The following is a 72,089-nucleotide window of genomic DNA, read 5'->3' as shown; positions in this document are numbered from 1 at the left end:
TGCAAGTCATAAGATAAGCAAAATGCGTCTCAAGAGTACAAAAAGTACTCCTTACTCAGCCATCTTATCAAAGACTTTGCTAACAACATTCCACAGTTTTGTTTTGTTTTGTTTTTTTTTTTTTTTAAAAAACACAATCAATAAAAATTCTGCGAGTTGTACAATAACTAGATGCGTCTCAAGAGTACAAAAAGTACTCCTTACTCAGCCATCTTAATAAAGAGCATTTCTCACAGTGATAAATCTAAATTAATCGGACCCCTTTGGCGCTTGTTACTAATTGCCTTAGACCAGTCTATCCGAGGCTCATGAGGATCGTACTGTGGAACATAAGCATGTAATTTCTCTAGCAGCTTATCAATGGTGGATGCAGAAATGAGAATCTTTCTTGCTGAACGAGAAATGAACTGTTGGTCCACAGCCTGATCAAGAAAGGAGAGTAACCCATCGAAAAAATGGTTAACATTTAAAAGTCCAATGGGTTTGGTATGGAGATTACTCTTGGCCCAGGAGATTATACAAAATATTTCTTCAAGTGTTCCAAAACCTCCTGGTAAAGCAATGAAGGCATCTGACTGATAAATCTTACAAGCCATGCGCTCAGACATAGAAGTCGTTTCTATAAGTTGACCGCGTGTAATCCCGGAAATATGTGGTTCAGCTAAAGGGATTGGCATTATACCTACCACAGATGAATTTCCAAGATGTACAGCTTGTGAAACATAACCATTCAATCCACGACTTCCCCCTCCATATACCAAATTAATTTTTTTCTCTCCTAATTTTTTACCAAGTTCGTTCGCTGCAAGTGCGTAACAAATATCGCTCCCAAGTTGAGAGCCACAAAGTACGCATATGGTATTGATTCGACGAACTAACTGGCCTTCCATGTTTGTTCCTTTTGTATGTCCTGAAAAGAAGTTTGGCGATCAAAAGTAGCTATACAACAATTCAACAACAAAAATCATGCGTATGTATAAGTAGTTGTGATTGTGGCTCACATCTTCCTCTGGTTTTACGTCCAGAAACGGCTTAAACACTTTCTATAAAGCGGGGATAAACTTCCCATCCAATTTTCTTATAGATTGGCAAACAGGGTCTTTTTTAGTCAGATTCCCAAGACTATAGCGTTGGTGGTCACTTCTGAACTGGGTCCATAAAGCAAGAAGTTCTCTTTGCACTATTCCACATGGATGCGTCTCAAGAGTCAATCGGATATCATCCAGAGACTCCTTACTCAGTCCATCCTTTATGAAACTAATTTTATCTTCTCGATTTATGGACGTAAACCCCACAGATTTGCATCGTGTGTTACAGGTCCATCGAGCACATTTGTAACAACCATTCACTCTTTTCGCTCTTCTTTTCTTCGCAAAACTACTCTTCCCTAAGCCTGGAAAATGCTTAAAACTAGGTGAAGTTTCACCAGCTAATCGAACTTTTGCTTCGATCAGCCAACGAATATCTTCAGGGATGTTATTAAGCATCAACATCCTAAGTCTTTCACACCTAGCAACATAAATTTTTTTCAAATCATTCTGCGGGAGAGATGGATAGTACTTGTGAATTTTTGAGAGATAAAGATCCATTTTTTTTTTTTTTTAAAAAAAAAAAATTATACTAAGAAGAAAGTAAAGAACTATAAACTTTACAAAAGGGATGAGAGTACCTGATCGGAGAATAACACAAAGGAGAGAAGATTGAGCTCAAGAGGGGTGACTTGCCTCATACAGATATGGAGTCTCTTATAGAGCAATGGGCATCATTATTCTACACTCGACTCGAGGCATGCCATAATTGCACCGTCAGACTTGACGTCGTTTAGCGTCTCATTTTTCAACATTTGGCAGTGTGCCTTTTTTTTTTTTTTCAACGCTCGGCGCCTCTGTTTTCAACATTTGGCAGTGTGCCTTCTTTCTTTATAGGGCAGTGTGATTGCACTGCCCAAGAAAAGATGGCTACCACCAGCGTCAATTCTGTCTCTCTCAATTCAATTTTTTTTTTAATTAATTTTGTTTTAATTTTTTTTTTTTTTTTAGGTAAAATTTTGTAGACACCTTACCCCCAACTTAAATTGCGTATTGTCCTCAATTGGCAATAAAAGGATAGAAGATAGGCATACCTGGCGGTCTTCAATACATAAACTCGTATGGAGAAATTTTATTTAGACTGCACATAGAGAAACACTAGTTAAGTAATGAAGAAAATGAACAACTTATATGTATATATATATAAAATTATTTTATTATATTTTTATTTATTTATTTTTTTAGAATTTTTTTTTTCTTTTCTTCCAATTAAGGATCAAATGAGTGGTTGCCCACCTAATCGTATAATATCTCCCATTCACTACACCACTTTTAAAGTTATTTTCAAAATTATATAAATTGATTTTTCTCATGAATGCACATATATATTTTGAAAATATATCGTCCGGAGGTGTTCGTTTTATTATATCCGCGTATGGCACATTAATTTGCACAAACATCTCACACGTGTTTGGTTTAATTTGATCCTCAATAATATCGACTAACCTAAAAGATAGAAATTGAGGGGTAAATGTGGATAAACTTATGATTTTTTCACATTTTGGCTCTCGAATTTTATCCTCTTCTTCCTCCCAGGTTTCTTCTTTTCTTACATCATTTTGGTCTTTTTCTTCCTCCAAGGCTTCATTGACATCTACCTCACTGTGATCAACCACTCTCTCTTCTTGCACCAAAGGGTGTACTGTCCTAGGGGCATCAAGTTTCTCAATTATTTCTCCATTCCTTAAGACAGTCACTCCTATGTCCTGCTCCTGACTTTCACTTTTGATGATGGGTTTTATTAATGGGATTTGGAGTGAGTTGGGATGGACAGGCTCTGACATGCTCAAAGTCTGTGTTAGCTGTGTCAATTGGTTCCTAATGTCCTCTGTAACTCTAATGGTATGTTCTTGACATTTGGACATTTGTGTAAAAATTTCCATTTGGCCTTGCATAAATAGATTGAAGGTATCTTCTAATGAACTCCCATGAGGGGGTTGATATGCATCGAATGTAGACCCTTCATTAGTTTGAAATGATTTAGGCTGGGAAAGGAAGTGCTCATGTGGTTGGGCTACAAAATCATTTTCCCATGAGAAATTTGGATGAAAGTGTGAATTAAGGTGATATGCATCAAAGTCCGAATGGTAGTTTTCCTCATGGTTCTGGTAATACATTCTCTCATAGTTGTGTGTGTGTGTGTAACTGGATTGACCATACAATACCTCCTTAAAAGCAGGTATTATAGGGCAGTCATCCGTTAAATGAGCTGAAGTCTCACACACAGCACACCAAACCTCAATTTCATGGTAAGTGGGTAACAAATGGGTAGTGTCTGATTGCAAATCAAAAGTGGTTTTCCTAAGAGGGTATAGATAATCCTTAAGAGGTCTAGACAAATCAGATTCAAAATGATAATTTTCATCATGATAAGTATCTTATGCAGACAGATTGTAGTAATTTTGAGACATGAGTGTAAAGTTGACAATCCAATTGCAGGTAAAGACTCAGAATGATATGAAAATACTGTTTCAAAATTCTACCTGATCTCAGTCTCATATACAATGCACAAACAAAAATAAAGTAAAAGAGAAATAGAGTTACCGATTTTATCAAGAGATGCTTATTCTTTTTTCTTTTTTTTATTTTTTTCTTTTTATTTTTGCCTTAATCTCCCAGGCAACGGCGCCAAAATTTGGCTGCACTCTCACCCTGCAATTAAAACACAATAAAAACAAATCATAATAAAACTTTTATATATTTTTTATTTTAGTGAGAGGTTTATACTCGCCAGTGTACGAGTGCAGTTGTAGTCCAAATTTATATTTATATTTTCTGGATGAATCCAGGTCGTCCACTGAGAGATTTATTTATGGCAAAAGAAAAAGAATGTCACACACACGCACACGCATTTGGACAAATTGACAACAAGATTTTTTATGGTTTTGTTTTTAGACAACAGATACTAGAAAATAAAGTAAGGCAAAAATTGAAATAAACATTAAACGTAAAAATATGAATTTGGATAGTGCTTGAGTTAAGACAATTTCAGTACCAACCCGTTGATTCCCAAATTTTAGCATAAAAAATTAGCAACATTAATTTAATTTCAGATATGAGGGTTTGTTATTAAATGCAATTAGAGATGATGATAGTTCTAGATTAAACAATCCCCATACATGATATGCGAGATTCTAATTTAAGCAACCACCATAAATCCAATTACAATTAATACACAAAACAACTAAATTAATCATCTAGGTTTAGGTATGATAGCGTTTCCAGTTCTAGTAACTCTCATACATGGCATGAAAGCTCTAAGTTAGGCTTACGCTCCAATCCAAACCTAGTGATTTTTTAATAATTAATACACACTCATACTGAAATTTAAATTAATGTTACTTATTTAAAGCGCAGCTTTCTTTGGGAATCATTGGCGTTGGACACTGTCCTTGCCTTAACCCAAGATTAGATTTAACTACTCATTTTTATTTGAAAGTTAATTGACAGAAATTTAAATGACATAATTTAAATAACAGAATTTAAATGACAAGAAATTTAAAAGTATAAACTAACCGGCCATTTAGGCGGTGGATAATTAAATGACAAGAATTAAAATTGCAGAAATTTAAAGGCATAAACTAACTGGCCATTTAGGCGGTGAATAATTAAATAACAAGAATTAAAATTACAGAAATTTAAAGGCACAAATTAACCGGCCATTTAGGCGGTGAATAATAAAGTAATAATAAATGACATAAGAATTTAAAAGAAGAAAGAAAAAAAAAGTAAGATTATAAGAGAAAGTACTAAAGAAAATGAGAAAGAACAAGAACAATTCTCAAAGAGAGAATTATAAGGAAACAACTAAACTTTTATTTAAGAATAATAATCACACTTACAAATGCAATCAAGTGAGCTATTTATAGGCCACAAGATGCAATACAAACCACACAATTTCAATTATTCAATTAGACATAATTATATCTAATGGGCACTCACACACTTAAAGTTAAATGGATTTTAGCTATAATACACACCTAATATTAAATGGATTTTAGCTAAAATACATACCTAATAAAGCACTCATAAAGTTAGATGGATTTTAGCTATAATATCCACCTAATAGTTAAATGGATTTTAGCTAAAAAACACACCTAATAAAGCTCTCACATAAAAAATAAAAATAGATTTCTATAAATTGGTTTTTAATCTTCATTAGGATTAAAAATAATCCTTGGGCCTTCTCCAAATAATATTGTAACGCCCCGTAAATGTCAATTTAATTTAATTTTGGGGTAATTTAAATTAAAAGAAATATTAAAATAATTTGTTGTGATTTAATAAAATTTACTTATGTGATTTTAAGGAAATAAGAAATTAAAATAATTAATTAATTTGTTTTAGGAATTTCTGGAATTATAGGAAAATTAAAAGAAATTCAATAATGGGATTTTCAGAAATTTCGGGAGTTAATGTAATTAATTAAGTGGGCGTTAGTGCAATTAACGGAAAGTTTCGGGTGTTGGCGTGTGTTGCAGAAAAGGGCTCAAAATCACCTTAAATATATCATAATGCATATATAGGTTGAAGATGCATGCGAGCGCGAGCGGTCGCGCGCGAGGCGGCCAGGCGGTGGACGCGGCTTCGAATCCGCGGGCAGGCGTGCGAGGGGGGGGATTTTTGGCTGATTTAATTCAGCCTCTAGACGTCGAAACGACGTCGTTTCGGTGAGGCGGTGGCCTCCCAGTGGCTGGCCCGCGCGCTGCCACGTGGCCGCGTCTCCTCCGCTTATTTTTGGCCGCATTTAAGCCCGATTTCGGGCGTGATTTTGAGCATAGAAACAGTAGCAATTTCAGAGAAAAACCAGCGCGCGCACGGGAGAAATTGTGAGATTTTGGGGCTGAAAAATTCAGATTAAATTGCGTTTAATTCCAGATTTAATTATCCAGGTATGTAGAGCAGCTAGTAATTAATATTCTGTACGGTCAGAATTTCGTTTTGCGTCCAATTTTATTAATTTTGGCAAATAATTGGGATATTGCAGTTTGTATAATTTTTACTGCTTTTGGACCCAACGAGCCTAAGGATATCTCTGATAAGGCAAGTTCTTCTTACCTATCTCGTCGTTTCTGTCGTTGGCGATTTATTGGGCCTCCCTTCGTTTGTTTCGGCCATTAATTAATTATGAAGTTTTTAAACGGTTAGTTTAAGATTTAATTTATTAAATGGATCTCGTGGGTTTTATTCGTTGGTTGCCTACGGGGGTTTGTGCCACCCCCCTGCCTGTTGGGAATGATGCCGTACTCACCCGGGACTAGGTTCTTAGCGGTTCGGGTATTAATTGGATTTTTTGGTTATTTTCTGGCTGGAGCGGTTGTGCAGTGGGGGCTAGGATCGATGGTTCGGTGACGGAGTGACTGTCGTACGGCCTACCTTAGGCCACCGGCGAGTCTCTCCTACCCACTGACCGTTGACCGGTGCCAGGCACTGCTAACTTGCTTAGCCGTTATGTGATTATAGCATGCCTGCTTATATTTTATTCTCGTTGCATGGCTTGATGTGCACATGGGTACGGGCTGCATGTTGGGATTAACATGATTTGGTTATGCTTGGTCACGGGCATTTTAGCTTGATTATAATGCATCCAGCACGGGCATATGCATCGTGTGTGGCTTACTATATGGGCGGAGCATGGCCTGATGCTTGGATGTATGGGCGCCTGGTATCACGTTGATGCTCACTACGCCATTGCATTTTATGTGCATTGCATGGCTACTGATAGTATTTAGTTCTCGGACGGGAGTACCGTTCCGAGGGAGCCTATGGCTCGGTTGTCGGGAGTACCGACGTGGATACGGGTGACGGGAGTACCGCCCCGGGACAGTGCGCACAGGTTTGTTGAGGATATTGTTGCCTTCCAGGGCAGCGGCAGGTTGGTATGGGACTTGGGTGCCAGGTGTCTTGTGTGGGCCCCAAGGACCGGTATGTGCTTTCACTATACTGCATCGTTGTGTTGTAGCGTCTCATAACTTGTGTGTACTTGTGGGGCTGTGTTTGGGATGGTCTCTTCTTTTATTTATAGCCTTTCATTTCTTATAAACTTGCTGAGTCTTGCGACTCACCTTGCTTTCCATCATTCCAGGTAAGGGTAAAGCAAAGGCCGAGGGCGAGGATCGTTCCATTTAGCAGCCGGCCGTGTTGGTAAGGTGTATAGTTAGCTGCCCCCGTCATCTCTGATGTTTTGCTAGAGTCGCTGTCTTTTATTTTTGACTGTGCCAGGTTGTCATTTGTACCTCCTATTGTTGGCACAGGGTCTGTATGTATTTTTATATACTTCATGACCGCTGTATCAGCGGGGTGCTTGTGGGCATGCATGTTTACCGTTTTGCTTCCGCTGTTAAATTTCTTATTTATGCATGCCAGGGCATTTCTGTCTTTTGTCTATTCCTCTTCCCTTCTGTGAGCGCACTCGTTCGGATAGACCGGGTGGTTAGGATATCCGGGCGGGGGTGCTTACAATGTTGGTATCAGAGCGTCATTAAGTCAATTTGGGGGACAAGTAACTGTACACCAAGGCTGTTAGGTAGAGTTAGAGTGTTAGGACGTGTCTGTTATTTCGAAATGCTCCTGAGTTAGTGACCCATGAGTCGCGTCGAGTTAGCGAGTTTCAGAGGGGGCTACGACCAGAGATTCGTCACGCCATGGCTGGTATCGAGGCACCCGACTTTCCTACGGCTGTACAGCGGGCCCACGCAGTGGAGCGGGACCGATTGGAGGCACGATCAGATCAGTCAGTCATGAAAGGCGCTGGGAGTAGCAGTAAGAAAAGGAAGTGGGATGCGAGCAGTAAGAGTTTTGGGCTTCCACAGTGCCGACAGTGCGGACAGAGACACCAGGGTCAGTGCCGGGATGTTCGTCGGGACGTGTGTTATCGCTGTGGTCAGCCGGGACATTTAAAGAGAGACTGTCCACAGGCGCCTAGACCGACTACACCAGCCCCACCAGCCCCACCAGCTACACCGGCCACAGGGCAGGAGATTATTTGTTTTCGCTGTGGACAGAGGGGCCATCGTTCGAACGTGTGCACCCAGCCACCACAGATTGGAGGGCCACAGACGGGAGGTGTGGGACCCAGACCAGCTCAGAGACAGTTTACACCTAGGGCACCGGGTCCAGGAGCACCACTACCCCTTCCAGCAGCACAGCGCCCAGGGCCTACAGAGAGAGTACAGATGCAAGGGAAGGCGTATGCGGTGACAGCCGCCGAGGCAGCTGAGGGCAGTGATACGGTACAAGGTATACTTTCTCTTCATGGCCACGATGTACGTGCTTTATTTGATACAGGTTCTACTCACTCTTTTATAGCACCCCATTTGTTGCATAAGATTCCAATCCCGTGTGACCCCTTACCATATGATTTATCTGTTTCGACACCGGGAGGGATGGTATTGTTGGGGAGTGAGATGGTCAGGGATTGCGAGATAGGGATTTACGACCAGGTATTTGTGGGGGATCTTGTTGTTTTGGCGATCCAGGATTTTGACTTACTGTTGGGTATGGATTGGCTCTCTCGGCACTATGCTCGGGTTGATTGTCGTCGGAAGGTAATATCATTTGAGCATCCGGGGAGACCAGTTGTTACATACCGGGGTGTGAAGCCAGTGGTGACTACACCGATGATATCGGTTATGCACGCCGAGAGACTTATTCGACGTGGGTGTGAAGCCTACTTTGCGTTCGTGACCGTGATAGCGGGGGAGAAGAAGGAGTTGGCTGCCTATCCTGTGGTGCGAGACTTTCCAGATGTGTTCCCAGATGAGTTGCCGGGACTACCACCGCACCGAGAGATTGATTTTGCGGTCGATCTGATGCCAGGTACGCAGCCTATTTCCAAGACTCCTTACCGTATGGCTGCCAATGAACTGAAAGAACTCAAGGTGCAATTGCAAGATCTTTTGGAGAAAGGTTTTATTCGGCCGAGCACATCGCCATGGGGGGCTCCAGTATTATTTGTGCGTAAGAAAGACGGGTCTATGCGACTGTGTATAGACTACCGGCAGCTTAATCAGGTAACAATTAAGAATAAGTACCCCTTACCCCGTGTGGATGATTTACTAGATCAGTTGCGTGGTGCATCAGTGTTTTCCAAGATAGATTTGCGGTCAGGTTATCATCAGGTGCGAGTCAGAGATGAGGATATTGCAAAGACCGCATTTCGCACGCGTTACGGCCATTATGAATTTGTGGTCATGCCGTTTGGGCTGACCAATGCACCTGCAGTATTTATGGATCTGATGAATAGGGTATTCAAGGAATATTTGGATTCTTTTGTCATAGTTTTCATTGACGACATCCTAATTTACTCACCGAGCCCTGAGACACACGAGGCGCATCTGAGCGTGGTTCTGCAGAAGCTCAGAGAGGAGCAGTTATATGCCAAGTTTTCGAAATGTGAGTTTTGGCAGACCCGAGTGGTATTCTTGGGACACGTGGTCTCAGGAGAGGGTATCTCAGTAGACCCAGAGAAGACTAGAGCCGTGATGGATTGGCCGAGACCGATGACAGTGACAGAGATTCGGAGTTTTCTTGGCCTTGCCGGATATTATCGACGATTCATAGAGGGTTTTGCACGGCTTGCATCTCCCCTGACGAAGCTGACAAGGAAGGGCACCAGATTTATTTGGGATGAGTCTTGCGAGAGATCATTCCAGGAGTTGAAGCGGCGTTTGACTTCGGCGCCAGTACTGACGATACCCAGGTGTGGTGAGTTATTTACTGTATATAGTGATGCCTCGTATGCAGGGTTGGGATGTGTTTTGATGCAGGACGGCCGAGTGAATGCTTATGCATCCAGACAGTTGAAGAGGCACGAAGAGAATTATCCCACACATGATCTGGAGTTGGCGGCTGTCGTGTTTGCCTTGAAGATTTGGAGGCATTATCTTTATGGTGAGAGAGTCCAGATATATACAGATCACAAGAGTCTCAAGTATTTATTTTCGCAAAAGGAACTCAATATGAGACAACGCCGTTGGTTAGAGCTGCTTAAAGATTATGATTGCGAGATCCTCTATCATCCAGGTAAAGCCAATGTAGTTGCAGATGCGTTGAGTCGTCGTGGAGCATCAGCTGCAGCTATGATGGTGCAGGAGTGGTTCTTATTGAAGCAGATGAGTGATCTTACTATCTCAGTGGCATCTGATAATCTTACACTCTATTGTGCTGCCATGAGTATCCATTCGGATCTTGAGGGTCAGATTCGCGATCGACAGCGACAGGATGTGGAGCTTGTCGCGATTATGGCTGATATGGAGAGATTTGGTCCATTGGGGTACAGCCAGAGGGACGATGGCTTGCTATTGTTCCGTGGGCGGATTTGTGTGCCGAGGGACAGTGATATCAGGCAGAGGATCCTAGAGGAAGCTCATCGTTCTCCCTATACTATCCATCCTGGAGCGACGAAGATGTACCAGGGCTTACGGCGTCAGTATTGGTGGAGCGGCATGAAGAGGAGCGTAGCAGAATTTGTATCGCGATGTTTAGTGTGCCAGCAGGTTAAGGCTGAGCACCAGAGGCCTGCAGGATTGTTACGACCTTTATCTGTGCCGGAGTGGAAGTGGGAACGCATAGCTATGGATTTTGTCTCAGGATTGCCACGATCCAGCCGGGGGTATGATTCGATATGGGTGATTATCGATCGGTTGACTAAATCAGCGCACTTCTTACCTGTCAAGAAGACCTATCCTATTCATCGACTGGCCAAGCTATACATTGATGAGGTGGTGAGACTGCATGGAGTCCCAGCTAGTATTGTGTCAGACAGGGATCCTCGGTTTACCTCACGATTTTGGGAGGCGTTGCAGAGTGCTATGGGGACCCAGCTGACTTTCAGTACAGCTTTCCATCCTCAGACTGACGGGCAGTCGGAGCGGACCATACGGACTTTGGAAGATATGCTCCGCGCCTGTGTATTGGATTTCTATGGAAGCTGGGATGATCATTTGTCGTTAGTGGAGTTTGCCTACAATAATAGCTTCCAGGCCAGTATTGGGGTGGCACCATTTGAGGCGTTGTACGGGCGACCATGTAGATCACCGCTTTGCTGGACCGAGATTGGGGAGCGAGCATTGCTTGGACCGGAGTTGGTAGAGCAGACATCAGAGAAGATCCAGTTGATTCGAGCTAGGATGAAGGCAGCTCAGGACCGTCAGAAGAGTTATGCTGATAGACGACCCCGGGATTTGGAGTTTGATGTGGGTGACCATGTTTTTCTTCGGGTTATGCCGATGAGGGGTGTTCGACGCTTTGGAGTATCTGGCAAGTTGAGTCCTCGCTATGTGGGACCGTTCGAGATATTGGAGCGAGTCGGATCGTTGGCATACCGGTTAGCTTTACCCCCTCAGTTAGCCCATGTACATGATGTCTTTCATGTTTCTATGCTTCGCAAGTACGTGGCAGATCCCGGGCATGTCATTGATTATCATCCGCTCGTGGTGCAAGAGGACGCGTCGTACATCGAGTTGCCTACCAGTATCGTGGATCGGAAAGAAAAAGTACTTCGTAGCCGCACGATTCCCTATGTGAAGGTCCAGTGGCAGCGGCATACCCCTGAGGAGGCTACTTGGGAGCTAGAGGAGGACATGAGGCGACTTCATCCTCAGTTGTTTGCCTAGCCAGGTACGAATTTCGGGGACGAAATTCTTTTAAGGGGGGGAGGATTTGTAACGCCCCGTAAATGTCAATTTAATTTAATTTTGGGGTAATTTAAATTAAAAGAAATATTAAAATAATTTGTTGTGATTTAATAAAATTTACTTATGTGATTTTAAGGAAATAAGAAATTAAAATAATTAATTAATTTGTTTTAGGAATTTCTGGAATTATAGGAAAATTAAAAGAAATTCAATAATGGGATTTTCAGAAATTTCGGGAGTTAATGTAATTAATTAAGTGGGCGTTAGTGCAATTAACGGAAAGTTTCGGGTGTTGGCGTGTGTTGCAGAAAAGGGCTCAAAATCACCTTAAATATATCATAATGCATATATAGGTTGAAGATGCATGCGAGCGCGAGCGGTCGCGCGCGAGGCGGCCAGGCGGTGGACGCGGCTTCGAATCCGCGGGCAGGCGTGCGAGGGGGGGGATTTTTGGCTGATTTAATTCAGCCTCTAGACGTCGAAACGACGTCGTTTCGGTGAGGCGGTGGCCTCCCAGTGGCTGGCCCGCGCGCTGCCACGTGGCCGCGTCTCCTCCGCTTATTTTTGGCCGCATTTAAGCCCGATTTCGGGCGTGATTTTGAGCATAGAAACAGTAGCAATTTCAGAGAAAAACCAGCGCGCGCACGGGAGAAATTGTGAGATTTTGGGGCTGAAAAATTCAGATTAAATTGCGTTTAATTCCAGATTTAATTATCCAGGTATGTAGAGCAGCTAGTAATTAATATTCTGTACGGTCAGAATTTTGTTTTGCGTCCAATTTTATTAATTTTGGCAAATAATTGGGATATTGCAGTTTGTATAATTTTTACTGCTTTTGGACCCAACGAGCCTAAGGATATCTCTGATAAGGCAAGTTCTTCTTACCTATCTCGTCGTTTCTGTCGTTGGCGATTTATTGGGCCTCCCTTCGTTTGTTTCGGCCATTAATTAATTATGAAGTTTTTAAACGGTTAGTTTAAGATTTAATTTATTAAATGGATCTCGTGGGTTTTATTCGTTGGTTGCCTACGGGGGTTTGTGCCACCCCCTGCCTGTTGGGAATGATGCCGTACTCACCCGGGACTAGGTTCTTAGCGGTTCGGGTATTAATTGGATTTTTTGGTTATTTTCTGGCTGGAGCGGTTGTGCAGTGGGGGCTAGGATCGATGGTTCGGTGACGGAGTGACTGTCGTACGGCCTACCTTAGGCCACCGGCGAGTCTCTCCTACCCACTGACCGTTGACCGGTGCCAGGCACTGCTAACTTGCTTAGCCGTTATGTGATTATAGCATGCCTGCTTATATTTTATTCTCGTTGCATGGCTTGATGTGCACATGGGTACGGGCTGCATGTTGGGATTAACATGATTTGGTTATGCTTGGTCACGGGCATTTTAGCTTGATTATAATGCATCCAGCACGGGCATATGCATCGTGTGTGGCTTACTATATGGGCGGAGCATGGCCTGATGCTTGGATGTATGGGCGCCTGGTATCACGTTGATGCTCACTACGCCATTGCATTTTATGTGCATTGCATGGCTACTGATAGTATTTAGTTCTCGGACGGGAGTACCGTTCCGAGGGAGCCTATGGCTCGGTTGTCGGGAGTACCGACGTGGATACGGGTGACGGGAGTACCGCCCCGGGACAGTGCGCACAGGTTTGTTGAGGATATTGTTGCCTTCCAGGGCAGCGGCAGGTTGGTATGGGACTTGGGTGCCAGGTGTCTTGTGTGGGCCCCAAGGACCGGTATGTGCTTTCACTATACTGCATCGTTGTGTTGTAGCGTCTCATAACTTGTGTGTACTTGTGGGGCTGTGTTTGGGATGGTCTCTTCTTTTATTTATAGCCTTTCATTTCTTATAAACTTGCTGAGTCTTGCGACTCACCTTGCTTTCCATCATTCCAGGTAAGGGTAAAGCAAAGGCCGAGGGCGAGGATCGTTCCATTTAGCAGCCGGCCGTGTTGGTAAGGTGTATAGTTAGCTGCCCCCGTCATCTCTGATGTTTTGCTAGAGTCGCTGTCTTTTATTTTTGACTGTGCCAGGTTGTCATTTGTACCTCCTATTGTTGGCACAGGGTCTGTATGTATTTTTATATACTTCATGACCGCTGTATCAGCGGGGTGCTTGTGGGCATGCATGTTTACCGTTTTGCTTCCGCTGTTAAATTTCTTATTTATGCATGCCAGGGCATTTCTGTCTTTTGTCTATTCCTCTTCCCTTCTGTGAGCGCACTCGTTCGGATAGACCGGGTGGTTAGGATATCCGGGCGGGGGTGCTTACAAATATTTTCCATGGGTTGCTCAAATTGGGCCTTAATTCTTCATGGGCTTGAATTCTTCATGGACTTTAATTTTTCATAGGTTTGATTTCTTCATGGACTTGATTTCTCCATGGGTTTGATTTCTTCATGGACTTGAATTCTTCATGGACTTTAAGTCTTCATGGGCTTGAATTCTTCATGCCTAAAAAAAATAAAAATAATTTAATGTTATTAATAAATTATATATTATATATATGTATTACACATGGCACATATATATATTACATGCATGCATATAATGATATATATGTATTATATATAATTTTATATATTATTATTATTTACTTTAGAACTTCATTTCATTCATCTTTCAATTTAAATTTACATATAACCATAAAATATATATTGATATCTATTTTAAACCATATTTAAGATCGGAAGAAGGGTATAATTATAACAAAATTTTTACAAAATTAACCACTAATCAATAAACAGAATGAAAACAGAAACGAAAAGCGAAAGCAGACAAAAGTTTTTACCGTGGTTCACCCAAAATAGGGTTACGTCCACGTTGAGCTCCGATATGGAGAGCTCACTGCATTAATGATCGAATCAAAGAATACACCCTCAGAAATCCTCTCAATCTCTCTGTACATACAGTGGTTCAAGAATCAAAACTTGCCCAATAATAACTTAATACAGATTAAAAGGCAAAAACCTATCGAACCATATAACTTAACAAGCTATACAATCATTTACAGAGAATGAAGGGAAAAACAAGAAGCAAACCAGAAACCCTAGGTCGGAGACGAAGGCTCTCCCTCTTCTCAAACCATATTTTCTCTTTCTTTGATAATTTTGTGTCTTTTGTCTTAAACGTCTGAACGGTCCATATCCCGATGGGGAGATAAATAGCGACGATGAAGGGCTGGGATCAAGCCTCATAAAGTGCATATGAAAGGCTGGGATCAGATCGTGCAAGCACGATAAATATTCCAACAGAAAGAGCAGACGGACAAGAGAGATTGAGCGGGCAAGATAAAAGGCAACCGGGCGCCATCAGAGTGCAACTGATGGTTGCCACGTGCTGCCATCCAACAGCTGCCAGATGGCAGGCTGAGGTTGCTGCACGTGGCCCTCCAACAGCTTACTCCTAATTACATTGTTTGGAGCTTCACAGCCAACAATCTCCACCTTGAAACCCAAACAGAAGGTGATTCTAAAATTCTCACAAAGTGCAGCATGCTTCAATCCTTACCTTCATCGCTCTAGTTGATTAGATCAACCAATTCCCACGTGCAGCAAGTTCAAGCAATGCTTGAACTTGGTTGCAGTTAGAACTTTTGTTCCCATGTCAGCTGGGTTATCTTCTGTAGGCACCTTCAAAATACTCATAGTGCCATTAGCTATTAAGTCTCTAACATAGTGATACTTTACCTCCACATGCTTGGTCCGTTCACGGTATACCAGATTCTTGGATAGGTGAATGGCATTTTGACTGTCTGAGAGAACTACCACTTTGCTTTGGAGCAAATGGATCTCCTTATTAATCCTTGAAGCCATACAGCTTCCTTGAAGGCGTTAGTCACAGCAACATATTCAGCCTCGGTGGTGGACAAAGCCACCAGAGGCTGAAGTTAGGATTTCCAACTGATATAATTTCCACCCAAGGTGAAAAAGTATGCAGTTGTTGACTTTCTTGAATTCCTATCACCTGCAAAGTCAGAATCTACAAATCCCACGAGATCAAGAGTATCAAATCTCCTTTTATAGCACAGGCCAATGTCTATAGATCCATTAATATACCTTAACATATATTTCAGTGCATCCCAATAAGGTTTCCCCAGATTTGACATATATCTACTAAGCAAAGATATTGAATATGCAAGGTCTGGCCTAGTACTAATCATTGAATACATAACAGTTCCAATAGCATTAGCATATGGGATATTTTCCATTTTAATTAATTCTGAACTAGATGTGGGACATTGAGATTTAGATAAAGTGAAGTGACCAGCTAAGGAAACTCCTACAGTTTTACAATTTTGCATACCAAATCTTTGAACAGCCTTAATAAGATAGTCATATTGATGAATTTTCAAGGTTGATTTACTTCTTTCTCTCTCTATTGTCTTCCTAGCAGGTCCTAGGTCCTTCATATCAAAATTAGTGTTTAACATTGACTTTAATTCACTAATTTTTTCTTTGAACTTACTGATTATCAGGATATCATCTACATACAGCAGTAGATAAACATGAATACCAGAGATAATGAAGTAAAAACAGTTATCGTATTGACTTCTTTCAAAACCAATCCCAAGGATAAAGCTATCAAACTTTTTATACCATTGTCTTGGGGATTGTTTTAATCCATACAAAGATTTTTTCAGTAAGCATACATGTTCAGGATGTGTTTTATCAATATAACCAATTGGCTGAACCATATAGATACATTCATCAAGATCACCATGCAGGAAAGTTGTTTTTACATCTAATTGTTCTAATTCTAAATCAAATTGAACAATAACAGCAAGCATAATGCGAATGGTCTTAAATTTTACTACTGGTGAGAAAATTTCATTGTAGTCTATCTTCCTTTAAATGATAAGGTTCAGTGAACTTCTCGCGACGTCCTCGACAGCGAACCGCCCATATTGCCGCGATCCGAACACTTCACCGGACCATTCAATTAGTAGGAGCGACAGGCGGTGTGTACAAGGGGCAGGAACGTAGTCACCACGAGCTGATGACTCGCGCTTAGTAGGAATTCTTTGTTGAAGACCAACAATTGCAATGATCTATCCCCATCATGATGAAATTTCAAAGATTATCCAGGCCTGTCAGCCAAGGCTATAGACTCGTTGAATACATCAGTGTAGCGTGCATGCGACCCAGAACATCTAAAGGCATCATAGACCTGTTATTGTCTCAAACTTCCGTGGCTTGAAAGGCCATAGTCCCTCTAAAAAGCTAGCTGTGGAGGGTCACCTCCACATAGCTAGTTAGCAGGCTGAGGTCTCATTCGTTAATGGAATTAACCAGACAAATCGCTCCACCAACTAATAACGGCCATGCACCACCACCCATAGAATCAAGAAAGAGCTCTCAGTAAAGAAAGAGCTCTCAGTCAAGCAAGAGAGAGAAACTCTCTGTGGGAATGGGTTTTCGCTCGTTGTTGCTTCCTTGGATTTTGGCGCTACAGATTTCTTCTCTTGGAGTTTGATTCTGTTAACCTCACTTTGAATTTCTTGGGTGCATGGGATCAGATCGGGGGTCTCAGATTGTTTTGCTTGAGCTGCTATTTTGCTGAGTACAGCGATTCTGAAAAATCAGATTTTGAAAATTCAAAATTTGACTTTCCCTCTGCTGAAGTTCAAATGTGTCTGAAAGCTTGGTGTTTTACGCTAAGCTGTGCAGATCAGTCCGTGTATTCACGGCCCCATGGCCAGGAAAAAGATCAAAGCTTCGATCAAAGATGATACGCCATCAGTGGAGGAGGTATTCAAAACTGTTGGGGTCCCAGTGGATCCCATTAAAGACAAGTTTGCGATGGTGGGTAAAGCTTCTGAGAGTGGAGTTATCAAAGCTCCGTTGTTAAAGTCAAAGGCTGCAGCCATTGTTATAGGTGAAGTAGATGAATCTCAGCTAGAAAAGGGTCCCGATGGCCAGAGTGATGCGTCTAGTTCTAGAAAATCAAAGGAAGTTCAGTTGGGCATTCTTAGTTGCAGTAAGGATATTCTTGGAAAAGCTCAGAGTCCATTAAAGGCCGTGGGTTAGTCGCTAGAGTGAGAGGCGGCCGAGGGCAACATCATCGCTTCTCCGAGTGTTTCTAGAACCTTAGGGGAAAACGATACTGCTTCGGAAAGTTCTCCAACATAGGAGGTCGGATCTGTTACGGCCCGCAAAGAAGAAAGTGTTGTTAAAGCACCATGGGTTAATCTGTTTAAGGAAAACAAAAACCCATCCAAGGGAATTTCGCTACAGTTCATGGATGATTTGCCAGAGGTTCCTGAGCTTAAGTAGGAGCATGTCCTGGATATTTATTCAATGTGGGGTTACAGCCCAGTCGGATATTTTGCGGGTCGTTTTCTGGGTAAGTTAGCTCTTCTAAAGCTTTGTGATTCTTGGAATGTGAAGTATAGGTATTGCATCCACTCATATGGCTGGTTAATATTTAATTTCGAAGATGAATCTGCAAGGAACAGTGTTATTTCGGGAGGTCCATATACAGTTTTTGGGAAGCCACTAATGTTGAAGGCTATGCTCCCATTTTTTGAGTTTGATGATGAGAATGTTAGTTTCATGCCCGTTTGGGTAAATCTTCCCAATTTACCTCTTAAATGTTGGACCCAAGCAGCTTTGAATATCATTTGTTCAAAAGTCGGGAAGCCAATCTCTACTGACAGTGTTATTGCCATGAGGGGGCAATTTTTGCGAAACCCAAAGCTAGCCAAGTAGTACCACATTTTCGCCCTTACTCGCACCAGAACCTGGAACACCTGGCACTTCTATTAAATCTGGGACGTTGAATGTCCCAGGGATATAAAACACTCGAGTTAGATAATAACATCTAAGTGAGTGACTCAAAAAAGGAAAGTACATGCGTGCAAATGCAATATTGCCATTATGAAATCCACCCATGTGGTAGCAATGCCAGGGTGTTGCAATCACCCTCGCGGTCATCATAGTCACCCCTTGGCTTACCGCAAGAGCACGAGTTCTTTCATGATGTCCCAACAACTACCCACAGTCACCAACATGAACATGATATATGACAAAACAAAAGGAATATGCATAACCAAGGAAAAATATGACATGTAAGCCACAAAGGCATAATATGCAAGCAACATCCACACATAAGTGAAGCAACAAATGCTCAAAGTGTCACAAACATGTAATAATCACTCACCTTGATTGCTTTCCCTTTGATAGCATTGTTTATAGCATGATTTCGAGTACTAGGGGCTGTTTCTGTAGAAATTACGCGTTTCAGTGAACTAAACCTTAAATATTTTTACATGGGGTTGTAGATAATTAAACTAGGAGAATTATGGTAAAAATTTCAGGTCAAACGGAGGCCGGAACGCACCCCCGGAAGGGTGGCCACGCGCTGCCTCCTTCTTTGTTACGGATTTTGTAATCTAAAATTAAAAATGCTATAACTTACTCATTTTTTCTTCGATTCGCTCTCCGTTTGAACCTACGAACTCCTCTTTTCGTGCTCTACGACCCTATGGAAAGAGAATCAACTTACCTCTTCAATTTTCTTACTATTTTGGCTGATTTCCGATGCAACTAATCTAGCTTTATATCTAAGGGGGTCATTGGGATACATACCTTCCTTTAATTTGAATAGCCATTTACACTGGATCAATTTCTGTTTTTGTGATTTCTGGACCAATTTCTAGGTACCATTTACTTTGAGGGAGTTCATTTCCTCATCCATGGCTTGACGCCATTTAACACAGTCTTTGGAGCTGATAGCTTCCTCATATGAGGTTGGCTCACTGCTCCTCAATTCCTTTCCAGCAATTAAAGCACAGTACACTAGGTCAAAGTAAGCATACCTTGCAGGGGGTCTAGAAACCTCCTGCTCCTATCGCGGGCTAATTGATAGCCACTGAGATCTTGGGGTGAGCTATGATACTCCACCTCAATCTCAGGTTCATTATCTTGTTCCTCTTTATCATCATCATGATTAGAGGTATTTTCATCATGGGATATATGCAAGGTATCAATCGACTGATTTTGCTCAGGTGAGGCTGGAGCAACTGGCAGGTCATTACTTCCTGCTGGTTGCTCCACCTCAATCTGAGACCCCCCTAACACAACAAAATCATCTAGGTTTTGCTGAGAGTTTTATTCTTTTAGGTTGTTAGTCTTACAAGGGAAAACATTTTCATTAAAGATAACATCTCTACTGATTATGATTTTGACTCCAGCAGATTCCCTATCCCATAACCTATATCTTTTTGTATCTTCTTGGTACCCAACAAGCACGCATTTGATGGACCTAGGTTCAAGTTTACCTTCTGACTTATGAGCATAGGCTTCACAGCCAAATACTCTTAAGTAATTCAAATTTAGCTTCCTACAAGTTCAATTTTCCTCAGGGTATTTAAAATTTAAAGCAGTAGGACTTCTATTTACTAAATGAGCTGCAGTAAATAGAGCCTCACCCCAAAATGACTTAAGACATGTTAGATGTGAAAAGCTACCTAACCTTTTCAAGTAAGGTTCTGTTCATTCGTTCAGCTATCCCATTTTGTTGGGGAGTGTTCCTAACTGTCCTATGTCTAAGTATACCATGATTATTATAGAAAGTATCAAAGGCTTTACTGCAAAACTCAAGGCCATTGTCAGTCCTAAGGGTTTTTGATTTTCCTATCTATTTGGTTTTCTACCATTGTTTTCCAGGTTTTAAACTTCTCTAGGGTCTGATCTTTTGATTTTAATAGAAACACCCATACCTTTCGAGTAAAATCATCCACAATAGATAGAAAATACCTATTACCACCAAAGGTGGGGACTTGAGAAGGCCCCCATAGATCAGCATGAAGATATTCCAGGCATGCCTTCGCCAGGTGAGTTCCCTTATGGAAACTCAACCTGTGTTACTTGCCCAGAACACATGGTTCACAAAAGTCAAGGGACCCAAGAGGCACTGTTCTAAGGTAACCTTGGTTTGATAGTGCCTGAAGACCTTTCAGGCTCATATGGCCAAGCCTCAGGTGCTATAGATCTATCTTATCAGTATTAGCTATGCAGGTAGAATGCATGTTAACAGAGGAAGAGTAATTACCATTCAAAATGTACAAGCTATTTTTCTTAGTACCAGACAAGATAAGATTATCATTTTTAAAAACATGCAGGAAACCGTTTTCTGCTCTATATGAATAACCTAACTCATCAAGTGTGCCAAGGGATATTAGGTTTCTTTTTAGGCCTGGTACATACCTTACATTAGTTAAAATTCTAATTTTATTGTCATGCAATTTTAAAGATATACTACTGATTAGTGGTTAATTTTATAAAAAATTTGTTATAATTATACCCTTCTTTTGATCTTAAAAATGGTTTAAATTAGATATTAATATATATTTTATGGTTATATGCAAGTTTAAATTGAAAGATGAATGAAATGAAGTTCTAAAGTAAATAATAATAATATATAAAATTATATATAATACATATACATCATTATATGCATGCATGTAATATATATATATAATATAATCTAATATATATATGTGTCATGTGTAATACATATATATAATATATAATTTATTAATAACATTAAATTATTTTTATATTTTTTTAGGCATGAAGAATTCAAGCCCATGAAGACTTAAAGTCCATGAAGAATTCAAATCCATGAAGAAATCAAGTCCATGAAGAATTCAAATCCATGAAGAAATCAAACCTATGAAGAAATCAAACCCATGAAAAATTAAAGTCCATGAAGAATTCAAGCCCATGAAGAATTAAGGCCCAATTTGAGCAACCCATGGAAGATATTATTTGGAGAAGGCCCAAGGATTATTTTTAATCCTAATAAAGATTAAAAACCAATTTATAGAAATCTATTTTTATTTTTTATGTGAGAGCTTTATTAGGTGTGTTTTTTAGCTAAAATCCATTTAACTATTAGGTGGATATTATAGCTAAAATCCATTTAACTTTATGAGTGCTTTATTAGGTATGTATTTTAGCTAAAATCCATTTAATATTATGTGTGTATTATAGCTAAAATCCATTTAACTTTAAGTGTGTGAGTGCCCATTAGATATAATTATGTCTAGTTGAATAATTGAAATTGTGTGGTTTGTATTGCATCTTGTGGCCTATAAATAGATCACTTGATTGCATTTGTAAGTGTGATTATTATTCTTAAATAAAAGTTTAGTTGTTTCCTTATAATTCTCTCTTTGAGAATTGTTCTTGTTCTTTCTCATTTTCTTTAGTACTTTCTCTTATAATCTTACTTTTTTTCTTTGTTCTTTTAAATTCTTATGTCATTTATTATTACTTTATTATTCACCGCCTAAATGGCCGGTTAATTTGTGCCTTTAAATTTCTGCAATTTTAATTGTTGTCATTTAATTATTCACCGCCTAAATGGCCGGTTAGTTTATGCCTTTAAATTTCTGCAATTTTAATTCTTGTCATTTAATTATCCACCGCCTAAATGGCCGGTTAGTTTATGCCTTTAAATTTCTTGTCATTTAAATTCTGTTATTTAAATTACGTCATTTAAATTTCTGTCAATTAACTTTCAAATAAAAATGAGTAGTTAAATCTAATCTTGGGTTAAGGCAAGGACAGTGTCCAACGCCAATGATTCCCAAAGAAAGCTGCGCTTTAAATAAGTAACATTAATTTAAATTTCAGTATGAGTGTGTATTAATTATTAAAAAATCACTAGGTTTGGATTGGAGCGTAAGCCTAACTTAGAGCTTTCATGCCATGTATGAGAGTTACTAGAACTGGAAACGCTATCATACCTAAACCCAGATGATTAATTTAGTTGTTTTGTGTATTAATTGCAATTGGATTTATGGTGGTTGCTTAAATTAGAATCTCGCATATCATGTATGGGGATTGCTTAACCTAGAACTATCATCATTTCTAATTACATTTAATAACAAACCCTCATATCTGAAATTAAATTAATGTTGCTAATTTTTTATGCTAAAATTTGGGAATCAACGGGTTGGTACTGAAATTGTCTTAACTCAAGCACTATCCAAATTCATATTTTTACGTTTAATGTTTATTTCAATTTCTGCCTTACTTTATTTTCTAGTATCTGTTGTCTAAAAAAAAACTCATAAAAAAACCTTGTTGCCAATTTGTCCAAATGCGTGTGCGTGTGTGTGACATTCTTTTTCTTTTGCCATAAATAAATCTCTCAGTGGACGACCTGGATTCATCCAGAAAATATAAATTTAAATTTGGACTACAACTGCACTCGTACACTGGCGAGTATAAACCTCTCACTAAAATAAAAAAAATATAAAAGTTTTATTATGATTTGTTCTTATTATGTTTTAATTGCAAGGTGAGAGTGCAGTCAACTACCTATTCCTTGGACACTACATGACTGATTATTACCCATGTATATAGTGCCAGTTTCCATCTGATTAAAATTTTGAAACCATTCTCTATTTGGGCACATATGAAAAGAGCAACCAGAATCCATTACCCATTCATGTTCAGCAGATAAACAAGATACATTAAGTACTTCAGCTGAATAATTAGAGGTTCTTGCATTTACATTTGTATTCCCCCCCCCTATTTTTGTTTCTTAATGAAATCATAGCAATACTTCTTAATGTGGCCCTCCTTTCCGCAGTGATAACACTTCTATTTTTGTTTACCCTTCTTATCTTTCTTCTTACCCTTTTGCCCTGACCCGTTAGTGTGATCATTGTTACTGATGATAGATTTTTTCTCATTCTTACCTTTTACAAATAAATTATTTCCAGACCTTTTAGATGTTCCTAGTTCCAGTTCCCTAGCTTTAATACCCAAGATAACAAGGTCCAGACTAGGAACAATACCAGTATACCTTAATACATGCTTTACTACATCATAGTCATCAGGTAAAGAATTTAATAGAATCATAGCTTCACTTGTGTCACCTAATGCTTGATCAATACCTCTAAGTAATAATGCAAGTCTAGTGAATTCGTTTATGTTTTCATCCATTGACTTAGATGTATTCATTTTGAAATTAAACAGCATGCCTTTCGAGTATACTAAATTAGGTGCAGACATTACAGAGTATAATGAATCTAATTTATTCCATAAATCAATAAGATTAACCATACCATCTACCTTGCATATGACAGTGTCATCAAGGTGAAGGAAAATGAGGTTAAATGCCTCTTCTCTTACCTCCTAGGTCTTTGCAAGCTGATCAGGTGACCATTTTTGATCATCAGCTTCTAGTGCTATCAGCACTTTATGATGAGATAGCAGAACTCTCATTTTCTTTTTCCAGCTTCCAAAGTCTCATTTGCCATCAAATATTCCGATTTCAAATCGGGTAGACATCATCTTCGCCTTGCACGAAGTTAACCTAGGTGGCTCTAGACACTGATGAGAAATAACACAACAAACTCCTGCTAACAAAGGCTCTCAGAGAAACCCTAGACCACCCACAAATAGATGACAACCCCAGAGATGAAATAGACCAACCGATTGACCTTACAAACCCTAAGCGCCGATCTAAAACACGGCTCTGATACCATTGTTGTGAATCGATACACAAACCTTAGGGTATTTCCAAATATGTTTCAATCACAGATTCACGATGAGCAGAAGACAAGAAGCCTAACAATCATTCATGCATAAACAGAATGAAAATAGAAACGAAAAGCGAAAGCAAACAAAAGTTTTTACCATGGTTCACCCAAAATAGGGTTACGTCCACGTTGAGCTCCGATATGGAGAGCTCACTGCACTAATGATCGAATCAAAGAATACACCCTCAGAAATCCTCTCAATCTCTTTGTACATACAGTGGTTCAAGAATCAAAACTTGCCTAATAATAACTTAATACAGATTAAGAGGAAAAAACCTATCGAACCATATAACTTAACAAGCTATACAATCATTTACAGATAATGAAAGGAAAAACAAGAAGCAAACCAGAAACCCTAGGTCGGAGACGAAGGCTCTCCCTCTTCTCAAACCCCCTTTTCTCTTTCTTTGATAATTTTGTCTCTTTCATCTTAAACGTCTGAATGGTCCATATCCCGAGAGGGAGATAAATAGCGACGATAGAGGGCTGGGACCAAGCCTTATAAAGTGCAGATGAAGGGCTGGGATCAGATCGTGCAAGTACGATAAATATTCCAACAGAAAGAGTAAACGGACAAGAGAGATTGAGCGAGCAAGATAAAAGGCAACTGGGCACCATCAGAGTGCAGCTGATGGTTGCCACGTGCTGCCATCCAACAGCTGCCAGATGGCAAGCTGAGGTTGCTGGACGTGGCCCTCCAATAGCTTACTTCTAACGACATCGTTTGGAGCTTCACGGCCAACAGCTAGTGTATAGGGGAGATCATACTTCATTTTTTTTATAACAACCGAATTTACACAGCCAGTATTTATTCCAAAAAAAAAAATCGCAGTTTCTTGGATGCCCGCCCCAATCACATTTGAGACAAATTTAGTGCCTTAATTTTTTTTTTTTCTTTTAGCATGACTAGTTAATTTAATTTGTATTTAGTTGTGTTTCTTAATATTCCATTATCAGAATTCTCTAATTTTAATCCTTTCTAATTGCGAGTATGCTTCATCCTTAGCTGGATTTTGTAAGCTTAAAGTCATGGTTCGAGTGATCTAAGTTGTTTTGTAGGCTTTTGTACTTTTTTAATAAATTAAAAGTCCATTTCAATCAATCCAAAACTCATTATAACACTTTGGTTGACCAAAGTCTACCAGTGTATTTTGCTTCTTCTCTACCATACTTAATTAACTAAACTCACTAGTTTGGTAGATGGATGTGCTCGTACGTACCATGTTAAATTTTCGCAAAACTTTGACATATCATATCCTTTTCTATGAGTTTTTCCCCCAACACATTCTCAAAATAAAACAAATAACATTTAACCTATTCTCTTTTTTTTTTGAAAGATATCTCAATTTCTATCAAAAATTCAACTCATTCGTAAATCTCTCAATTTAAAAAAAAAATAAACAAATTCATACTTATAAATAATAATAAATAAGATTTTATAAGAATATTATTTTTATATATATAATATATCAAATGATTTCATGCAATGTTTTAAAAACCGGACCGGAGAGCGAACCGGCCTATTAATTGGGTCACGGGTCAGTTGGTCCGACCGGTTAAACCGGAGTGGTCCGACCGGATGATGTCATATATATATTTTATAATTAAATAATATATATGTTTGAAATACTAATATTCTATATATTATTATGAGAAATGCTATTATTAACTAATATACAATTAATATTTTATATATAATTGTTATATATGTTGTTAAAAAATTAATTAAGAATTAAAAATTTAAAAATAAGTGTGAGGGTGAAAAAAATCGAGGTCAATCCGGTTCCTGGTTCACCGGTTAGATCGAATTTTGACCGATTTTGACCGAGTTGATGAAGATTTGATTTTTTATGTCAAAGCGGACCGAATAGGCCACCGGTTCCCGATTTTTCCGGTCTGACCGGTCAGTCCAGTCCGATTTTTAAAACAATGGTTTCATGTTATGTACTTTATTCTTCTTATCAAAATGTTAGATAATTTTTACGGTGTGATAGTATTTGAAGATTGGTTGTTGTTGTTCCCTGATTTACATGTTTTACTGGAATCGTGAGATCGAGCAATGGGGGTGTCTATGATGGAACTGTCATCCAAAAAAAAAAATATTAGGTAATTACATATGATGTCATGTTAGATTAAAAAGAATTAATAAATAATTATATACTCATACAGAATTGTTATGTCGTCAGTTTGAGCAACATAATAATTATTTGACGCCAACAATTTTAAAGATAGAATGTGAGTCTCATGAGAGTGATGAGAGTGATGGGATTCACACACTATCTTTTTACTAGATTGTATCACATAACATAACGCGAATAATAGATCAACTCTTTATATTTATAAATATAAGATTAAACTAAATATATATTATATATTATATAATCATTATATAAAATAAAAAAATTAAAACCGAGTAGTCACGGTAGAGATGCCGCCGGCGATATAACTTCGCGGGAGTGATTTTTCCGGCAAAATCGATTTCTTTACTATATTCCCCCCTCCCCCCCCCCCCCCCGGGCGGTCAATTTTGTGCTCCAAGGGGGATCCCCCATTGCCTCCCAAACTCACCCCCCCCCCCCCCGGGCGGTCAATTTTGTGCTCCAAGGGGGATCCCCCATTGCCTCCCAAACTCACCCCCCCCCCCGGGCGGTCAATTTTGTGCTCCAAGGGGGATCCCCCATTGCCTCCCAAACTCACCCATCACAATCTCCGACTGACTTCAAGCCATCACAGGCCTAACTACAAACCTCTCCCTGTACCTCGTTTTCAACGTCGGATTTTCAGTCATGTGCTAGACTCCTGAAAATTACACCTAGGCCCCATAAGGTTTTGTTTCCGCTTTTTCCACCATTTCCTCTAACCCTCAATGTTAAAAGAAATTCCATTTATTCACGCTAAAATGTTTTTACGAGGGAATGATTTCTCTGAAAAATAATTTCTTAAAATGTGTTTTCTATTGTTTATGTGTAATTAACCATTTCTAGTGTTTGTCTAGCACTTAGAAAATTACAATATTTTTTCAATGTCTTCTTTTGCTTTATTATGTGGACAACAAAGAGAGAAAAAATCAAAGTTGCCAAACAGAGAGTCAGAAGACAGACGATGAACAATGAGAAGCAAAGCGAGACGATGACGACAAAGCAAACAGATATTAAGAGAGGCAAAACACGATAATGATAGAGAAATATACGATGACATAGGCTAAGATTGAGATTGGTGGGTGGCGATAGAGATAAATAGAGGTAAAGCCTGATGAAGACAACAATGAATATAGCGATGTAGGTAAAAATTGACAGAGCAAGACAAAATGAGAAAAAAGTAAATCGATGCAAGTGGATAAAGAAATAGTATGATAGGAGAATGTGTTGCTATTTTTGATAAATGATTTTCTTTTTTTCAAGATAAGAAGTCATTTTCTTAGACAATGCATCATTTTAACGTTTATTTTTCGTTAATCGAAATGACTTTTCTTTAACTTTCTTGTTTTTTTGATACCAAATAGAGGGAAACAAGAAAAGTGTTCATTAAAAAAGAGAAAGTATTTTCTCCTAAACAGTCAGAACTAGGGATAGGCAAAAAAATCGATAAATCGCATAAATTGTCCATACCGCACCGCATCGCACGATTTTTTAGAGAGAGCGGTTCAATCTGATTTGAGAAATCCCCAAATTATGCAATTTGCGATTTGCGGATTTCTTAACGGAACCAGTCAAATAATGTGTTAATAAAAATATATAAAACCTAAAAGGGTGGAACACTAATCCTAATCTTAATTATTTTTTCCTTCTACTCTTCCCAACCCCGCCGCAGCAACTCATTTGCAAGACTGGAACTTCTCCAGTTCTCTGTTCTCCAATTGTGATCAGAAGAGTCCGCCGCCGCCTGAAGCTTGCAACTTCTGCGAGACTGAAGTATTTTTAATGTTTGCAACTCCTTTACGTTTTTAAATTCTGTTTCTTTATTCCTTTGTCTTTTTTGTATTCACATCTTATTTACTGTTAGAAAACCAAACCTGAGCATTATTGTTTTCAAAACAAGTGCATTCAATTTTCTTTTTTTTTTATTTTCATTTTTGTTTTCACTTTCCCAGAAAAGAAGAAAAATCTTCAAACAATACTTTTCTGGTTTTATTTTATAAAAATGAAAACAACAGGAAACTATAAACAAAAAGCATTATTAAACATTCCCATAGTTTATCAATCAAGGTTCTGGTTCAATGATGCAGCTTGTGATGGGGGAATAAATTGCAATCTTCCCAGATAGGTACTAGATGAAAAAACAGTGAAAGCACCAAATTACATAAACCGCATCAGTCCGTATCACATTTTGCAATATGGTCTAATGCGATTTTTGTGCACCAAATTAGATCGTGCGGTCTGTTTTAATGCCAAAATGTATGTGCGATTTGGTGAATTACATATCTCTTAAATCGTTCAAATCGCACCATGCCCACCCCTAATTAGAGTTGTGTGAAGACGAAATCTCAAAAACTTTTGAAAAATTGCACTTCTTTCCTAGATTTTATAAAATCCTTCACTAATGGCCTTTCCAATTTTACCATAATGCCCCTAATGCCTTATAATAAAAATGGTTTTGGCCCCATTTAGAAATTTTCCCTTTCAGGAAATTATTAATACTATTTCCCCAAATTTTGCAAAAATCCCCAGTATTACAAGGGTTATGTGTTAGATTTTATTTTTTTAACTTCTATATCATAGTTTTAATTAATATATATATATATATATATATTTATTTCATAAAAACCATCCCAATTTGACCATGGTCCAATTACTAACTAACATGTGAATCTCTCTTCTTTTTTATTCAATACCAAACGTTCCAACCCTTCAAACATGGGAAATATTAATGAATAACATGATATAGGATAAAGACAAATTAATTATTGATAAAGAATATATTTATTCTTCGTAAATTACTAGTTCGGCTATATGACGGACCCGTGGCTGCAACTGCTTGATGCCACGGCCAGGGGATGCAATACGTATCAAAGAGCGCAATGGTTAATTTAGTTACTGCATTGAGTGAATATCAACGAATAATTATTAAATATTTAAAAAGGTAATACGTATAGTATATAATTAGATTCATAAAAATTTGAAGTTTTTAATTTAGCCATTTAAAACCTTAATTATTTCATCAAAATTCTCTGCATGCCCAAAATATTTTGTAAAGCCTACATCTAAGATATGAACTTGAAATCCCAATCCAATCAAGATTTTGTAAATGAATCTAATAATCTCAAGAATCTAATTAATATGTAGCCTTTATTAGTTAACTTAGATAAACTTTTTAATGGCCGTGAGGTTGAATTCCAAGAAGAATATTTAATTTTAAAGCACTCGCTAACGATTATCTATTTACGTATAATTAAATAATATTTTTATACGTACAGATCCTTCTTGATGTGTTTATGAAGTTGAATCCATAGAACATTTAATTTTAAATCACTCAAATACAATTATTTATGTACAGATATTAACATATATATGTATGATATTGACAATGAAAGAATAGAATAGAAATCATCTAAAACCCTCTTAACTAGCATCCCCGTCAATTATCATCACTAAGTTGGGGAATATCATCAAAAAAAATTGCTAAATCCTTGTTGGACATTGTCATGGCAAAGACATCATGAGGAATAGGCCCCGGAATCACAATATCGCACATCCATGGCCTTGCAAGAGTATAATCTTCAGGAGGGTGGTGGTTTGGCGACAACGATATTGTCCTGTTGCCTTTTCTCTGACTTCTTTTCTTTTTAATACTCGAAGGAGGAGATATTAATGCTTTAGGAGCAAGATTGTTGCCTTGAGGAATTTCTTGAACCGGATGATGATGATGGTTGGGCCTTCTCTTTGGTGGTCTTGGTGGACGATGGCTAAGTGCCTTGGGGGTTGTCATGCCTGCTGTGCTGAGAATAGTTGAGCTTCAAGCGGGATAGAGAGAAGAGAATGGCTTCGGGCTGGTGGAGACTTCATGAGAGCACATCCGCTTGCGGATCCTTATTATAATAATCTTGTAGCAAATCAAAATCCAACAAGATTTAGATTTGTCACAACTTAAATTGAGTCAATTCATAATTGATGTTGGAATTGGAATAGAAAACGAAGTCAAACCAGGATTTGGAAGACAATAATTAATGGTTAAAAAGTATATCCCATTTGAATTCTTTATGATTTTTAGTTATTTGTATGAAAATCTCTTGTGGTCTAGAAATAATGTTAAAAAGTCTTTGTAATTTGTATTTTCTTTCAAACACTCATTTTGTTATTACCAATGTTAATTAAATTAAATTTAACTAATAATCAAAAATTAAAAAAAAAAAATAAGACTCATCGATAATCAATAATTTCTTATAACGAGACCAAGAGAGAGAGAAAGATAACATTTAAAACAAACTTAATAAGCATCGATCCCTGGCAAAGTCAGCGGAGGATTTAAAACTTACTTAATTATAAATCTCCAACATCCCTTTTACTTAAGTGTAGTTTAACTTACTTTATAACAATACTTTATTAAATATTATTATATTTGAAAAACTCAACAATATCAAATACTCCCTAAGTCTAACATTTTATGCAATAATAAAATTTGTTGCGTCTAGATATGGTTAGTTCACCTTATCATTTGTTGGTTGGAATTTTAAATTTTAAAATTCAAATCTATTATTTAAAAATCAGCAAAAACTTAATTTTTAAAATTTAACAATACATTCATATCAAAGTGAAGCAAAATAATTAAGGCTGATTTTCATAATGCATTAAGAGAGGTATATATATATATATATATATATATTATAATAAGGGATGATGGTTTTTGAAATCTATATAGACAAATGTGAGGGAGATATTTTTTTGATGGTTGAGATTAGTTTACAAGAAGTTCCAATGGCTGAGATCAATACATTTTCCCCCCAAAACCATCTTATCCTCCACACTCACACACTCTTCCCTCTCTGGCCAACGCACACTCACACAACCAACTCTTCTACAGTGGCTTTCAAAATTTAAAAATCTTTCGGCATTGGGATTGTGGCTGAGAGAAGAATAGAGAGCAAATGAAGAGAGAAAGAAGAAAGAACAGGTGGCCGAGAGCAATCGCGAGAGAGAGAGAAGGTCGATCAGTGGTAGCAGCGAGTCGCGGCGGAGGCGTCGGTGATCAGCCATGGCGGCTAAGGCAGCCGGTTGCAGCAGTGGAAGTGGCTGAAGACAGTGGCAGTGCAGCGAGTAGGGTGGCAATAGTGACCGACCAATGGCCGGTGGAGCAGCAGCGACTGGTAGAGGTAGCTAGTGGTGGTTGCGGTGAGCAAGCGACAGCGTCGGAGGCTGGCTGAGGGTCCGCCATGGCAGCAGCGACTACGCGCAGGCGATCGCGTGAGGTGCGGCCGTAATAGCGGTTGTGCAATAGCTTGGGGCAGTCGCAAACGGTCGGCCGGTGGCCGAAGACAGCAGCGGTGGCTGGTTAACTAGGCGGTAGTGGCCGATGGCTACTAGTGCGCAGGCAGTGTTGTGCGTATGCAAGGAAGAAGAAGGAAAAAGAAAAAAGAAATAAAGAAAAATAAAAAGGAAAAAAAATATTTTGGAGCTCGATGAGAGTGCTAGAGGCTCGAAATGGCATTTTTTGCGCAAGGGAGACAACCAAAGAGACGACGCGCATGTGAGCGTTTGTTAGGTTTCTCCTTCAAATTGATTAATGTAAAAATAATTATTTTTAAATTATTTACATTATGTGAAATAATGTAGAATAAGTATTGATTTGGTTGGATTGGAAATTGTTGATGGGTGGATTTTGCGGGTCGAGCCCCATTTCCGTTGTTTTTTTTTTTTTTTTTTTTGTATTTCTTGTGAAAATATCTTTAGATAAAATATTTAAAGTTAGAAACATTAATCAATATTTAAAGTTTGAAGTAAAATTAAAAACATTACACTTATAATATTTTTAAATAAAATATTTAAAGTTAGAAACATTAATAGAAAGTAAAAATATTACCTTAATATTTAAAATTAGAAACATTATACTTATAATTTGTGTTCATTTAGGTATGCCTATTAATAAAATAAAATTATAATTATAATTTGTGTCTACTTAACCACTGTAAAATAAAGAATATCATAGATTATGAATTTAATTTTTTTTTAGCATAACAAACTCAAAGAATTGTCGATTAACGCACAGTCTTAAATAGACACAAATTATAAGTGTAACCCAAATTATAAATGTAAAAATATAATTAAGCCTGTGCATTAATGTAAAAATGTAAATTATAAATGTAAAAATATGGAAATCCTGATTGTTGATACATTCAATCTCACGATCAAGGAAGCGGGGGATCCCTAACCCTAGGAGGCCGAGGATCCCCTTCCCAATGACGCGGTCGGCGAGGGCCAGCCGCTGTATATATATCTATATAATAAGGCAAGAGGAATTTTGAAAATGTCTCAAAATGTATGAGAGAGACATTTCAATAGCTAAGATTAATTTTTAATGTATATTAATGGTTGAGATGAATAATGTTCACACCCACTCACTGCCTCTCTTTCTCTCCCTATTGCACCCTCTCTCCTACTCCCTCACTCACTGCCTCTCTTTCTCCCTCTCTCTCTCATAGACCCACCCACCCACGCCATCAACAGGTGCGACGGAGGTTGGGGGGAAGGGAAGGTCGACAACTGATAGGTGCAACTGCAGTGAGGGGGGCGGGAAGGACAACGGTGAATGGGGAGGCCGGTGGGTGCAACGACGGTAGGGGGAGGGACAACAACGAGTAAGAGCGAGGCATTGCAAATTGCTAACAGGGGGTGATGGTAGTCCAAGAGGCAGTGTAGGGGGGTGACGATCGTCTGTGACCGATGGAGAAAGCGACCGGGCGAGGCAATTTGAGCGACTCGCCCCCAATCGACGACAATTGTCTGTGACCGGTGGAGAAGGCGATCGGGCGAGGCAATGCGAGCGGCTCGCCCCCGATTGGCGACGATAGAGGGTTCGAGGAACCCCTGACCCGCAAGCCCCCGACCAGCCACTGTTGGGGGCCCTTGAAGCCCCTGACCAGCAATGGTCAAGGACTCCAATTTTTTTAAAATTTAATTTCTTAAAAAATCTTTATACGAGGTCAGGCACTCTTTTTTAATTTTTTAAAATTTAATTTTTAAAGCATTTAATACTTAAGTTTTAAGTATTATCAATATTTGTAAGTTTTTGAAATATCATGTAAGTTTTAATACTTAATTTTTGAATTTTTTTAAATAAAAAAATACCAACAATGTAAGTTTTATTGTATAAGAATTTGACATAGATGATTCAATTGCAAAAGAAATAATTACATTTGGAATTTAATTACGTTTTGTGGTCATTCTTTAATATTATTTATATTTAGGCACAATTATGGGTTTATTTTGCAATGGTAAATAGTTTGAAATAGACATAACAATGGTTATTATTATTTTGATGCCTAAAGCAATTGGTAAATAGTCATGTTTAAGCATGGCGATGGTTAATATTATGATGTTTTGTTGTAATCAGCATGCATATGACATGGTTTGATTATGATTATAAAATATATAAGTTTTGTAGACAGATTGATATATTTGTGGTATCATATTTTCAAATGATATTCTGTCGAAAATTTGAAAATTTCTTACATTGATTTCAATTTACATTTTCAAATGATACCCTCTCATTACATGGTTTTTGAATTAAGCAAATTTTTAGTGACCCAAAATGTAATTCAATACCTCTTACTTGATTTTTGTTCATTCATTGAGATAACGGATGATTTATAAGTAGTTTATGTCATTTTGTTTTATGATTAAAGTAGTATGTGATTGAAAAATTTTATGAGTTTATTTTGTCTATCACTTTTACAAGTATTGATATAAGTGTTTGTGTAGCAAGAATGGTATTATTGTATTATATTTTTAGATGATACCTTCTCAAAGTTTTTATAGAGTATCCACATTTTAATCCTTTTTATTTCACTAAAGTCATGACATTAAAAATGATAAAATAATTTTCAGCTTAATGCATGTTTATAATCATTGTTTGATTATTTTGTGTTTAAAAATTATATACATTGTCTTCAAACACATGATAAAGGGTGAGTTTAGGCTTTAAATTTAATACATTACTGATTTCAATGCTTAATTATTTTGGCATTCAAATTCAATATTCAATTTTTTTTTAGTTGCACCGTGCGTTCAGGCATGGGTTATCCCTAGTATATATATAGGATGACGCCGACAAATCCTATTTAGGAAGAGGACATAATTATAATTAAGGAAAGAAAAATTAGCTAGTTGGGAACAAAATAAAGTTTAATGATATGCTAATCCTAAAATTAAAAGCCCCGAGTTAACTGCCATAAAATCCCTAGATTTTGGTCCTCTTTCACTTTTGTCGTTGACGCCTTCCACGTCATTTTTTCTTTCAGTAAAATTTTACTTAATAATAAAAAAAACCTGATAAGTACCAAAATGGAACTGGTTTCCGCATTTACCAAGCAAGCATGCACATTACTAAGTTTGTTAAAGAGCGTGAGAATTGGCCATGATTAAGAAGGAGTGGTCGTTCGTCTAAATTTAAGTTTAAATTCACTTTTTACATAATTATTATAGATCAGATTCATATTTATCCTTTTTTTTGTTAAAAATTCGTAGAATTGAGCGACGATGACCCCCCCGCAAGCAGTGGTGAATTTATGTATGAGCTACCTCGAAGTCTAGGACAGCTCAAAATTAAAATTAAATTTTTAAATTAAAAATTATTTTTTATTATATAAATTAATTTTTTAATGTAAAAAAAATATTCTTTTTAATAATAATTTAGTCAAAATAAAAATTACTGCTCATTTCAAAATCTATGATGTATAATTTTACGTCTAAAAAAAAAAAATTCAACCTCCCCTATATAAATCTTTAAATTCGCCCCTACGGCAAGGAGGGTATCCCAAGAGCGTGAGAATTTGCTCTAGTTTATATTTTTGGTTATAACTTATAGGCTAGTTTAAGTTTGGGTCTTAATCAAATTACAGTTTAATTTTGCTTATGTAAACACGTTAAGCGAAGGCTATATATAGTATGGACACATAAAAATATGGCCTCAGAACTGTCCCATATAGCAAAAACAAGCTTCTGTTTCATGAGTAAAAGCTGCAAATATATGCACGTTAGTATCACCCTGCAAGCGAAGTTGCTTTGAGTAAGTTTGGGCACATTTGCCTGCTAATGTAATATACTTGGTGCAATTTTTTGTTTAGCAAATGCGTTGGCTTACTGCTTGATTTCCAAACTAATTAAAAGATGGATAATTTTTGGCATAAATGTTTTGGCTTATCATATACATAGTAAATGGATCTCCCAAATCTCCATTTCACAAAGAGTCATGTAAAACATTCTAATTCATTAAAAGAGATTTAAACTAATCATCACCCAACATTAGTGGCGAATTTATGTGTGAGCTACCATCGATTCATTATATAAAACATCTCAATTTATTAAAAGATACTTAAACTAATCATCACCTAGCACCAGGAGTAGATTTATGTGTGAGCTAACATGAGCTTGTCATATAAAACATCATAATTCATTAAAAGATATTTAAACTAATCATCACCCAACAGCAGGGGTAGATTTATGTGTGAGCATGACAGTCCAGGACGAAATTTAAATTTTAAAAATAATTTTTTAGCCCAACTTCCATCCAGTCCACCTCAACTTCAATCCAACCCAGCCCAATTTTTTTCAACCCATCCCGACTTAAATTCCTAGATCCGTCCCTGCCCAGCAGTCTGCGGAGGAAATTGTTTTAATGTCCTCTCTCACCACTTATGTTGTTGAATAAAATTGAACATCACCACTTATGTTGTCGAATAAAATTGAACAAAGATGTATCGGAACTCTGAACTTGATAGTAGTTTTGATCAATATAGGTCTTCACTCTTTAGGAAGTGCTGCTCTTTTTTCCTCCACAGGACCTTCCATTTAATAGCATAATCCTCTACCTATTCTTTTCCTTATAAGGGAAGCCAATGGAAGGGCCTACTAACTTGAGGACAGAGACTTCACCTTATAGCCCAAAATGGAAGCTAAATCCCCAAATTATGAACATTCCTGTTTAAAATTGTAGTTGAATTGCATGGCTTCAAATTCAATCCCTAGACAAACTTAGAAACATAAATAGACACCTCGAATTACCAAACTGCTAAGAAGGGGCCACATAGAACATATTAGTTTCATTTTGTGTCCCTGACATCCTAAGAGGAGCTCTATTCATCCTTCAACATTGAAACCTTCCAACGGTCCTCCTTAGATCACCTCTTTTGTACACTAGAAGCTCTGTGAGAAAGAGGATCCCTTGACACAAACCTCTAGAAGTCAGAGGAAAAGCTTGCTGAAGGACTATGGACTAAAAGTGAGGGTCTTGCAAGGAAAACCATGTCTGAATTAAGTTTTCCATCTCCAACTAGTATAGAAGGGACCCTTACATTTAAAATGTCATATATGTTCTCTGTATACAATTTAGAAATTAGTTAGGCCTCATCTCATCTCTATAATCTTATCCCTAATGTGAATCCTTCAGATATACTTAAAGGCACAAATAGTCATCTCTTCTCCATTCAATCACAATGCTCTCAATTTCTTATGCAACTTATTTCATTATTTTCTCTATCTTTGTCAACCTCTTTCACTGACTCCCCCTCCTTACTTATTCAACAACCCTTATACTAAAATAATAGGGATGACAAAATATTGTCCTTCTTTCTCTCTCTCTTCTGATAGTATTATGCGGTCCCTCAATTTAGATGCAGATCTCAATAGAAACTTTGATTCCATGACAGCATTTTTAGTTCTTTATGATCAAGAGGAATCTTTTCTGTTTGCTCATTTTACTTTTTGTTCTTTTAGCATGGCTACAATACATTTTGTTGGAAGGCTATGTGGAGATTGAAAGTGCCTCTTGGAGTATCCTTTTTTGGGTGGACTTCTGCACTCAGGTTTATTTTTGCCTTGTGTGATCTAATGAAGCAGAGAGGTGATTTTGCATTGGTAAGATGGAAAGAGAATTGATAGACCATTCATTGCTTCATTGTATAGTAGCTCATGGTATTTGGAACCTTATTTACACTATTTCTGAGGACACAGTACCCATGCTGGGATCAATATTGGAGTTTGTGCTTGTAGGGTTAGGCCTTCTTGAGATGGAGTCAAAGATGCACCCGGGTGACAATTTCCTTTGTGTTGTGTCTTGCATTTGACGAGAGGGGACTACAAGAAAATAGTTGATTTGAGACGGATTTTAGTAATTCGTCTCAAATTAACTGTTTTGTTGAAGTAAGTGAGACTTTGTTGGTATAGATAATTGGATTCACTGTTTAAAAGGAATCTTCCTTGTTTCCCTTTTTTTGTGGTTGAGTTAACAACTCCTTTGCTCCCTTGTGATCTTTCGTTCAACAAGCGCCCTCCCCGGGTTTGCACAACTTAGCTGGTGTTTGTAGCACAATGTTATTTTACTTACGGAGGAGAACAGAACAAGGCAACTAATTTATCAAAAACTAGCAAAGTGTCGTTGACTGTTGAGAATAGCAGAATGGTCAAGCAAATCCAGTCAGGAGCTGACCTAGAAACAAGCATTATCTCATCTATACTTGCCAATTGTAAGTGAAAATTGTTGTTAAGTTCAGCTGTTAAATCTGTTGGATGAACTACCTTTATGGAACTGTTAGTGAATGAATATTTAGTTTATTTTCATAATGAATTTATAAGTGATTGTAAATCTAATGACTGGTATCAAGGTTCATCTCTCTCTCTCTCAAATTCTAATGATAAATCTTGTTTACAGGTTTGTCCTATCTGTAGTCAAGTCTTCAGCGGATGACAACGATAGCGTGCATGAAAATTGGTTGTTGTCATTCCACCTATTCCATGCAGTAGGATGATCTCTCTTTGAAGGTTTTTACTTGGTAACTGTTGGGCGTATAAATTAAAGTCTTACATGGCCTAGACATGGGGAAGATTAAGGGTATATACGTACGTGTTGACAATATCTCCATTAGTATGATGCCTTTTGGGTAAAATTCAAAAACAAATCCATGAGAACTTAGGTCCAAAGTGGACAATATAGTACCAATGTAGAGATTTAGAAGGTCCATAATCCTAATAATGGTATCGGAGTTCATGCCCCAGAATTAGCCAAGAGAATGTGTGGAGAAAATTCTTGGAATGCTAGACAAAGGTGTTGTGCCTCAGTTAAGCTCACGATTGGATCTGTGGTTGGGCTCTATTTGGAGCGGGCTCTGAAACTTCACAGACGTATTGCTAGCCCACGGCGAAAATAAGTAATTGGTCTCAATAGAGCAAGCAAATGGATGATCGTTTGATGGGAGGATTGTTGAGTGTGCAAACTAAAGTCCCATATTGGCTAGACATGTGAAGGATCAAAAGCATATACGAGTGGACAATATCTCTATTGGTACGAGGACTTTTGGGTAAAATTCAAAAGCAAATCCATTAAGGCTTAGGCCCAGAGTGAACAATATCATATCAATATGGAGATTTGAAAGGTCCATAATCCTAATACTACGTAATTGGATCAACAACAAATCACAATTAAACCAATCAACCGCACACGAACACATAATTTTACGTAAAAAAAACTCAAATTAAAAAAAATAATGGGCAGAAAGAACAAAATATCACTAAATAAATATTATTAATACAAAAGTGATATAGTTACGACTAATTTCAGAACATTGAGCACCTATTTATAGACCTAAAATTATCTGTAAATGTATATGAGAAACCTTATCTTGATCAGAAAATGATTCATAAGGATATTCCTCTAAATGAGATAAATCTCACATAAAATCAAATTTAACTAACATTCTTTATCACAGTTCAAGTCAAAGTCAGAATCACAATCAAATTAGAAGTCTCAATCTCATATAAATTTGAATTTCGGATCACAATTGTAACAAGCTCCACCTTGAGACAAAATTCAAATATGAAATTATCCAAAATTCTTTCTTCTAACGAAATCGTGGAGAATTAATCTCCTGATATACCAACTAAAAATGTACCACGAAAATACCATCTAAATCCACATAAAAATTACTGTAGTAAATATCTTGTCTTACTTTAAGCATATATAGCAAACGAAATCAAGATCAACATATCTTTACTGATCTTAATAATTCTACTCATCAATATAAATATTCTCTGATAACTCTACATTCATCTAAATCTATCTGCCCAAAATTACATGGGTCTTAACTTATCATAATAAAAATCAAGATCTTCTAATCCAATAATAAAATATTATACTCTACAGTGGTCAACATGAAAATCTAATAACCCCAAATAATGCAAAGCAATCCATAAATAAAATCTCAATAAAAACAAACTAGAATACCAGATCTGTGTAGTAAATCCAGGCAAACACAAATCTAGATCTAGGCTATCAAATCTGCCTGAACTCAAGTGGGTCAAGTCGAATCTGAACCAAATCTGGGTTGAGTTCTAGGTCTTGGCCAAAGCAGTGGCCTTCTGCAATGGCGAAACTCAGTGATGGTGGAGCTTCAAGCAATCGACGGCGAGGGGCAAATGGCCGAAGACGACGATGGCTTGTGGATGGTCGACCAGAGCGCAAATGGGAGGCATAATCAGAGCAAGGCCGATGATCGATGGCAGTTGCAAAGCAGGAGGGAGATGAAGAAGACGACCGGAGCAAGTCGACATCAGTCAAGCGAGCAGGTGGTGGTGGTCAACGACGACCGCAAAGCAAACGACGACGTTTGGCGAAGGTAGAGACCGATGATGGGGAAGGCTAAGGGACGGTCGATGATAGTCGTGCAAGAACCAGAGGCGATCGACGAAGGGGAAGAACGGACTGACGGTGGCGGAGGCAAAGGCGGCAACGGCCAGTGGCGACGACTAAGGGCGTGATGGCTGGCGGCGATGGCTGCAGCTGGGCAACCTGTGTTCTAGCTGAAATTTCAGATCCAACAGCTAACTGCACACGGTTGATGGTTTGATCAAATGGCTATTATACCACTTTGTTATGCAACAATTAAATTAATCAATCACATACGAACATATAAAAAATTTAAATCAAGAAAAATCATAAATAAAAAAATAAAATATCACTAAATAAATATTATTAATATAAAAGTGATATAACTGTAAATAATTGTAGAGTATTTGACATATATTCATAAATTTAAAATTATTTATAAATGTACACAGAAAATCATATCCCGATCGAATTTGACTAACATTATTTATCATGGTCAAATTTAAAATCATAATAGCGGTCAAATTAAGAGTCCCAATTTCAGATAAATTTGAATTTCGAGTTAAATTGTAACCATACCGAAAAATGCAAAAAATGAAAAAATGGACCCCAAAGTATTTACTAAAATGTGCTGAAGAAGCTTCCTAAGTGGATGAAGGTAGTCTGGGATTCCACCTGATTATTGGCTGTTATCCAGTAGCTGCTATTGCTTAGAGTACACTACCGCTTGGAACATTCACGTCGGCTTTGTCTATGGTTCTTCTTGCTGTAATAATCTTATTTAGGTGACCTAACAATTTATGTCTTCTCATGGAAAATGATCCAGAATCGAATTGTTTTCTTCATGCATCATCTTACTCTCTTGGTGGCTTTCATTATAATAGGTCTATAAATGTCAGTCCATTGAAGTACAACATAATAAAGCTAGCTCTTTCACGTCTCCCTTTGTGCACCATCTTATTTTTTGGACCACAGTAAGCTGCAAGCATCTACCTACCTTGAATTCATTAGAGGCTCACCAATAAATAGGCCTTCCTCTTCTGTTCACATTGTCGCTAGTTGATGTCGGCTTGCCATCACAGAAACTCTCATTTTTTTTCATTTTTTTTTTACATTATCTTCGTCCTACCTTCTTCCCTTGAGCAAATAGATTAGCTCTGGACCTGTCCCATGAATGGCATGGCCCATTTAAAAACGGCAGACAGAGGCTTCTGCATATGAGCCTAATGTTTACAATGAAAATATACTACTAATTATAGACAAAGAAAAACTTGATCGAAGATTCAAAAAAGACATATCATATGAGGTATAATAATTTTATAAAAAATAATATCATTGATAGAAATGTCATGTAGCTGAATTTACACGCTGAGTTTAATAAGATTGTGATCCAGTGGCCGGCCCGCTCACCCCAAGCTATTGTGGTGGGCCCACTAATGGCCCCACCTAGTGGCCTTTACTTTGTCTGATAGGTCCATTAATGGAACAATGTAAGCCATTCAATCTTTTCAGGGATCTCTGGTTCCAGCAGCATGTCGGGTCGTTTTCAGGCCTGGACTGCACTGGAGCTGTCCGCGTAGGCCCGCCTGCCCAGTACCAGCAGCAGCAGCAGCCAGCGGTAACTCTGCTCGAACTAAATTAGGTATTTCCTTTATCCATATATAAGTCGGGTAATTTCTGAAATTTTAAATACCTTAATTTTTCAATTTTTCTTTTCCCCTGAATTTAACATTAAATCTCAGAAATGTACTGAGGATTGGGGAAAGTGACCTTGTAGGTTGGGCCCATCAATAAGGGGTGTGGGCCCTGGAATTGGACCAATGTCTGGTTAAGAAAAGATGACATGTATCAAGGCATATGGGCCATGATCACGTGGGTAGCACGCGGTTGAAGGCCCACAATGTTTACACATACATAAACCCCATTATTTCTTATTCAGAGTGGACTGGACACAAATGTTTTATGATTTTTTAAAGGTTTCTTCATTTTTAATGTTTAAAATATTCAATCAAACATTACATTTTTTAAAATAAAATGAATTGTGGTATAATATTAAAATTGTTTCATAAATTAAGTTTAAAATAATTAATTTTTAGTTTTTAAGCAACACATACGTAAGAGTTTTTTTTTAAGAAAACAATGGATTGACAAAGCTTCAAAACATAAACATGAAAAGAGATAAATAAAAGGGAAGAATACTAATTTGAAATAATTGAATGATGAATCATAATAGTAATTTAGCAAAGCATTCATTGCTAATACCATAGTAGCTTAAATTTTTATAAATAAAAGTAGTTGTTCTTTAGATATGGGATTAATTACACCAATAATTACTAAATTTTACATTACATTATCACTTTGTCATTAAACTTTAAAATATACCTATTATAGACTCATTTTTCAAAATCATTTCTCATCCGTCACTTGTTAGCTAACTATTAGTTAAAGTTAACGGTATCAAACGAAAAATACACGTGACGTTAATGTGGACTGACATTGGCATTAATTGCCAATCATAATTTGTCACGTGTCCACTCCCAATCTGCTTTATTCTCCTTATTTCCCCTATTTCCTCTCTTTTTATCCTTCACATCTAGTTTCGTCGTGCGATAATAGACCATTCGTTGGCTATCGTTGCATCCGTCATTGCAGCCTCTATTGACATTCACCATCATAGCCTCCATCGAAGATCGTCACTACATCCTCTACCTTGCACTTGTTGCCGCAATCTTCTTTTGATGTTCACCGCCAGCCTTCATTCGACACACCGTTGAAGTCCTTGCCATCAGTGATTCTAGTTTGCAGTGGTCACCGTTCACATTTGTCTACAGTAGCTTCGACGGATGGAAGCTACGGTGGTAGGTGCAACGATGGCAAATGATAGGTCTACTACTGTTTGAGGTGAGAGATAGAGAGAAAGAGAAGCCAATAAGAAGAATGAGATGAGTTAGGAGGTGGGGGTAGACACGTGACATATTATGATTGACAGTTAATGTCATTATCACTCCATATCAGCGTCATATGTGTTTTTCATTTGACATTGTTAATTATAACTAACAGTTAGTTAACGAGCGACGAATAAAAAATAATTTTAAAAGATGAGTGGGTAACGGATAATATTTCAATGTTCAATAACCAAATGATAATAAAATATAAAATTAAATAATTATTGATGTAATTATTTCTTAGATATGATACATATATATATTGTTAGTGATAGTGAGAGTGATAAATTCAAATGGAAAATATTAATAATTGTGCATACTTTTCCGTATTTTGGCCAACCATATCCATATTAGTAAATGTTGTGTGACTGCTAGTAGTAGTAGGGACGGTGTGAAATTAAGCCAAGAAACAAGGAGTCGTTTAGATATTATTGTTGTCAGTATTGTATAATTTTAGAAAAAAAACTATTTATTTCTTTATTTAAAAAAAAAAAAGAAAAAAAATCATCCTTTAGGTTGTGTACATATAAAATATCATTCAAGTGCTGTAAGTAATATAAGCCGCGGCGTGTGTCGTCTATAGAGAAAATAAATAAATAAATTGACATTAAAAAAGTAGAAGAAATCCAACCTGATCAGATATTTGTGGTTGCGAATTATTTTGTTGTCTTTATTATAATATATTTAGCCGATTGAAGATTTCAATATGAGTAATATTGAATTGAATTGAATTGAAGATACATACTTGTAGCTTATAGCTTAGTATTAAAATCTATTATTGAATTGCAGTGCAATCTAGAGCCTAGAGCCCAGACCGCCTAGACCTGAAGATGGGCCTCCCTCCCTGCCTGCCTACTTTTGAATTATGCCCGTATAGCGCGCCCCCCGACAGATATAGTTGGCCGCTACCAGAGAGGAAAAATGTTTTTAATATGAAATAAAAATATAAAGTAAAATAATTAAAAATATAAAAAATTATCATAAATAATTTAAATATAATATAAAATTACAAACAAACATAAATAATTGACGATAAATGCAATGAAGCAATTGGAGACGAGTGCGAGAGGGAGAATGATCGATAATTAAAAGTGAAAATGGTGATTATTGATGTGAGAACAATAAGAAAAAATAATAAGAGGACGATGTCGACGATATTTGGAATTCAAAAATATAAATAATTTAGGGTTAAACTATAAATAGATTTTAGTGTGTTGTGAACAAAAAAAAAAAAAAGACTTATATAGTGGTTGTTTCTAAGATAATAATTGGTGGGCAAAAATATGATTTTAATAATTTTTTTATAATTTAGAAAATGTGTATAAAATATTTCATAAATTATAAAAATAATCTAAAAGATATTTCGAGTCATCTTTATTCATTATCCTTTCCGTATATGATAGCTCTCTAGTGGATGGGGACGGGCCTTGATGATATCTTACTTGAGGCTGATGTAAGATTTTCAGAAAAATAAATTTATTTCACGATTAAATATCATAGCATGTTTAATAATAAGAAAACCTAAAGATAAAACCAGATCCGAACACCTTAAACACGGGTTTGCAACTCGGGTCAGATGGCCTTCCCACTTCCCAACCCGAACGAGAGCGTAGAAAAGAAACGAGCAAATGTCGCTTTCATTCCCCTTCTAATTTGCTGCGAAGACGGACAGAAGCAATCTTTTACGTGGAGAGAGAGAGAGAGAGAGAATGGGGGAGGGGAAGTTTCCGAGAGAGAGAGAGAGAGCGATCATATAATAACTATACCCCTCAACTGAAAATCACGATTTGGCTCTTTGCTTTCGGAACTATCCTTCTCGCTTAACTCCGGCTTCTAGTTTTGTTTTTTCGCGGAATTTTCGAAGCTTGTCGAATTAGCTTTTTCTCGTCATCCAGTTGAAACGGTGTTGCGCTTCGACTTGGACGCTCAGTCCTAATTTGTGATCCGTTTTGGTTCGTTTCCAAGCACTTCCAGCTGTCCGATGGAGCGAATTACGGGTGCTGAGGTTAGATCCGCAAGTTGCGGTGAGAAACCCGAAGTAATTCCAGTGGAGTCCCTTCAATTCGGGGAAGAAATTCAGAGGTTAATGACGCCAGAAAATGGCAGTTCCTTCACCGCCCTTCTCGAGCTTCCGGCTAACCAAGCAATGGAGCTCCTACACTCGCCGGAGGCACAGCCCGTCGAAGATTGGACTTGTCATTGTCGGCCCTACCATCCTGACTCGCTTAATTGCACTCCTATTTTCCCCTCCGACGCCTCTCTGCTTGAGCGAGCTTCCATGTTTTCAGTCTTCGCTACTGCCGATAACTCGCCGGAATCGAGCTCAATCCCTCCGAATTCAAGTTCGAACCCGCAGAAAGTGAAAGCAGAACCGCTTGATTTGGATTCGAAGCCAGATTCATCTAAACCACATGCTCAGAACAGCAATCAGAAATCAAAAAAGCGAAAGGAGCGAGAGAAGAAGGTAGCTCTAGCACTGGTCCGAATTGGGGTTTCCATGATTCCTAATCAAAGCTTATTTTGGAGCTAATTGAATTAGTCTTCCATGAAATCAGGGAAATGGCAATGGGTCCGCGAAAATGAGCAAAAGATGTGTCGGAAATGAAACCTCCGTCGCCGACGAGAAGCTTCCGTACGTTCACGTTCGAGCCCGTCGCGGCCAAGCTACAGATAGCCATAGCTTAGCTGAGAGAGTAATGAATGACCTCTTACTTAACCTTGATCAACAATTTTTCAAACTAAGCTATCAATTGTTGACTAGTTAAGGTTTAATTGCAGGCTAGGAGAGAGAAGATTAATGCTCGGATGAAGCTACTTCAAGAACTGGTCCCCGGATGCAACAAGGTTGGCTAATTCTAGCTGTCACTTCTGGAATTATTTGAAGAGAATTAATCAATCATTAGTTTGGTTTATCTTGGAATGTGAGAGTTAATCTGGTATATTTAATATCTAATAAAGCAGTTACATATCTTTAGACTTTAGGTTAGGCTTTTCATAAGGTTTATAAGTCGTAATCACCTTTTGTGAACAAAAAGGCAGTCGCTGTTGCACCGAGGAAAGTGTTGAGGCCAGTGGTTGAAGTGGCACCATCGTAATTCCACTAGTCTCTCAATTTTTTTGTCTCCCGAGGCTTGTTAGAGTTCTTTTATTAAGGTTCTTTCTGTCATTTTGAGTTTGCCCGCATTATATTTTTCTAATATACTCTTTGGCTTAGTTTTTTCAAAAAAAAAAATTGGGTTTATGTTTTCATTTTCACTTATGCTGGAAATAAGGACAATAAAAAATTTAGAACTATCATATTTTTATGCCATTTTCACTCTTGAAGAAAAAATGGTTTTGGAAAGTTCATAAGCAACATTCTCACCCCCATCTAAGTGTGAGGAATTTCCAGAAAGATTCCTTGGAAAAGCTTTAGTTTTTTTTTTTTTTTTGTAAATGGAAAAAAATAAAGCTTTAGTTATTGGCAAAACTGAAAATAGAACGCAGGTTTCACGCGCACAAATAAATGATTTTTTTTTTTTTTTGTGTGGCTAGGAAACAAATAATTTTTTTACTTCTCTTTTTGTTTGGTTGCCAATCATTTTTCCATATTGCTGGTTTATATTTGAGGTGACAAATATGACCTTCATAGGTGGGTCTTACTGCGAGGTGCATGTTGCATTGCAGCTCCTAAGGAACGCACCTAATATGCAACTTTACTAGAGTTTATGGGCCCCATGTACTGGGAATATGTTTATCTCTTTTATATATGTGCACTTGAGTGGTGCACGATTCTAAATTTGATCTTAGTTAGGCATCAATGAGAAGCGTTTGGACACAAGGCTTCTTCGCAAAGTACTTGTCCGACAACCCAGACCCAACTTTTAACTATACGATGTGATAGTTTTCAACGAGGTGTGAATGGACATAATGAGCAGACAGCATAACAAAGAAGTGTTTAGTGATTTTTCTCAATGTAATTTAGCAGTTTTGATTGATATTGTGTGTGGGCACTGGCAGCCCCGCCCTTTGTTCTTTCTTTCTAAGAGAAGGACCCATGACAACTGGATTGATTACTAAAGCAATGCTTTTGTCTGTCACTGGGGACCGGGACCATTCGACTCATGTTTTTTGGAAGACCTGAAAGTCTGGTTGAGAGTTACAATATGAAAGCTCTCAACTTGTGTTGTGTGTACCTATGTAACTGTACTCCAGGTTTCATTATCAATGACATGTACATAAATGCTTTCCGTGAATCTGTAAGCTACAATCCATATGCAGATTTTTAAGGCAATAACTGCGGGCTCAGCCAAACATACTGGGTACTATCTGCAGTACTAGTTTAGAAAATAGCTCAACTGTTGCAACTTGCTATCCAAATGATTATTCCATGTCCTTGGCTCATGCCTGCCATATTCTCGGAGGACTACTAGACACAGATACATCCGGTGCACAACCACCATCAGTCTCAATTGCACAAAGTGGAACTGTTATGAGGAGCCACTCTTATGTGCCCTGTTTAATTGCTAAAAGCAATAATGTCAAGTGTATACTTAAGTGGGTTTGGACACTTCTAAATTGATTCTTATGAAGTTGCTCAAATTCAACTCCCTCTTCTCCATGCATATATCCACACCATCTTCTTTTCCTATGGGGTCTTAAATGTTTCCACAAGTAAATAATTGAAAAGAATAGCAAAAAACAAATAATTGAAAAACGTGTTGGTTTTTGCACCCTTCTTTGGATCCCTGCAGTAGTTTTTTAGTTGTATTCCTCTTGGTATTCCTCCTCTTAAGTTGATAGTATGTGTTAGAAAGCTAATTGTTGGGCCTCTTTCTTAATAGTTTAAGCTTTTGGGACAGGTGCTAATTTAATATGGTATCAGAGCTCTGATTTTAGAAGATTTGAGGTTCAATATTTTTGTGTTTTTTTTTCCTTTTCATGTTTGCTGTGCACTTTTGTTGTGTATGTATTAGTGAACTTGTGGCCACTAGCATGTTGCATGTGAGGGGAAGTGTTGGAAAGTCTTGATATACATTGTTGGGCCCCTTTTCTAGTAGTTTAAGCTTTGGGGACAAATGTAGCTTAACAGTATTATCTTTTTAGTTGCTAATTGTGTAGGTGAGCTCTACAAATGCCTTTCAAACAATTATATTAACATCCTACTAATTGAAGTTCTAATCATTTTCAATTCAAGACCCACTTGACAGAAAGCTTGCAGTGGCCGCTCATTGCATTTCACCTCTTTAGTCTGACAATGTCAAAAAAAACTTGCTGATAAGAAACTGTTCATTTTAGAACAGTTTTAACCCATTAACAATTCACAAGAAAATTAAGTTGGCTAGATTGTTTCCTGTTGCCTAACTGTCTCCATCTTTATACTTGAAATGATCCCTGTGCAGATTTCAGGCACAGCTATGGTGCTGGATGAAATAATTAACCACGTGCACTGCCTACAACAGCAAGTGGAGGTTAGCTCACCAATGCTTTGCTTCTGATACAGAGACGTTTAACATAGTGTTCTTTTTGACAATTTAAGCAAACATTTCATCTTAGTGGAACTTCCATTGGAAGATACTGTGTCATGCCAAAATTGGAGTAACGAAAAAGTGAAGTGTTTAGCACTCTTCATTTATTGTTGCCTTGATCGCTTTTTTTATCATTTGTTTGACGATTTTTCATGGTATTCCAAACAAGGATATTTTTTCTTCAAAAGTGAAAGAATGAAGCATGGAACAACAAAAGCTCAGTTATTAACTGGCCATGCCACATTTCATGTTTTGTTTCCTTAGTTGCTTTTTTGTCAGTTGGTTGACAATTTTTCATGCTACTGCAAAAAAGGATATTTTTTTTCTTCTAAATTGTGAAGAGAATGAATCATGGAACAACAAAAACTGAGTTATTACTGGCCAATTTTTTCTTATAGTCATATTGTTGTTACCTAGATCTTTTCTGACTAATATTTGTTTGACTTCAGTTCTTGTCGATGAGACTTGCAGCTGTTAACCCAATAATTGATTTCAACCTTGACAGTTTATTGGCCCCAGAAGTAAGTATTGCATAACCTTTTTTCTTTATTTTGTCCTATAACACTGTACAAATCAGTATATCTATTTATCATTCAGTTAGTAAATACTAAATGAGGGGAAATATACATTCTTGAAGTGATCATAAGGTCCATCTCAATTTCACAAAGATAGTTTTCCACCATCAATGCTGTTTATTTTTAGGGCCTGCTTTGTTGGACTCTTAAGCTGTTGAGTTCCCAGCTAAAGCCACCCCATATGAAAGGATGGATAAATCTCCTTCAGAAGTTAGAACCAAAGAGGTGCAGTTTTTGCAGTTATTAGTTACATCAATACATGGCGTCTTGAGTTGTAGACGGCCATCCAAAGCACAAAAAATGCTAAATGCTACCAAGAGTGACATTGTGCACCATAAGTAATATGGTTATCCATGTACCATGAGGGGATAGTCGATCCTTCTTCCAATGGAAATCGCCATGGGAAATATATGAAGTCAAATGTGTAACGCGGTCCTTTACCTAACCAAAAAATAAAAGTGTAATGCAGTAACAGTGATCTATTTAATCCTGGGGGAACAGTAAATCCTTCTTCCAAACTAGTCCACTCTGCTGTGAGTTGCCATAATCACGGCAATTGCGCAAATCCCTTAACAAAACACCATTCAAGTTTATTTGCATTCTTGAACATTAGTGAGTGCAAATCTTGCAGAGTGGATGTACAACGGATAGCAGCCATCCAGGCATGGGTATGCCACTGATGTGGCCAGAAGGACAATTCAATGGGAACAGACAACAGTATCAACAGTTACACCACTTTGATGGATTTCATCAGCCAGTTTGGGGAAGAGAGCAGAATGCGAGTTACCTCAATTCAGAGAACTCACTACTGAGTTATGATTCATCAACAAATTCAGGTATATTCCATTTTAACGTGCAGTTATGCACTTCTGCTTTTTACACTTTCCTTGTTTCAATAATAAATGAAAGAGTATAAGAAGATATGGTAAATATAGATGAGAAGTTCACTCTGCATTGAATTGCAAAATCCGCTGAAAGCACAAACACTGCAAACTAGTTAACTTTCAGGCAGTCCTTTCTTAAATCTTAATCCTCAAGGGAGGTTAAAAATGTTGATGGGTGTATCAACACCCTGAACAACTAGGAGATTGGCCTGTTTATAGCTGATCTACCTACTCTCAGCTTCAAAAATGAAATCCAAGTTTCCAATCTTGTTTTATTGTTCACTTGATCCACACCTGTTAGGTATTCTTCTATGAATGTAAGGAAGACAGCTAGTCTGCAGCATCAGAACTGCGGGGCTCGTATTTGTCACAGCCCAATTTCTAGGGCCATGACCAGCACTACCCTCTAACAGGTCGTGGATCCCACTGAGAGTAGTAAGCCTCATGTTTCATAATTCATGTTTCACTTCAATAATAGAATTTAATGTCAAATTCCCATATCATGATCTTGTACCATCATTATCAAATACCATCGTTCTTAATACAGATCAACATCTCAATGCATCTGAAATTTTCAGTATAATTTGATAAAAGATCAATACATCTCTATCTCATTGCATGTAGTTTATTGTATTCCCAGTGTGTGACTGGTAAGAATGTAGTTAGGACCTCCTACTATGATCCTTGAAATAGCACTGGTACCCAAACCCGCAACTAGAAACTATAGTGGGGGTGAGCCAAAGGTCAATGCACTCAACAAAAGTGGGAAAAGCATTATGATGGGGCAAGTAAGAGTTAATGCGCAGCAAGGTCAACTACTAAACATGCCATGACATTTAATATGGTAACAGGAGGTAGATAAATATGATGTGATGTTAGTAATAATCATGATGAATAAAACATGTATAATGATGAGGGTAAACGAGTAGAATTAATATCCAATCATTTGTAAACATTGAACAAATAACATAATGGTGGAACAATCTCTCACTCAAAAATTCTCCTGATGATAGAACATACTCTATCCCATTTCATAACATAGTGGCAAAATAAACTCTCGTGCATTCCTAACATTGTGGCAAAACAAACTCTCACCCATTCTTAACTACATGGTGCACCAACGGCTAATTAAATATATAAACTGTAATTTGCATATAGTGTTTTGACTAGTTTCTCCCAATGCCATGGTTCAATGATCATAATATTAGTTTGTTTTTTGTGTTCAATGCATAGTAAATATTAAATCCAAGCATTTAACAAAAAAACACCATAATATAGTTCCCCACTCACTATGGTATTGTAGGTAAAAAATCTCCTTAATTGCTTTTGCTTCAGATATGTTGAAATCACCTGATCAACATAATTAAAGCAACATGAGAAATAATAGGATAAAATAAAATGACTAAAATACCCCACCCCCAACGACCCTAATGACTATCCTATCCTTTCCTATCCGACAAACGGACATCACAAATGGAACAAATGCAAAAATCGGGGCAAAAATGAGTATAGGGTCGGTTTCAGACTTCATGTTGACATTAGCATCATGATGACGTCACTGCTGATGTTAGCTCAGTGGTCACAAGGTTCTGAATCTTGGGTCAAACTGGGCCCTAGCTTTGTTTATTTTATTGGCTTACTGATTATTGGGCCCATTCTGTGCTCAAATCAAAACGAGGGGGATTGGGTTTAATTTAGATATCTTGTTGAGCCTTAGGAAAAATAAGTTGGGCTTGTTAATTTAGGCTTAGCCCAATCTGAAATTTCCCAATAAACTAGAAGTCAAGTTATTAACACATAATAATATAATGTAAATCTAATAGATTAATTTGCCTTGAAATTGGAATGGGATGTTTTGGAAGCCAAAGAAAGGATAGGATTAGCCTAGTCGCCAAGCAAGGAGAATGAAAGTCTAAATTTGATTTTTGGGCTCCACCCTCACCCGCCACCCGCATGTATGACCCTGTGCGCCGGCGACACTTCAAGTGGATGTTTCCTCGCCGGTGATGACATCACAATCGTTGCAAATAATTTAGGGTGATCTTAATATTTTTCTCTTCCACCTTGTGAATGATCATCTTTGCAAATAATTTGATGTAGTAATTCCCGTTTTTATATTTTGTTTTGCTTCGTGTCTCCAGACTCTCCTAATGTATTGATCTCTTTCTTGGAAGAAAAACTTCGGAAATGAGACTAACTTCAAATCATCCTTATGGTTGGAGCAGTAACTCTACCCCCCAAATCAGCAGCTCAAAATGGAGCTGTAAAGATGGAGTAAATCTCCGCCGGCAGCTTTCAGTGTGTATATATTGAATATACTACCAGCAGTAGCCAGACGGACGGGAGGCCTTATATTTAAATCAGGTTTCCATATCCCTACCATCCTCTTTTCAGATTGAATTACATTTATATCATATCTGAGCTAGAGAGCAGAAAAAGTCTAGTAGGATGTTATCATCATATATCTAATATCTCTCAGTGCTAACTCATGCATCAAAGATTGATTGATTTCATAATGTAAGGGATGGACAAGTGAGCTAAGCTAAGCTAAGCTAAGCCAAGCCAAACCAACCTTCCTAGCTGTGTTATTGGAGATTAGCTAAACATTTTTAACTCTGTTTAGTTAGATATAACTGTGTTATTGGTGGCTTTAAGAGTTTGAACCACCCATGTTTTTTTAATAATCCTCTCTTTAACTCATTCCCTTTCCCTGTGTTTCGTGTTCATGTTCTTATTGATTTTAGACACGTGAGAACAATTAGACATGGCATCCAATAATTTGAATAACAACATTAATTTCCTTGTTAATTAGGAACATAACATACATGGACTTGACAATAATGAGGATGTTACTTTCATACATTCAGGCTTATACTAAATAAATCCCTCAAAAAGCAAATTATTGGATGATCGTTGGGGTTCCGTTGCCGAGGGAGCAAGGATTCTTCTGACTAAAAGCTTAAAGGGGGGCTTAATATCTAAAACATAATTCTCTCTCTTTGATATGATAGAAATAAAAGCATTTTTTAACGGAAAGGGTGGGGTGTCCAGTCCAGTCCAGTCCAGTCCATGTGATGTGGATATGGTCGCAGTCAATTTAGCACAGGAAAAGATCAGCGGCAGCATCATGATGAGGAGACGTTGACACGTGCGCGCATGTGGATTTTAAATTATCAGAATCCTAAGACAGACACTTTCCTATTCCTATCCACTTATCATGTCATTTAGTCATGTGCTTTGCGGGAATCGCGTCATTTTTTTATTTTTTATTTTTTATTTTCTTTTATGTACGAGTACAAACTATATTTTAAATTAATAAAAAAATGTTATAAAAAAAAAACAAGAAGCTTAAATTAAAAAAATAATTAATTTATTATCAATTATAAATCAAAGGAATCCAATACGGAGCTAGAAAGGAAAATAAAGAAATTATTATTTGTTCTAAAAGTTGCTTTATTTATTTATTTCCAACCTGACTTTAGATCTAGCACTAGCATCATCAATCATCATCGTGATCGTGTTCAGAAGAATCCAATCCAAAACCCTTTCGAGAAATCATAAAAGGTTTAACAACTTGCTTGGTTGATGGTTGGCCATTGGCCTCCTCCTAACTCCTACCTATTCATTGTTTAATGTCCTTCGTTACCTTACGTCACATGCTTTAAGATTCGCTCATAATTACCGCCGCATTGCTCTTGCCATCGCTCAAAGACCACCATTTTTTCTTTCAATTATTGAGATTAGTTCCTGTGTACATGACCATAAAGTTTCAAAATTTTTTAAGAGCGATGGAGATCAACTTTTAGTAAAAATAAAAATATTTTATTTAGTGAAATTAATTACGTGTCTCTGTTTGTAAGTATATAAATTTGTAACTCAATTCAATTTATTCGGAGGCTGGATCAAGGAAAAAGTCAATCTCCTTCAAGACTAAACAGGCAAAGATCGAATACCTGGATCATCAAAAAAAAAAATTATTGAGATTAGTTCAATTCTCTATATTATATTTATTTGACGTGAATATATGGGAGTGTGGTGCTCATATTGAAAGAATTTTATGTTATCTGATGTAAGTAACATAATAATTTCATTCAATTATTATGTAATATGATCATTCTTAAAGTTTACAAAACTAAATTCTATTTTTAATTAAAATTACTATAGTTAAGATAAAAAAAAATCCCTTAATTAATTTGATATATATGCTGCCCCTCTTACCTTTACATTTATTTAGTTATAAACTAAAAACAATTAATCTTCAATTCCATCTTCACGCTCTACAATTTCTTCAAGGAGCTTTTGACAAAATTTTTGAGTTTCCAAAATATAATTTAACTTGTTATTTGATAATTTTAATTTATTTTTAAATTCCTTTCTCCTTAAATCTCTCATATTGTTGGTGAGCATACTTACGAGACAACTTGCTATGATCCCAAAACCCTTGAGTCATGTTTAGTTGTATAGAATAGAGGTTGGGGGAACGAGAACGATATTCTCACAAAATGTGGTTTCGATAGTTATAAAGAAATTGAATGATTCATTCCTTAAAAGAATGGTCATTCTTTCAAATTATAAAATGGATATAAAATCTTCTTATTCCATAAAATAGGTATTATAATTATAATTTTATCCTCAAATTTGGTGTGAAAAATCCTTCCAAAATAGATTTAGTCATTCACAGTTTCCCATGGATGCCATTCGCAGTTGCCTATTGCTAAAGAAATACCTCTCTAACCCCATGGGATTGTCTATTGTCAAAGAAATACCTCTCTAACCCCATGGGATTGCCTCAGTAGTCAGTTGGGAGAGGTGAACTAGGCTGATTCTCATATTCAAATCTTTCTCCAACACAAGCCACTGATAAATTATACCCAGATTTATTCCTCGTCATTGAAAGGGTTAGGCGGCGAGCGTTCGTGAGAAGACGTAATCTAAAGAAATACCTCTCTTTTTTATCGTCAATATTACTATCACCAACCCTTTTATCTTCTATCATCGTAGATTATTGAAAATCATCACAATCTTTCACCTCTTTTCCCAACTAATCTAGTCAAAAATAATTTTTAATATATATTCGATAATTATATTTTTTAATTAAATATTATTTTTATAATTTTTTAAAAATTTTATAATATAAAAAGACATTCTTGTCAACTAATTATTTTTTTCATTCAATTTCATCAAAAGTAATACATACTTCATAACAATGGAATGAAATAATCATATATACTTGTGTTAAACATAATAATGAAATAAAATAATTATTTCATTTTTTATTTTTATTTTTATTTAAAACCATTATTCGACTTCCTTCCAAAATTAAGTTGAGCTTTTACCATTAATATTATTTGTTAATATTTTTTCTTCCTATGCCCCCAAATAAGGGTGTAAAAAAATAAGTTTCAATCGTCTTATTTTTTCTCTCTTCTTTTATTCTTCCATGAAATTTATTATTCTTCCATGAAATTTATTGTCATTTGAAAGAGAAAGAAAGAGGAATAAATAAATTAAATTAAATAAAATTTTAAAAAAGTGTTTTTATTTTTAAATTTTTGAAAGCAACAATAATAAATAAAGTTAAATTTCACATGTTATCCCAAATATTTGATTAAATTACACCAACTAATTTAATGTTTTTAAAAAGTGTACCACCTCCTTTGCCATTAACATATCAAATAAAATGACTATTTTACTTTAATATTTATAGATATTTTATTTATTTTTCTTTCAATTTTTACTCTTCTCCCTATCTTCTTACCTTTTTTTTTTTCCATTCTCTCATGTTGTTAACCAACAACTAGCGTTGAATCGCCAACAATTGGCATGAAGTATTGCGTGATAATAGAGTTTTTTCCCATACCCAACTAATAATAATATTCGTACAATAAAAAACTTCATTGCATTGTAGTGGAGACGAGATGGTAGTGACATGTTAATAGTGGAAATGTAGTAAATGTGATATTCAACGATAACTCTCTCTTTTTTTCGTTCTCTCATATAATCTATCAACCATAGGTGTAAAGTTCGCTAGTGATCCCATAATCTAGGTTTAAACAACCTTTTTAGTTTTTTTTTAAACTTTTTCTTGAACGTATATTGTTGTGTTTTGACTAATAAATAATTTATTTTAATTTTAGAATAAAGAGTAGGAGTGGAGATGCTATATAAGAAATTTTAATAAATTCAACTGTGATTGCTTATCAGTCAATAACAGTTCCATAAGAGTAAACCTCAAAAGGATGGATGGATCCAAATGAGTACTTTGAAGTAGCGCTGGGGACATGCAAGGATTCTTCTTTTGTTTATTTATTTGGTTTAGGGAGAAAATAGAAACGCGACAGCGTTTTGCTCAAAGAAGAGGAAATTTGTCAGCTTTCTTAATTAGCATCAAAATAAAATAATACGGCCCCATTGTTGAGACCGGGCCCCACTCCACAGCTGGACGTCAACGGCGAGAGCGATGTTGTACACTCACTTTAACGGAGATGAATGGACCACGCTATTTTGTCCGAGAAACTCACTTATTGATTGACAAAAGTGTATTAAAATGATAAAAATATGTCTTATATTTATATTTTTTATAATTAATTTTTTTTTTTTATAGTTGTCGCCTCTCTCATCTCTCTCCTTTCCCATAGCTATTGTCGCCTTACCATCTTTTCGTTTTGCACATTCACCTTGTTGTCATATGTGAAGCACGAAAAAGACTCAAAGATGTCATTTCAACGTTTTCAAACCGTTTTTTGTTTTGGAAACGAAAAAAACGGATCAAAACGTTTTTCGAGCCATTTGTGTAATTTTTGTAAAATTTTGAACCGTTTCGTAATTTAAAAACTTTGACCAGAAGCACGTTTCCAGCGAGTGCTGCCATGCCCAGAGATTTGAATTCTTAAAAATTTTGAACCTCCTTCATTTTTTCTCTTTTTTTCTTTTTCTTCTTCTTCTAGCAATTGTTGTCTACTTCCAATGCATCGATTGCCTTCGCCGCTCCACTGTCTGCTTCCAATGCTTTGATCGCCATCGTCGCCAATCCTTCAATCGCCCTCACTGCTGGTCATTCCTTCTCTGCCCTCTCGTTATCGATGTCGATTCCCTTCTGTAAGCCCCTATCTCTCTCTCGATATGTATTTATATATATATATATATATATATTTCTTGTTTTTTATGCAAAATTTTGAACAATTATAATCTGGGCCTTTCATTCCAGATTGTAAGTTACAGTAAGTCACGGTCTCTCATCCATTGGTAATTTTGAGATTTTTATATTTCAATTGGCTATCAGTTGTTATAGAATGTCAAAATTATTAATAAATTATCAAGTCTTTTAACTTTAAATGTCCATTACTAAAAATGTTTAAATAACTTCTATTTATTGCGTTGATCTTTTACAAAAAAAGGAATTGTGATATTGTTGGAATGTTTATATTTGAGCTTTCCTAAATATTGTTGATAGTTTTGAATGTATTGTGAATTTTATGTTTATGTTTGTTTGAAATTTAAATATATTATGAAACTTATGTGTATTGTTTATGTTTGAATAATTTTTTATTTTTTTATATTAAAAATTATATTTATAAAAAAAACCCCTATATTTTTTAAATTTATAGTTTACTCTGCGTTCTCATTTTCTACATTTTTAAAAAAATGTCGTTTCCACGTTTCTGTTTCTTATCGAAAATGTCTCCCATTTCTATGCAACCTAGGTCGTCGTCACCTCACACCTCTGGCCCTCTAACTATCGCTGCATGTATCACAGTGAAGGCAATAGCGCCCCAGTGAGATAGAGGCAAAAAGGCGCGAGGCGACAATGACCATGGAAAAAAAGGGGGAAGCAATTACAAAGGGCATTTTTCTCAATTTAGAGCGTCCCAATAACTCTCTCCATAAGTTTCTTGGACAAAATAACAATTTTCCTTTGTTAATTTTGTGAGTCCCCGTCTTTCATCTTTTCCCCCCCCCCTTTTTTTTTCTTTTCTTTCCCAGTAACTTTATCGCCACCTTTCTCTTGCCATTATCGTCGTCGCATCACCCCTTCTCACATGCTGACTACCATTGCATCCTTACTACCTCGTCTACTGCCGTGGAGATGGAGGATGCAACAGTAATTGACGAGACGAAATGAGGCGATGAGAATGCAATGACGAGGTGAGGTAGCAATGACGAGAGCAAGGGAATGGGAGAGAGAAAAACGGGATAAGTTTTTTGCGGAAAGAAACCCTTCCCCGAAATAACTTTTTTAACCCAAACTAATCGGGGGTGTTAGTTCACCCCATTAAATAGACGTGCACAAAATTGCACTAACGATTGTTTCCTTTCTTAACTCCGCATTGTCATCTTTTAAATCAATGTATCTACATTAGTTCATTTTTACTTATTTATCAAAATTAATTTTCAAAAATGATGTTTGTTATAATATAATAGCAATATTTTTGTAACACTCTGCTATTTTAATATAGTGATTGGTAGAACTTAGTATTTTGACAACATTTGTGTTTATATAGACCCATAAAAACAAGTTTAAAGTAAATTCATAAAAAAATGTACTATAATTTATTTTTATAAAATTTTAAACTCTAGTCATAGAAGTTAAATAAGTTCATAAAATTTTGGGTATAAATTCCTATTTACTCTTTTAAAAGAATTAATACAAAATTTTAATTATTTTTATGTCAATGTAAAAATCCTAATTAAGCCCCGTTTGGGTATCAGGTGAGTTGAGTTTAATTATAAAAAAATATATATTTGATAAATTAGTCAAGTTGTGATGAGTATTAAAAATTAGTGTTTGGTAAATATTTAAGTTGGGGTAAGTTAAGATAATAAAAAATTTAAAAAGATATAATGTTAATTATTAATATTATATATATATACATATAAGTTACATTGATTTATAATTTTAAATATAAAACTAAAATTTAATTAAAATTATGTTTTTTTTTTATTTCTTGATGGTTGGTTTGGAATAAAAAATTGCCACTCTAGAGTGAAAAAGTTTGCTGGAAAATGGAATTAGATTTTCCATGATTAAACCTTGGATTTACTAGGAATAGGATTTTGGCTCAAACTGGGCCTAAGATTATATTGAAACCCCATGATTGATGATGGAAAAAAATGAGGGATTAAGCCTTACGCATCTCCAACGTTGACTTCATTTTCTCGTTGAGTCAAATTTTAAGGAGAAAATCACTCAAAACCTCTCTAATGGGTCTCTCTATCTAACGATTTCCTCCTCAAATTTTTATGAAACTTCAAAAAGCTTTGATGAGTAATTTTTTATTCACTACATTTCTTCAATGACTATATGTGTCGTATCTAAGATTTGAAGAAAATTCCAACAACTCTCTGCTACATCTAAAAGTTAAAGAAGATGTCGGTGATGAGCAACAGCAGTAACAGTGGCAATGAGCAACAGCAATAGAGATGGTGACGAGAAGCAACAACGACGGTCGTGGCGAGGAGTCGTGAAAAAGGAGTACCAGCGATCAAATCCGACTACCAGCAATGGAGAAGAATTAAATCTGGCGCCAGAGAAGAACCAAATCCGGCTACCAGTGGTGGTGACGACAACTCTAGCAACGACGACTCCTTTCTCGAGCATCCAGTGACTCCTTATTCAAACTGGGTTTGTGATTTATATTATGTATTTTGTATAAATTTTGTATATATTGAAGTATTGGATTTTAATTATATTTTGATTATTTTGTGTATTTGATTATATATTTGTTTGTATGAAAATTTTTGATTATTTTATGTATTTGATTATATATTTGTTTGTATGCGAATATTTAATTATTTTGTATATTTGATTATACATTTGTTTATATGCGAATATTCGATTATTTTGTGTATTTGATTATGATTTCTTTGTATGTGAATATTTGATCATTTTGTATATTTGATTATACACTTCATTGTATGTGAATATTTGATTATTTTGCATGTGCATGTATTTTATTATTTTGTGTATTTGATTATTTATTTTGTGTGCGTATTGACATATTAAAATATTAAATTTTGAATTATAAAAATATTTCAAATAATTTTGTTAAATAATCATTTTTAAAAAATATTAGTAAATTTATTTACAAATATATTAAATATTATAAAAATTTAATACCGTCATATTCATTATTAAATTATCAAATAACTAATAAATTTGTATAGTAATAAAAATTATAAGTGAGGCAAAATAAATAAAATTGAAATTTATTAATAAATAAGTGGGATAGGGAGTGAAATAGAAAGAAAAATGAAAAGTGTGATTGAAGCACATATAAATTTTTAAATAAAATTAAAATAAGAAATAAATTATTTATAATATAATAAAAAGTGAAATTGGGAGAAGGGTTGGAGATGGACTTAGCTTATTGATTGGCTTCATTATTATGCCATCCCATTATATGTACTTATTTTGTTTCGAGAGTCAAATTTCATGTGTACTTCTTATGTTTCAGACCTTATATAACCTATGAAAGTTTGATTATATCTATAATTTATGTTTTGTTAGGTTACATGTGCTGTACAATATTCTAATTATTTGTATTATTTTTTTATTTTTAATAAAAATGTTATGTTAAAAGGTCAAAAAGGGAATTTTAAAAAATTTAAGGGCTTAGATATTAAGTATTTAAAAAAGTATCCTACATGGTAACATGTCTAAAAATTAAGAGTGTTACTAAAAGGATTATTACATTAAGAGGAAGCACATGAATTTTAAATTGAATTTTACCTTGTCCTTCATAAATTTAAGATCTACATTATAACCTTATTAAGAATAAAATAGTGTTTCACCTAAAAAAAAATTAAATAGTATTAATAAGTTATATTAGAAGTCATGTGGGGTAAGTTTGTATAGAGGAATGATTTGTTGCTCGAGTTAGGCGCATGCTAAGTAGCAGTGGGTGTGTGGGTTCCACTTTCTCTCTCAATTTATTCGCGTCAGACAAATGAATGGTATTAAAGATAAATTTAAGAACGCACCAGAGACACAGTTGAGTGATTAAGAAGAAGATTATAAAGTCATGTTAGTGGTTATTAGTGTCGAATTGATTATTGGAGGAGACGAATTTATATTTTTTTGAAAGTGATTCTTGATAAATGTCAGTAAAAGTAATTTTAAATGTTGATCTTCTAAACACATCTTTAATTTATCTCTTTCATAATAATTTTGGGGTGAATTCAACGAGGGCACTAGAGATACAGCATAATCTAAAAAAAAAAGAAGATAAATTTAAGATCTATTTTCGTCCAATTCTGCCGTTCGGGCTGGATCCGAATGCCCGGAGTCAATAAACTCTCATGGGAATCTGGCCAGAGGTCACACTCAATCTTGCCGTCCATGCACCAAACAACCCATAATGGTGACCGTATGGAATTGGAAGCCGACGCTTCATTACTCACGACGGTGAGGCAGAATATTAATATTATACAAATTAAATATTCATATATATATATATATACAGATATAAAGAATGGTCCGTGGTCTGGTCTCCCTACGCTTTATGTTACATCACACTTCCATGCCCCACCTTTTCCCTTTTTATCTTTGGGCCTACTACGATATTCTTTGTTTTTTTTTTGTTGTTGTTGCCTGCCTTTAATAGATTAATATTATATATATTAAGTTTCACATCAGAGGTATAATGACAATTTTAAACTCACACAGGTGACAATCTAATTCTCTTATTTAATCACCTAAACGTTAATAAATTTAGAAAGGGGTGAGACTCGTGAAAACCATTTCCATCACTGGATTACTACTTGGGGGGGTTGATTATTGCCAATTTTGTCCTTCCTTTGTCAGTGATATCCCGTGATCATTGGTTAACTGATCAAATTTCTTCATCAAAGTGGCAAGCAAGCATGCCCCGTAGTTCCGATTTCCGAAACTTGTAAACGAAGGAAAAGACAAACGGATTATGGGTTGAGGTGCTGTGGGATCAAATAAGAAGCCCTTAACGCTATATGTCTGGAATTGGAAATTTCCTTTTCTTGTCGGAAACTTTGGGGTCAAACACGGACGGCGCTTTTCAACTGTGCCCAAGTTGAAAATGTAAATTATAGGGGTGCGCACTCTTGCCATGGCACACACCAAGCAAGCCCCATAGTCCGGTGGATACTCAATTGAAAACTTACCGTACCCCGTACCCCTTCTACTTAGATCAATTCGTGTACCCCAAATAATTAACAAAAATTAAATGATTCGGTCTCGAAATGATGCTGTCCAGTCAAATTAAAGACCAGTACGACCGAACCCTCTCTCTTCTAATTACGGAATGCACCCACCACCTGCCTTCTAATTAACTTGATTGGAATCTATTCTTTAAACTCAGATTGTGTAATGAGAGTAGGCATTTGCCGGTGATTCAAACAAATCGAGTTTAATTTGGTCGTTTTACTCTTTTTAAATCACTGTATTGGCTCCGATTCCAGAATGGTAAACTTCTTGTTCCTGAAAATGCTATGTTCAATTTTTGTATCAGGTTTGAATGTCTTCTTTAAGGCATTAAAGAAATTACATGATAGAATACATCTCATTATGTATTATTTAGTTCAGTTTGTTTCACAAAAATTGAAGTTTGTGCAATTTAAATTTTTTAATAAACGTACAATACACATTGGTTAACCAACAGGGCCCCCGCCGTGGGACCCCGGAACAGGATTTAAAACGGAGATACTGGAGCCTGGCGATTTGGTCATTATTGACGATGCGTAAGGGGGGTGACCGGGAAATGGCGGTGGAGGTTTCCCACCGACACCACTAGCCGGTCACAATGGAGGCCCCTCCCCTCCTCCTGCATGTATGTACAATACAGCTCATCATACACAATATGAGGGAAGCTTTGCTTATTTTGTTTTAATTAATTAATTAATTAAATGCATTTTTTAAGATCTACTCTTCATCTCCCAGCAGTCGCGATCTGCCTCGTGCAGAGAGAGAGAGAGAGAGAGAGAGAGAGATTGGATGGGCTGCTGCTTGTATATATAGGGGGGGACAGAGCGAGGAAGAAAAAGTGACTGCTCTCTGCTCTCACTCCACAGAGTCCCTTCTCTGCCCTCTGGTTTTCGCACTTGGACTTGGGATTTCGAGCAGCACTGTAAAGCTGACCGACAATCCCCAAGTTCTTTTCGATTCCTGCTCTCCCTCTCTCCGAAATACTCTTCTTCATGTGCTGAAGGTTGGGGAAATGGCGGAGCACGAGGCCTACCTTTCCATCTGAAGATTCTTCGTCTAACTAGTTCCTATTCTCCCATCTCACAAATTCCGAGTTTGCTGCAGGAAAACTAGGAAGTAGAGGAGGACGACAAAAGCTGTTCCGGTAAGCTGAAAGCCTGAAACATTTGTTTGTACGATGCAAAACATCCTTTGAAAGTGCGTTTTTGTTTTCCCTTCTCGTGCTCTCAGTCTAGTATTCGGCAGTTTTGCTATCGAGGAATCCACGATGTGAATGCAAAAAGCATTGAGGTTGTCTTGTTTTTTCGCAGTTTTTTAGTTGTTTGTAGCACTTAGATCTCGTGGTTCTCTCCGTAGTTATCGCTTCCCCTTGTTCTGAATTTTGGCTCTGTTCCTCTCTGTCACCGCATGTATGCCTGAATTTTTAGCTTTTTTCAAGTTTTGTTAATGTGATTGTTTAATTCTCTGAATCTCAATCTGTAGCTTGTAGTTGATTTTATTTTTCCTTACCATTTTAGTTCTGGTCGAAATGGTTCCGATATATCTAGAGTCCAGACGGATAAATTTAATTGCTGGTGTGAACAACTTACAGTTGTTACATACATATTCATGTAATATACATTTATATTCATTGCTGGAATTTGGGGTGACGAATCAGTTCATCATGCTGCTTGTTCTTGGCCATTTCTACGAGGGCTCTATTTTTGTCTTCATTATTAAAACCACACACACACACAAACATTATATAGTAGTTGGGGTTTATTGGTCAATTTTTAACTTTATACCGGAAGGTCGTGTGTTGGAGTTAGGGACATGGCCTCTTTGCAACAACAATGTAAAGCTGAGCTGCAGCTGACAAAAATGACGCGTGCAAGGGACGCCCTTCTTAAGCATTCCACTGGATGGGGGATCTCTTTTATAAGTTAATACTTAGAATAGGCTCCTGAATTCTATTTAGTTACCATAGATCTTCTGATCGATTTATCATCCTTGATTTTTACGCCGCAATTCATAGACCTCTATAGTTCTATCTTCAACAAAGAAACTGCTTCCCCCTCTTCGTCCTGGCAGATGCATGGTAGCAATAGTGACGGAATGCTGTATAATCCACAAATCCTTAACAATCATGGTTCGCCAAGATGAATTTCTGTACTTTATTTACAGGAGCAGATCATAGAACTGTTGGCTAGCCATTTACTGGGAGATGTCAAATCAAGATAAGAAATGTTACTTGGGTTAAAATTGGGATCATGAGATTATTTAGTAACACTAAATTGGCTTTGGCTTACAAGGTAAGCTACTACCTGCAAAGAATACTCACTTTATACCCGTAAATGAGCTGGACTGATTCAGGAAGTAGGTTGCTTGAGCTCTGCTTGAAAGATTTATGATTTTGTTTGTGAGATTGAGTTGGCTTATTAATATGCTTAATGCCTGGGGATTGAGCTTAATGCTTATCAATTATCTTGCTGGTTTGTATGGCTGCTAATATTTCAGAGACTGACCAGAACTATTTTGGACCATAAAAAGTGTGTGTGTGCATATATATAAATATACACACCTGCTACCAGGCTTGAAAAATTGTTGTCAGGTTTTTTAACCCAGAAAAAAGTGAGGCTGGAAGACGAGCACAAGTGACTGTTGAATCCTTAGTTTGTCATCAATTATATAATCCCCATATTTAGTTATGTCTTCCTATGCTTTCTCATTATATTTGACTTCTCAAGAGTATTCATTTTGGTAGTGACCCTTTTGGTAGTAACAACTTAAAAGCATTGTCAATTAATTGGAAGCATAAAAAATGACACTAAAACTTACCTTTGAAAGAAAGAAGAGGTTTAATTTTCAATGTAGTTATGTTTATGCCCAAAATCTTCCATTTCTGTTGATCAATGATTATATGGTGTCGATAGAATATTCTTTGTCAAAAATAAAAAATCATCTAGTTAGTTTTGAGCAAGTCCTCAGGATTTAGGGTCTGAAGTAGTATATCGGGATCATTCTCAGTTTCTTGTCATTGTTGGTTCAGTTTAGGATTCTGTAAGTCTTCTGGTTTGTAAGCAGTGAAAATCCTGTTTTTCTTTTTTGTTTTCTTCTTCATATTTTTCTTAATATGTAGAATATAAATTTTACCAATTAAAGCCCTGTTTTTCCATGTACATTGTGGCTATAGTCTAATCTGCATAAGCAATTCTTCATGACATTTTCAGCTGGTTTTTCCACGAATATTGGGTTGTAATTTGATGCCTGCATTTGTGTTTCTGTTTTAATATTTCAATATCTGGTTTGGGTTTTGATCGTCATTTCCGAGATTCTACTAATCTACAATTTAATGGGTCGCAGCGGTCTCTGCTTTTTTCTTTATAAAGCATATAGTATTAGGAAACCCGTATTTCTGTAGAATTGACCTTTTGTGAAATGATTGTCTTCCCATTTTAATTCACGTGGCCACCTCCCTCTTTTGTAAAGTTATAATTGCCTCCTTTTACTGAAAGTCCTTTTTTGTTTTTTTTTTGTTTGTTTTTTTCTTCCGGATCTATGAATCATATATAGATATCCAAGTGGGGATTGCACGTGCTTGTAGCCTTCACGAAGAAGAGGGCGTCACATGCATTTGCGATTGCCCTCTTTTTGAAGAACTTTTGAAGGCTTCCTCATTTTTACTTTCTTCAAATATTGCAGCTGGTTGATCTCTCTTGAAAAAGGTGATACATTTTTAGTATGAAGGAGATTGACAAGAAGAAAAGTCCGAACACTAATCAAACAAAACGTTCGGTAAGATCTGAAAGACGGGAGCGTAAAGTGCCACAAGACAGGGCCTGCAAAATTTCTACTACAAAAAAAGCGGAATCTAAAACTTCACATACTAAAGCTGACTCGAATTCATCAGTAAGCGATTCAAATACAGGTACAGAGTCCTCCGAAGTTTATGAAAACATGGTTATACATTATGTGGATGATGGTAACAGGACTGAGGAGACTTCTGGTTCTGGAGATTCCAATGAACTGGTTGACAAAGACAATAAGGATGAAATAAATGACCATTCTAGTGCTTTGGAGAAAGAAGAGAAGCAGGGGAATGAAGAAGAATCAGATTGTGAGACAATAAAAGATTCAATATCTTCTCAAGGGGATTCACAAACAGCTGAGGATGAGAAAGTAGATAATTCTTCAACAGTTTCTAAAAAGGTCTATGAAAAGGATTCCCCTGACAGCCAATCCCATGCTTCTAAAGTGAAATCTGAACAAGGAAGAAATAATTTGCAGGTCAAGGCATCACACAACACCCCTAAGAAAGACTCAAAATCCAATGAAGGGCCTTCTAAAAAGATTGTATCTGATGAAAACTCAAAATATATAAAGATTTCACCAAAATCTTCCTCAGAACCCTCTGAAGGTGTTGATGAGAAGCCCCTAGAGGATGCAAAGGAAGTGGATGTATTGGATGCTGCCTCAAATGGTGCTCATAGCGTTGAAAGTGATGATGGAACACTCAATGTTGATGGACATGGCAACCCTGAAGGTCAGGCAGCTTTAGACCAAAAGATTGAAGAACTGGAAACAAGAATAGAGAAATTCGAAGAGGAGCTTAGAGAAGTTGCTGCTCTTGAAATTGCTCTCTATTCTATTGTGCCGGAGCATGGTAGTTCAGCACATAAGGTACACACACCTGCTCGGCGTCTTTCTAGACTCTACATACATGCTTGCAAATACTGGTCACTAGACAAGCGGGCCACAGTTGGCAGAAATACTGTGTCAGGACTTGTTTTGGTTGCCAAGTCATGCAGCAATGATGTTCCAAGGTATACGGACCTTGGCCTTTCTATCAGATATTTAAACCTGGTTTATTTACTTTGAACTAATAAAAATATACCCCCTATCTTGATTCAGGTTAACTTTCTGGTTGTCAAATACTGTGGTACTGAGGGAAATTATCTCTCAAACATTTGGCAATTCTTGTAACTCGAGCTCCATTTCAAGAATTATTGAATTGAATGGCGAGGGAAAGAAAAATGAAGGGAAGTCTTCATCACTCAAATGGAAGGGGAATTCAGGCAGTAGACCAACAAGCAATCATGGTCTTATGCAATTTGTGGATGATTGGCAAGAGACAAGGACATTTACAGCTGCGCTAGAGAAAGTTGAATCCTGGATTTTCTCCAGGATTGTTGAATCAATATGGTGGCAGGTAAAAACATTGGCAGTCTTTTAAGTTAAAGCTTTAGAATAATTTTATGTTTGTAGTGATCAAAATAATTAATGAACTGAAGCAATGAGGTAATCAGTTTACTTTTTTTATTTTTATTTGTTACCTAACAAAATTGCACGCAAAATCTATACGTTTAACCTCTAAGCTTCTGTTAACGGATTGAGTCCACGGGCAATTCGCTAAATCTGCAGCTAATGCCTTCAAAGATTTCCGTCCTTGCCAACTTATGTTTAGGCTAGGGCTTGTTAGAGAGAACCTTTCGATCTCTTGGACACAAAGTATGCAGAAGAAAAGAAGTTTATTTTTTGATCCCTTGCTTTACTTACAAGAGATTATTTATAAGAAAGCCCTAGAAGACTCCTACTAGAACACTGCACCTGCTAGAAACCAAAACTAATGAAAAACTGACAATTGACAAAATAGGAATAGGAACAAGAATAACTCTAATCTTCCTTAACCAATCCCGGAATAGGCATAATCTATTCAGTTTTCTGCTTAATGTTCCAACACTTATAGGTGTTTCGAATTGGAGGTCTAGGAATCTCAATCTTAACAGCTTCAGTCCCAATTCATCAATTTTTAATGGAGCTATATACAACTTTAAGTTAATTTCTAGTCAACAGATAAGCTGCCTATTTGAGGGTGAGCCTTGATAGCAATGGTAAGGTTGCTCCTTTGTGCTGGAAGGTCACAAGTTCAAGTTTTGGAAAGAATCCCTTTGCAAACTAAGGGTAAGGGTGTATTGGAAACGGCCCTCTCTTGACCCTTGTAAAGCAAGAAGCCTTGTGTGCTTGGGACACTCTAGATAAGATGCCCATTTATAGTCAACTGCATTAGGCAAGTGTTATTGATGTATACTTTGTTCTTTCATGCTGACTTACTTTTTTGGTTTCAGAACTTAACTCCTAACATGCAATCTCCACTTGAGGATTTGGATGTCAATAAAACTGTTGGAAGAGTATCGGGACCCGCCTTGGGTGACCAACAGCAAGGCAACTTTTCAATTAATCTTTGGAGAAATGCTTTCCAAGACGCATTCAAAAGACTATGTCCCATTAGAGCAGGAGGCCATGAATGTGGTTGCTTGCCTGTGTTGGCAAGATTGGTATGTAATTCTAAGATCTTAACTCAGACACCTATTGCTTCAAATTTCCTTGGTACATGGAAAATGAGAAGTTTAATCTTTTTTTTTTTTTTTTTTGGGGGGGGGGGGGGGGGGTTCCATTTCTCTTTTAGTGGCATTTGAGCTACTGCAGCATTTATTGATTCAGTTGTTTAGTCAGATCTTTATATATGTGTTTAGGTTATGGAGCAATGTATTGCCAGACTAGATGTGGCCATGTTCAATGCCATTCTGCGTGAGTCAGCCCATGAAATCCCAACTGATCCTGTATCAGATCCTATAATTGATTCCAAGGTTTTGCCTATTCCAGCTGGGGATTTGAGCTTTGGATCTGGTGCACAACTCAAAAATTCTGTACGTATTTATTCTGTTCACTTCTGACTAAATTCAAAGATATTTCCTTCAATATAACTTGGCTTGGGTTGGTCTTGAGTGTTCTTAATGGATATTCCTATTTAAGTGACCTGTTGAAAAAGCCATTAAATCAAACAAGTTTCTGCTATGTATTATATTGTCCCTTCTGATAATTTATGAAACTCCTACTGTGTGTGCTCCATAAATGTTGTCAAACATGAAAGAAGCATGAACAATTAGTTGTTGCCATTTTTCACTGACTTCACAATTGCATCAATGAAGATTATGAGTTTATAGAATCACGGCCATAGAAGCTAATCAGCCTCCTTGTGTGATCTCTAATGGTCACTCTAGCAGATGCAGAAGTTTTTATTGTAATTACATATTTCATGAACATAAATTAGCACACGTATCTAGATGCATGTTTGAAGTTCCTTGAGTTGGCTTGAATTTTCTAAATTCTTCCTTGGGATATGTTAGTGTCCTGATGAATGGGTGAGGATTCACAAAGAAAGACTCATCTTTTACTGTCACCCCATAAGTGGAAACACTAAAGTAAGCTAGCTTCTTCATATTTTGATCACTGTTCTCAAGTTATTATTCAGGATGGCTAATTGCTAGACCTGCTCTACCTGAACACATACATATTTTAAGTTTCATTATTACCGATGCAACCTCTAGGGCATGCAGATTTGCAGAGATGACATATTCAAGTCAAAATAGCAGTTACAGATATCTTTTCAAACTGCCTTGTTACTCAACCCCACCCCACCCCCCTCCACTCCCCAACCACAACTTGGGCGCTCCTTTTCAACATACATCGGTGCAGAATTGAAATTTAAACTGCACTTGTTTAATAATGAAGTAGTAATTGCATTCTTCTGCTGATTTATAAACCCTATCAATCATCAGGTTCCTTCTTGCATTGCAGATACTGTAATGCAAGTTAGTGGTGTAAGATACTGGTAGTTTTGTCAACTGAAATTTGTCAGATGGTAGTGAAGCATTTTTCGTTGTCAGATTTGATTGTGCTTGACACTAGGAAAATAATTTCTGCAGATTGGCAATTGGTCCAGATGGCTTACTGAACTGTTTGGTATTGATGCTGATGATGTTCTGAGAGAATATGATCACAATAATGATGATCCTCAGGGTGGAGATGCTGAATTGAAACACTTCCATCTGCTAAATTCCTTGAGTGACCTTTTGATGCTTCCAAAGGACATGCTTATGGACAGATCAATCAGGACAGAGGTTGAACTTATAATTTCAGTATATTCATTTTCAAGATAGGGAACATCTCTTTTACCCTTGTCTTATCATGACGCTTACTTTTTTTCATCATTTCTTTTAGGTGTGCCCATCCATTAGTCTTCCATTGGTTAAACGAATACTCTGCAACTTCACTCCAGATGAGTTCTGCCCTGAACCTGTCCCAGGTGCTGTTTTAGAGGCATTAAATGCTGAGGTATGATTCTTTTAATGTCTCAAGACTTCTTAAACACCGTCTATAAAATCTGTGGAACTCCTCTTGTGCCTTGTTTATAACTTTATAGGGTCTCAGGTTTTGGAACCAAGTACGTTTCGATTAACAATTTTTTTTGGGATAGTTGGTATACTGATCTCTATTGAGGTATCAACATTACTTAACTCAGATGAAGCCACAACCCCGGTTAAACGAGTTCTTGTATGCCACCCTTCAGCATTTTCCTATTAAAAAGCTATTCCATGTGACTGTCATATAACATGACATCTAATTTAATTTCAAAGTTTATGAAGTTTGCTCCCATGTAAAGATACATCATAGTAGCAAAATCACGCCAAATAGTTTTTGCTGTCCATCCCCATTTGTAAGTTACTTAGCTGGAAGAATTTGCAAATCCTACTAGTTGATTTGGGTGACACTTAGGCCCTACAGAAGAAGCCATTGTGCTTGGCCCCATAAAATGTTATCCCGGCCCCCACTTGAAGGGTATAACAGGTGTATTAACTTGCTATTAGAAAGGAAAATTCAATGATAAACTAGTGATGCATGTCTGTCGGTTTGTTCAGTGTATCATAGAGAGGAGATTATCAGGAGAGACAGCCAGCAGCTTCCCTTACCCTGCTGCCCCTGTTATCTATACCCCGCCTTCCCCTGCCAACGTGGCGGAGAAAGTTGCGGAGGCAGGAGGGAATTCTCAGCTGGCTAGAAATGCATCTGTCATACAGAGGAAGGGATATACGAGCGACGATGAACTGGAGGAGCTCGAATCTCCTCTGGCATGTATCATCGACAAAATGCCATCATCTCCCAGTGGTATAGCAAATGGGAACGGGAAAGGGAAAGAGGAGCAAATGAACAGCATTGGGATTGCGAGGTATGAACTCCTTCGTGAAGTTTGGTTAGCGTGAATCATCAACAAATTTTTACTTGTACGATTATTGTTTTAATTTTCTGTTGAAGAAAAATGAATATTGAAGTAAATAGGAGGAGGGGAAAGCGAGGGTTTGAATTGCAAGTTTATCCTCAAATGTGTTTATTATTATAGGTATAGACTTCCTTGTAAATTTGGGGGTTGGTTTGTGATGAAGAAGATGTTACATTCCAGAAGCTCCATTTCATTTAATAAGAACCTTTTTTCAATTTCTAACTGCAGTCTGATTTCTTATATACAAAAGCATTTAGGTGTTTGTTTAATAATAATCCACATTTCAGCCTTTTCTGGCCCAAGTTGCCTTTTTATTTTTTTCTTTTTCCTAACCTACTTGGCCTTGAACTAATTAGACATTTTATATATTATTATAGGATCCTTGCTTTGAAGGTTAGTATATTAATTGCCTTACATACTTTTATCTTTTTTATCCAGGAATGATGAAACATAAATTTGTTTAAAAAAAAAAGTAAAAATACTCTTGATATTTAAAAAATAATATTAATCTTCTCGTATAAATTTTTTATTATTTAATTTTATTAAATTAGATAAATGTTGATTGACATATTATTTTTAAAATTAATTGATAATCTTAGCAAATCTTTTGATTTTTTTTTTTTACTTGTTTGTATATGTAATTTATTAAGAAAATCAGAAAAATGTTAATCTTAACAAAAGACTACATAGACTTAATTAAGAATTTCAAAAATGAGAAATTTTAGAGAAATTAGCTAAAAGAAATTATTTTTCTTTTTTTTATTCCTGCAATAAAATATTCAATGATTTCTTCGCTTC

The 72,089-nt window shown here is 36.8% G+C and overlaps 2 protein-coding genes across 5 annotated transcripts; both read left to right on the top strand.

Annotated features, from left to right (window-relative positions):
• Positions 1 to 44,725: 44,725 nt before the first annotated feature.
• On the top strand, positions 44,726 to 53,288 carry LOC127790782 (transcription factor bHLH48-like). 4 transcript variants are annotated; one of them, XR_008020825.1, is made up of 8 exons: positions 44,727 to 45,517; positions 45,609 to 45,746; positions 45,832 to 45,897; positions 48,435 to 48,503; positions 49,010 to 49,081; positions 49,767 to 49,971; positions 52,245 to 52,383; positions 52,887 to 53,288. XR_008020825.1 is itself a non-coding variant. In XM_052320457.1 (7 exons), the coding sequence occupies exons 1-7, from the start codon at positions 45,035 to 45,037 to the stop codon at positions 52,208 to 52,210; spliced, it is 1,083 nt and encodes a 360-aa protein (XP_052176417.1). In that variant the 5' UTR covers positions 44,726 to 45,034; the 3' UTR covers positions 52,211 to 52,723. The 4 variants fall into 4 exon arrangements, 3 of the variants coding, with proteins under 3 accessions (XP_052176417.1, XP_052176418.1, XP_052176416.1); XM_052320457.1 differs by lacking the exon at positions 52,887 to 53,288 and having other exon boundaries at positions 44,726 to 45,517; positions 52,161 to 52,723; XM_052320458.1 differs by lacking the exons at positions 52,245 to 52,383; positions 52,887 to 53,288 and adding an exon at positions 50,321 to 52,154 and having other exon boundaries at positions 44,726 to 45,517.
• A 9,676-nt stretch (positions 53,289 to 62,964) lies between these two features.
• LOC127790827 (uncharacterized) lies at positions 62,965 to 71,519 on the top strand. The gene is made up of 8 exons (XM_052320527.1): positions 62,965 to 63,338; positions 65,876 to 66,996; positions 67,085 to 67,382; positions 68,299 to 68,508; positions 68,707 to 68,880; positions 69,940 to 70,134; positions 70,235 to 70,348; positions 70,933 to 71,519. The coding sequence occupies exons 2-8, from the start codon at positions 65,915 to 65,917 to the stop codon at positions 71,272 to 71,274; spliced, it is 2,415 nt and encodes an 804-aa protein (XP_052176487.1). The 5' UTR covers positions 62,965 to 63,338; positions 65,876 to 65,914; the 3' UTR covers positions 71,275 to 71,519.
• The last annotated feature ends 570 nt before the right edge of the window (positions 71,520 to 72,089 follow it).

This window comes from Diospyros lotus, chromosome 14, assembly GCF_014633365.1.
Source record: "Diospyros lotus cultivar Yz01 chromosome 14, ASM1463336v1, whole genome shotgun sequence".
NCBI classification, from domain to species: Eukaryota; Viridiplantae; Streptophyta; class Magnoliopsida; order Ericales; family Ebenaceae; genus Diospyros; species Diospyros lotus.
Note: the sequence above shows the minus strand (reverse complement) of the source record. Positions and strands in the feature narration are given on the sequence as shown.

Bases quoted from the DNA above. Each gene is read 5' to 3' on its own strand.
- LOC127790782 (XM_052320456.1), top strand. From the start codon at position 45,035: ATGGAGCGAATTACGGGTGCTGAGGTTAGATCCGCAAGTTGCGGTGAG. The intron at 48,504-49,009 runs GTTAGCTCACCA...GTTTGACTTCAG, and splicing joins GCCTACAACAGCAAGTGGAG to TTCTTGTCGATGAGACTTGC. The intron at 49,082-49,766 runs GTAAGTATTGCA...CAAATCTTGCAG, and splicing joins ACAGTTTATTGGCCCCAGAA to AGTGGATGTACAACGGATAG.
- LOC127790827 (XM_052320527.1), top strand. From the start codon at position 65,915: ATGAAGGAGATTGACAAGAAGAAAAGTCCGAACACTAATCAAACAAAA. The intron at 66,997-67,084 runs GTATACGGACCT...ATCTTGATTCAG, and splicing joins TGCAGCAATGATGTTCCAAG to GTTAACTTTCTGGTTGTCAA. The intron at 68,509-68,706 runs GTATGTAATTCT...ATATGTGTTTAG, and splicing joins TGCCTGTGTTGGCAAGATTG to GTTATGGAGCAATGTATTGC.